Raw genomic sequence first — 70,258 nt, 5'->3', positions numbered from 1 at the left:
TCTCCCTCACTCTCACCCTCTCCCACACTCTCACGCTCTCCCTCACTCACACCCTCTCCCTCACTCTCACCCTCACCCTCACTCTCACCCTCATCCCTCACTCTCACCCTCTCCCTCACTCTCACGCTCTCCCTCACTCTCACCCTCATCCCTCACTCTCACGCTCTCCCTCACTCTCACGCTCTCCCTCACGCTCTCACTCACCCTCACTCTCACCCTCTCCCTCACTCTCACCCTCACCCTCACTCTCACCCTCTCCCTCACTCTCACGCTCTCCCTCACTCTCACCCTCTCCCTCACTCTCACCCTCTCTCTCACCCCCTCATTCTCAAGCTCTCCCTCACTCTCTCACTCTCTCTCACTCTCACGCTCTCCCTCACTCTCACCCTCTCTCTCACCCCCTCACTCTCACCCTCTCCCTCACTCTCACCCTCTCCCTCACTCTCACCCTCTCCCTCACTCTCACCCTCTCCCTCACTCTCACCCTCACTCTCACCCTCTCCCTCACTCTCACGCTCTCCCTCACTCTCACCCTCTCTCTCACCCCCTCATTCTCAAGCTCTCCCTCACGCTCTCACTCTCTCTCTCACTCTCACGCTCACCTCACTATCACCCTCTCATCACCCCCTCACTCTCACGCTCTCCCTCACGCTCTCACTCTCTCTCACTCTCACGCTCTCCCTCACTCTCACCCTCTCCCTCACTCTCACCCTCTCCCTCACTCTCACCCTCTCCCTCACTCTCACCCTCTCCCTCACTCTCACGCTCTCCCTCACTCTCACCCTCTCCCTCACTCTCACCCTCTCCCTCACTCTCACCCTCTCCCTCACTCTCACGCTCTCCCTCACTCTCACCCTCTCCCTCACTCTCACCCTCTCCCTCACTCTCACCCTCTCCCTCACTCTCACCCTCTCCCTCACTCTCACGCTCTCCCTCACTCTCACCCCTCTCCTCACTCTCACGCTCTCCCTCACTCTCACGCTCTCCCTCACGCTCTCACTCTCCCTCACTCTCACCCTCTCCCTCACTCTCACCCTCTCCTCACTCTCACCCTCTCCCTCACTCTCACGCTCTCCCTCACTCTCACCCTCTCCCTCACTCTCACCCTCTCTCTCACCCCCTCATTCTCAAGCTCTCCCTCACTCTCTCACTCTCTCTCACTCTCACGCTCTCCCTCACTCTCACCCTCTCTCTCACCCCCTCACTCTCACCCTCTCCCTCACTCTCACCCTCTCCCTCACTCTCACCCTCTCCCTCACTCTCACCCTCTCCCTCACTCTCACCCTCACTCTCACCCTCTCCCTCACTCTCACGCTCTCCCTCACTCTCACCCTCTCTCTCACCCCCTCATTCTCAAGCTCTCCCTCACGCTCTCACTCTCTCTCTCACTCTCACGCTCTCCCTCACTATCACCCTCTCTATCACCCCCTCACTCTCACGCTCTCCCTCACGCTCTCACTCTCTCTCACTCTCACGCTCTCCCTCACTCTCACCCTTTCTCTCACCCCCCTTACTCTCACGCTCTCCCTCACGCTCTCACGCTCTCTCTCTCACGCTCTTTCCCTCACTCTCTCACTCTCTCCCTTGCTCTCACGCTCTCCCTCACTCACGCTCTAACGCTCTCTCTTTCTCCCTTACTCTCTCACTCTCACCCTCTCTCTCATTCCCTCACGCTCCCTCACTCTCACGCTCCCTCACTCGCCCTCTCTCTCTCACGCTCTCCCTCGCTCTCACGCGTAGCAACGCACGCGGTCACATGCGGTGACGTCACGACTGCGCTCCTTGCCAGGCGAGGTCCACCTTGAGGCTCGCTGCTGGAAGGAGGTCACGGAACATGCCCAGGTGACTTCGGGTCACTGAGATAGCCGGCAGTGCACCACCTGTGCTCCCCAACCCGTTGCGCTTAATCCGCCCGGCGCTCCTCTGCCCTTCGCTGTTGTTGAAGGGCGGCTGCCTCCAACTGCCCAGTAGCAGCAGCGTCCTTCACGAGCCTCCTCCTCCTCCGCAGAGGTCGATCTTGACTCGCTGGTACCGGTCTTCGGAAAGTTAACTCGGCTCCACATCCTCCTTTACCGCATCACTCCATCTATTCTCGAGCCCCTGCCGTGCCCGTCTAGCCCTGTCCGGTGAAACAGAAGCTGCTTGGACATTCCGTGGCTGGGCATGCGGGCGACATGACCCAGCCAAACGCAGCCTGCTGGAGGAGATCATCGATAGGACTGTGTTCCAGACCTCTCGATGATGTGTGAGCTTCTCACACAATCCAGCCTGGTTGAACTCAGGATGAATCGTAGTCGGCCGAGCCGAAATGTTTCAAACCGTCTCAGATCTTCCCTCGGAGTGGTCCACGCAGAGAGAAAGGTGGGGGGGGGGCATGAATGTGGCCGAGAAGACCCAAAGCTCCGTGCGGAGCGACATGCCAGGTAGCCTCCACACAGCGTTACACGCAGCCGATAAAAAGATAATGCCGCTCGACTGATTCGGAGTGAGACTTGTGCGATCAACCCGGAGCTGGTGTACGATCTTTGCCAGACATCAAAGACTAACATCACCCGTATAGCCTCAATAGACTGTTGGGACAAGTGCTGTGGGTGGGTGGCCAGCACCACCCCCGGCCGCCTTTTTCCTTTCACTGACGATGTTTACACATCACACCAGGTACTTAGTTGAAGCGGAGTTGACCTAACCGCTACAATACCGCCAACCACACACCACACACACACACCACACACACACAGCAGACTCATCCACATACACCACCCACACACACCACACACACACACCACACACACACACCACCCACACACAGCAGACTCATCCACATACACCACCCACACACACCACACACACACACCACACACACACACCACACACACACAGCAGACTCATCCACATACACCACCCACACACACCACACACACACACCACACACACACACCACCCACACACAGCAGACTCATCCACATACACCACACACACACACCACACACACACACCACTCACATACACCACACACACACCACCCACACACACCATACACACCCCAGACGTATTCAAATACACCACACCACACACACCACCCACACACACACACCACACACCACACCACACACACACACCACACACACTCACTACACACACACCACACACACACACACCACACAGACACACCACACACACCACCCACACACCACACACACACAAACCACACACACCCCACACAATTGCTGAAATCGTCACAGCGCCTTGGTTTGGCTCAGTGAGTGCCCGTCCCCCATAGCAACCCTGAGTGCGGGGGGGTGGGACACGGCCCCTCCCTTCGAATCACACCCCCTGCCACCCCCCCCCCTATCCCCCGCCTGTCCCCCGCCTGTCCGACCCAATGAAGTTCAGCCTCGGGCAGGGAGCGGTGGGGGAGCGGTGGGGGAGGGGGGTCCAGGACCTCACGACGGCTCCCTCGACCCGACCCGAACCCCGTGTCCCCCCCCTCCCCATCTACTTGCACCCCCCCCCCGCTCCCGCCGCCCCCCCCCCCAATCCTCACTGAAACCGCCCCCCTATCGACCCAAGCGCCTCCTAAATGCGTTTGATGAGACGTCTCTGCCCACTTCTCCATTAGTGCCCCAACCCCCGCGCCTCCTCGGGGGGCAGTAGGGGTTCTATGGGGGTCCTGGTGGGGGGGTGGGGGGGGTGGATGTGCCCCCCCCCCACCCCCCACCGTGTACCCACAATTCACAGGCAGCTCATCACCGACAACGTTGGTGAAGCCGCCACCGCCGCCTCTCGCCATCGCTTCCTTCCCGCTGCCAGATAGTGCAACAGTTGCTCTCACGAGCCTCGCCTCACTCATCGGGATTTACACTGCGCGGGGGGGGTAGGGGAGGGGGGTGTACAAAGACAAAGATCCCCCGTGTAGCCTTAACAGACTGCTGGGGCAAGTGCTGTTCGCGAGCACCTATGAAGGCCGACACGGCACACGCGCGGGTGGGTGGACAGCGTCACCATCCGTCCGCCTTTGTCTCCCTCGTGGCGATGTTTCTACATTGTACCAGGTGCTCATTTCAGGCAGAGTCGACCTAAGGGAGGCCCATGACCGGTTCAGATATGGGAGATTGGCCAGATATTAGTCACCGATGTTGGCCGTGAGCGGGAATCGAACGCGGGTGGTGGTCGGGTTCTCAGCGCAGTGCGCTAACCACTGAGCCACCGCTCCCCATGGGTCGGGGTACACCCCCTCCCCCCCATCCACACACAACCCTGCCCCCCCCCCTAACCACCTCACCCCCCCCCCCTCCAACACCACAATTAACACCCCCACTACTCCAACACCCGCCCCAAACAAGCACCGCAATTAACACCCTCCCTCCCCCAGCCTCTATAAACAATCACATCGACCATCCCCCCCACCCCCATCCCTATCCAGTCCGCACCGCCACTCATCCAACTCTTCCCTAAACACGGAGAGTAATTGCACCCCCCCCCCGTCGCTCCCCGTGCCCCCCACTCATCCTCCTCCCTGCCCCCCCCCCCCCCCCCGTTACACACGCGGCGCCTCGCTCACAAATTGGCCCCGGATGATGAACGCGGATCTATTGGCACGAGGACTTGAGGGGTGGTGGGGTTGAGGGATAGAACGGTGGTGGGGGGGGGGCATGGGTAGAGGGGTTCGGCGGGAGGTGCTGGGGGTCCCGGAGACAGACAGGGGGAGGGGGGGGGGGAGACCCCCTTGATCCCCTTCTCCCAAACGAGCCCCGTTGGAGGCCGCTACAAATCATCGGCGAGGCGCTCGTCAGCAGAACGGCGCGGTAACTGATAGAGACGTTCATGGCCTCCTGTGGGTTGGGGCGGTGGGTGGTGGTGGTGGTGGTGGGGGGGGAGAGTTGAGGGTGAGGGAGTGGACATTTGGACGCGATCTTGACGCTTTACAGCGATCTGCGTAATCACCAACAACGATCAAAGCAGAACCGCAAACGCCCACACACAAGCGCACGGCTGCAGCCTTAGCCAGACTGTTGGGGCGAGCGCTGTGAGCGAGGACGGAATACGAGAGGGGTGGGTGACCAGCGCCACGCCCGGCCGCCTTTGTCTCCCTTGCGGTGATGTTGACACACCGCATCACGTTCTTCTTCTTCTTCTATTCGTACGGCTGATGTAGACGCGGAGCAATAAAATAAATCACGGCGTTTCGGGCGCAACACAAGCGTCCATCATCCACAAGCGCCCGAAACGCCGTGATTTATTTTCTTTTCCACCTACGCGACTTTACCGAAAGAACCAAAGAGTATGGATTCCTGCAGTCACGAAAGCTTCACATCAACAAGAATTTGTTTTCTTTCACATTTAGGTGGTCAAGCCCAGATAACCGCGCCAGGAGGAGCGGAGTTTGATCATCGCCGTGATGTCTCTTCCGCATTCGTGGATCGGGAATTGCGTCGCCACGCATTGTGCCGTCTGCTCTGGATGAGGCACAGTAGCGCACCACGACTGGAGGAGTTCCCCCCCCCCCCCCCCCCCATTTGTGCATCAGGTAATCCGCGCGTCTGCCATGGCTTGTGCGGGTGCGGTTTAGGGTGGACCATGAGCTTCGTGGAGGGTTCAAACCGGGGGGTTTATACGAGGCGAAGTGAACCGAGGGGAGGCCCCAGGACCGGTTCAGATCGAGGAGGGCCACCACCACCCCCCCCATCACCGCCACCGCCACCGCCCCCACCACCCACATCACCCACATCACCCCCACCCACATTACCCCCACCACCCCCATCACCCCCACCACCCCCACCACCCCCATCACCCCCACCCACATCACCCCCATCACCCCCACCCACATCACCCCCATCCACAAAGATCCCCTGTATAGCCTTAACATACTGTAGGGTCAAGTGCTGTTAGCGAGCACTTATGAAGGCCGGCACGGCACACGAGGGGGTGGGTGGCCAGCACCACGTCCGACCCCCTTCGTCTCCCCAGTGACGATGTTTACACACCGCACCAGGTACTCATTTGAGGCCGAGTCGACCTAGGGGAGGCCCAAGACCGGTTTAGATAATCGTCACTGGTGTTGGCCGTGAGCGGGAATCGAACCCAGGTCGCCGGGTTCATAGCGCAGTGCAATAACCGCTACACTACCGCTCCCCACCCACATCGCCACCCCCACCCACATCACCACGCTGTGTTCTCGGGCTGTGGTGTCGCGTCTCCACGATTTCACGCTTCTCCAGTTCCCCCACCCTCTTCTCGCCTGGCAGCTCACCGGCACTGTCGGTTCAAGCATGCCCGACCCCTGCTGATGATGACACTGAACGCTGAAACCGGTCCAGAGTTTGCGCTCGTGTTGAGTGAATGTGGCTGAATGTGTGTGCACACCCCAAAAATAGCCGTGCGGCTGATGGGATGTGTCGGGGGACTCCTATGGATGGGAGGGGGAGGGGAGGCGAATTTACAGCGTACTGATGTGGCTTCTGCCTTTAGACAACTTGACACACCCCCCCACGCCCCACGCCCCACTCGCGAAAGGATCCGATTCACCCATGGTAGCTCCCCCTAACCCCCCCCCCCACCGAGCAATTGAGACCGCGTTAAGAATAGATTTGCATAATTAATGAGGCTTTAACGAGCCTCCATCTGTCACGAGCCACGCCACCCGCTCTCGCCCGAGTGCGTGGCGACTATGAACCTGGCAGAGACACGGGGAGGCACGAAGAGTCACGGGGCGACACGGGGAGTCCCTCCCACCGACTCCACGGATCAAGGGGGCGAGCTGGCGCGAGGGGGGCATGAGAGACAAGGGGAGACTACATGGACACTGCATCATCGCATAGAGAGGTGAGTTACATTCGTTCAGCGGTTGGATGGGACAACACAGGGGTGGGGGTGATGTGGCGCAGTGGTTAGCGCACTGCTTTTTAATCCCCTCGGAGCAGAGGTCGCAATCGGGTACCCGATACCCGTACCCTACCCGATACCCGGCTACCCGTACCCGGCCGGGTTACGGGTAGCCGATTGCGACCCTGGTGCGGCCGGGTACGGGTAGGCCGCGAGTCACTGGTGAGTAACCGTTTGTCACTCATTTCGGGTAGGGTACGGGTAGGGAACGGGTACCCGTACCCGGCCGGGTAAGGAATCGACCTCTGCCTCGGAGTTCCAGCCGGGGTCACGGCTAACATCAGTGGCAGCGAGTCCTGCCCATCCCCCCCCCCCTTGACCAACCCGCACGATTCACGCGTGGCATCAGTGAGACGGTCCTCACGACACACGCGGTGGAGTTACAAAGGGGCTGGCAATGACCATGCGTGTTATCACCATTAGCAGTCGCAGTATTATTGTTGTCGGAATGCCACCGAGGATCTCGAAGCGCGTCGCCGCACGCAGGGCAAATCAAGGCAGCAAGCGCCGTACGGGGCGGGGGGGGGGCTGTGTAACCAGAGATGAACGAGGGTGGTGATATCTTAATTTTGGAGCTTTCGTGACTGCAGGAATTATTCTTTGGTTCTTTCGGTTAAGTCACGTCTAAAGATAAAATAATAAATTAAATAATAGCATATTACGACGTTTCGATTGCAACACAAGCAATCATCATCAGGCATAAAAGAAATAGCAACAAAAATCTAACTAGAAAACTATAGACAGACATACAAGCAGACAGACATCACAAGGACACACAGAGAGAGAACACATATCGGCACAAAGAGAGAGGTCGTTTCTGTGACGGGGCCTTAAATATAGAGAGGGGGCGGGGGCGGAGAGAGGGAGGGGGCAGAGAAAAAGATTAGCATATCAATGAGTGGACGACAACGTGATGCTGCAAGTAAGATGACCTAGCTGTCTCGTAGAGAGCGGGGAGAGAGCGAGAGGACGACTCAAGGGGCGCGAGGAGGAGGAGGAACCCCCAGACGAGCGGGAGGGCAGCAGCAGCCACGCGGCGAGAAGCCGGCTTCAAATACCCCCCCTCCTCCCCGCCAAAGATCTACGGTGTTGTATACAGGAAGATGTTTTCAGGCAATGAATGTCTTTATAGGTGTGGGAGGGAAAATCGGAGCACCTGGAAAGAAACTCCACGCGCACGAGGGGGGGAACACGATCACATGCAGAGAGAACACGTGGAGGGGTCAACATTGTTGCTGCACCGCCTTCTGGCAAGCACAGGCAGGGAACGGCTCCCCCTCGACGTCAAGCCAACGGGATTAGAATTTCGCAACATCATCTGTGTGTGACCCACCAACCCCCAGTCACCACCTCTACCACCACCACCATCATCCGTGAAGAATCCTGCCCATGCTTGACCTCTGCGACACACGTCCTCGAGCATCAGCCAACTCGGACCATTGCCCGAAACGTCGCGAATTGTAATTTTTATTATCAGAGTCGGGTACGGTGCGGGCAGACGAAGGCGAGTGTGTTCCCACGCCGTAGTGGAGGTTCCACGTCGTTGGCAAGAGTATGACCCCATCGTGTGCCGGCATCAGGGCTCAATGTTGCCAAGTTCGAAAATGCACACGTCACGGTACTTAATTGGGATCGCACAGCAGCAGCAGCAGTCATCGCCCACTACCGGCAGACTGATGCCCCAGGTCACTCGTACAAATTAAAAACTATCCTGGTCTCTTGAGTTCTCACCTGGTTACACAATCAACTTGGAACGGTCACAAGTCAGCTATTAAAATAAATGACTCGAGGCGAGAAATGCCTTGGGTCAGTTATTCTGCTCGTTTCCCAGGAGAGCCTCCACGAGCCTCAAGGCTTTCTTCGGAGAATCATTCTGAGTTTGCGCAGTCAGAGGCAATGATTGCTGCGGTTTTCCTATCGAGTGATTTGCGGAATCATTTGACTAATTTGGGCAAATTGTGACAATGGCTGCGGCACAGAACGGCCTTCCTCTTATTCTTCGACCGTCATAGAATCTTTTAACGCGCACCGAGACTGACGGCGCATTTTATTTTTACGGTAAATACAACGCAGTATTAACCAGGGTGGCCTGCCACCCACACCGCAAACCTCTGCAACAAAGCGGGGAACGCGATAGCGCTGAACTGTGCCATTTTATCCAAGGCCCCGGTCATAAAACATCACGGAGGTTAAAATGCGATTGTACATCACATTGGGATCGGTGACCAATTCCTTTTTACCGAGAATACCTTGAATCTCCACTGCCGATTGTGTCGTGTATTAAAGCTTCGTGTCTCCAAATAGGTCCCATATCGAACAAGAGGGACCTCACACATCTGGCAGTGGTTCAAGCGAACCCGACTCAGCTGTCGAGATTCTGTCCAGAGTTTGGCTTTCGTTAACACCGATGCTGCTGAAATGCTGTACCCCAGAAAGCCGCGTGTGGCTGATGGGCAGAGGTCGCAAACGGGTTTTGATTCCTTACCCGTACCCGGCCGCACCAGGGTCGCAAACGGGTACCCTACCCGTACCCAGCCGGGTACGGGTAGGGTACGGGTATCGGGTACCTGATTGCGACCTCTGGGATGAAGCCATGTTGCAGGCGCGGGTGGGTTGATTCTAGGAACTTGAATTGTGAGAAGAGACAAGACGTTGGGAAATGAGTGACAAACAGTTACTCACCAGTGACTCACGGCCTACCCGTACCCGTACCTGGCCGCACCAGGGTCGCAAACGGGTACCCGTACCCGGCCGGGTACGGGTAGCCGGGTATCGGGTAGGGTACGGGTATCGGGTACCCGGTTGCGACCTCTGCTGATGGGGTATCAAAAAACGCTTACATTTTTTACGTGGAGAAACGGTTATGGTAAAAGGGTAAGTGAATTGTATGTGAATTCATCGCTCATTTTTAAACGCAGGTCTCGTGCGTGGGATGAAAGCGTCATGCCCGGAGAAATCCCACCACGCCCGACACGCACAACTAGCGGGCACGACACTTGTGATCTTTAAAAAGATTTTTTTTTATTATAAATGTCTTATATCTATGGCTAAAACCTACGACTGACATTAATAAATACAGAAAGCAAGCAGACTCCACGGGAAGAAAACTATAAAATAAAAGTTGGGGAGTGAAAAAAAAATATGAACGTTTCTCTCTGCAGAGCGCCACACCGGGTGGAGATCCAACTGGGTGGTCGGCGTCCTCACCAGGGGGCCATGGTGGGATAGTGGGCGACTCACCCCCGACTGTCACCCTGCCGTTCGGCTGTGGTGACCCACACCTGCCCAGCGAGTGACGCTAGAAGCCAGGGTTGATTGAAAAAGATCCCAGTGCTCCCCCACTTCACCCGCGCCAGATGGGTCAGCGGTGGGAGTTGAGGAACGCCGCCGCTACGGGAGACGCAACGGAACTCGCGCGTTCTCGACACCGAGCGGTGCGCGGAAAGCGTGCGACCTCTGCACCCCTGACCACCGCTGGGGGTGGGGTGGGTGGGGGGGGGGCCCGGCCGTGTCACTGCGCACCAAACATCTTAGTGGCATTTTACCTACACCTGTCGTTTAAAGCAGAACATTTACAGCCCTGGTTGGCAAGCTAATGCTGGAGGGGGGCCTCCCCGCACCATGCGGGGCTGCGAGTCACATTGCCATACTTCACCGCGCTGGTCAATGCGGGTAAAATAGCACGAGGGGAACACCGCCAAGGGCGGTTTGCGCAACAGACCCCAACAAGCCTAGCTCCGACTCTCCGAACATTTATCATCCAGGTAGAAGCGCAGAGCTGCGATTGCTTGCCAACGCCGCTGCTGTTGGCAGAAAAGCCTCCGCTACACGGGAGCCCGAGAGCCACTCTGGAGGGTATTTTGGTCTCGCTTTGCACGGTGGCCAGACGTGTCCCGGATGAGATGAGCAGTAATTGACCCTGCCACACACTGCCTTGCCAACCAACGAACTGCAGGTGTGCCCACTCATAACCATTGCAGCAGCACTCTGAACGTGAAGGGCTTACGTCTATATCGCGGATTCAAAACGCGCACGCGCGTGGCTGTGGCCCTGCTGGTTGTGGCCGGGCTCAAGGCCTGCCAGGGGACAGGGCACAGGCGAGCCTTGTCCACAGTCAAGCGACCTGGGCGATGGGACTCGCACAGCCAACATCGCGGCGACTTCCACAGGAACCTAAGTACTTGCTTCCCGCTGACCCCCCCCCCCTACTCCGTAGCGTGGACGGAGCGACATTAATCACCTCGTCGCCGCCGGCTTCTCCCCGACCCCCTCCCCCATCCCCCCCCCCCTCCCCCCCACAATCTCTCAACTACAACATCTTTCAATGAATCCCAACAACATTGAGCACCGACAACTCTTCTAGCAAACACACTGGCCACCGACTAACACGCTCGAGGGACCTTGCACGGTTACACGCGATGGGTAGGGGAAGGGAGGAGAGGGGGGGGAGAGGGGGGGTGGGTTAAACACAACTCACAACAAATTCATTTTTGGAAGAATTAAGAGAATCGACAGAGTTCATTAAAGGTCGTCGCCATCCTGAAGAGCCGGGCCCGCCTTCAGGCGACGGTCTCTCTGGCTTACGCCCGCCCGCCCGCCCCCGCCCACGTTGATCTCTCCGCGCCCATGTTTGGCGGTTGCTCGTGGGGCGCGTCAACGGTGCGCCGATCAGTCGCGCCGTGAAGCCACCGGTGGGCGCACGGAGGGTGGATGGGAGGGGGGGTGGGAGGGGGGGGGTCGCAGATTCATGTGGTGGCCACTTGCAGAGCAGATTGGAAAAAAGGTACTCTGCAGAATGTTAAGCTTACAAAAGCCTTTTTCCAGCATGAACAGGACAATCAAGGCTGCATCCAAAACCCATTCAATCTCAAAAATGCAATATGCCCATTAGTACACAAACAGCCAAGAGAAAATGAAATTCACAAGAGAAACGGATAAAAGAAAGAAAAAACCAAGAGCCATTTGAGCAAAGCACCCCCCCCCCCCCATGGAGCTGGCACAGGAGCAGCAGACTCCCGGTCGCCAAGCCCCCCACCTTCCCAGCACCATTCAGGGCCAGCCCCCCCCTCCTCCTCCCAATCCAAGCGCCACTCGCTCCAACGCGTGGTCTTAAGAGCTCAGCCAAGCCCAGTCCGTTTAACAGTTCTGCTAAATCCCAGTCTATCGGTGCAGCCGAGACTGGATTAACACAGCTTAAACCAAGTCCTGTCTAATAAAGATCAGCCAAAGCCAAACACAGCTCAATTAAAATCGTTTAAACACAGCTCTCAATAAGACAGGTTTAACGCGGCTCAGCTAAGACGGGTGCAACATTGCTTAGCCGAGCCGGGTCTAACCCGGCTCAGCTAAGAACAGTCTTTAACACAGCTCGGCAACTAAACCCAGTCTGACGGGGTTCAGCTAAGACGAGGCATCAGACTCAACGGCCGCAACACACTCCGCCCGTCCACAGCAGCGGCAGCGGCGGTGGCGGAGCGCAAGGCCACAGCTCGGCACCCTGCAGGAACCGTCTCTCGCGCGCGCGAGCCGTCTACGAAACGCGCGCGTCCCAACCACTCCCCGCACACCTCGACGCAGAGGGCTGGGGGTGTTGCCGGCAAATCGCGCGCGGTAGTCGGAGACCGAGCACAACCCCCCCCCCACCACCACCACTCCGCCCCACACCGCACCCCCTCCTCCACACGCCACGGTGCAGACTGTGCCGGGCGGTGTCGGCAGGGGGACGTTTTGTTCAGTTGACAGCGCCGTGTTTTAAATTCCATCTCCCTCTCTACGGGCACCGGGTGAGCAGAGTTCACGCGTGGGAGGGGAGGGGGAGGGCACGCAGGGGAGGGGGGTGCCAAGAGCCGCGGGGGGGGGGGGGAAGCCGGGTTCCGCCGCGAGCGTGGGGTCGTGGGGGAGCGCTCTCCGCGCACGAGGGCGGCGCGGAGGGTAGCAGCCGCGGCACCGCGGGTGGCGGGCGGTCCAAAGGGCTGCTCGTCCCGGGCGCGATGGGGGGAGGAGAGTCTTGTGGGGGGCTGGCACGGAGGAGGAAGGGGCACGGGGGGAGCGGGGGCCGTCACTTCTTGAGCACGCGGGAGGAGTTGGAGCGCGACATGGCGTCTCCGTCTTCTGCCCGGCCCGACGCGCTGCTCCGGCGCAGGGCTGCCGAGTTCAGTCCGCTGCTGGACGAGATGGCGGCAGGCAGCTGTAGAAGTGCGCGCACACACACACACACACAGGCGTGCACGCACATTAACGCACACTCAATCGCACAGCCCCCCGATGAGGGGGGGGGTGGCACAGAACCTGTACGAGAACACGGCATGCACAAGCACCAGCCAGAGGCACTCGATGGCGCACATGCTCCGCCACTCTTCGGCGGCTCCCGGCGGTGCATGAAGACCCCTTCCTCCCCCTGTGACCACCAGCCCCTCCCCCCCGCCCACCTGGTGGGAAAGGAGGGGGGCGGGGGAGGGACTAGGGAGGGGAAAGGGGGAGGGCGGCCATAGTGCCCACAAGCAGCGAAGCACAGTGCGCGGTGGGTCCAAAGGGCTCGCGACCAAGCTGCAAGCGGTGGGGGACGGAGTGGGGGGAGGGCGGGGCAACCTGCAGAGCACCCAACCGCACCAGAAGGGGGGGGGGGGGGGTGCGGGTGCACCTCCTGGGTGGCACTGGCTAAAGCTACGCAGAGCCGGGGTTTGTCGCTGGCCTGGCCGCCGAGCGCTTCGGGCCCCGGGGCCTACGCCCAGCGGCGGCGTTTAAGAGAAAAGCCGCATGATGGCGACGATTCGTCGATCGGGAGAGATTCGTGGGCCCCGTTTAGTGCCGAGGAATTGCGTGCGTGTGTGAGAAACGATTATTAACGAGCCACGCAGAACACGGTGTCACGCGGGGTGGGGGTGGCGAGCAGAGAGGAAAACCTCGAGAGATTGAACCGGGAAAAACAAGACTGGTGAGACAAACTTAAAAACAAAATAAACCATTACCGAATTCAATTGTTGCCCCCATACCGTGACAGTTTGTAGACTTGCATAGTGGGGGGCTGGGGAAGAGAGTTTGTGATGGGGGGGGGGGGGTCGTTACACGCTGACGGGATGGCGGCGGGCGTGATGGATACCACTGCCGAGAGAACGCCGCCGCTGCCGTCCATCAGCGTGAGCTCGGGGCCCTGGGGGGGCGTGTGGCGGTAATGGGCGAGGTAATGGTCAACGCGCAGCCAAGCGGAGGCCGAGTTGGGCCCGGCGTCACGGTTGAGAACACGCGCCGGTCCGCTGCAGCGCCGCCTCCTCCTCACCGCGGCACCGACGCCGTCACTGCCGTGGGGGGGGAGCTCGCTCCCCCCGTTCACGTTCGTGACGTTTGGGGCGGCGGGTGGCTCTCGGCAGTACGGCGAGCGGCTCGTAATCGGAAAGGTTGCGAGTTCAAACCCTGGTTGTGGGGTTTGACTCGGCCCATCGTCCCCATGGGGTCAATGGATAACAACTTTGTGGGGAAGTAAACAACGGTAGCTGTGGATAGACTCGCCCCCACCACAGCAATGTGGTATTTCCGCCACAAGCTCAGGGCTGTAAAGAGGAGTCGGGCACTACCTCAATTGCCCATTGGAGCAGGAAATTGCTTGACTTTAGGGGGCTTCGGGCATGTGTTAAGAAGAGACAAAGACGAGGAAATGAGAAAAAATATGTAGATTTGAGACCCACAGACCCGCACACATGCACAGATTAGAATGACAGTGGAGATTCCAGGGGTGCTGCGCCGATGAAGTATAGGCAGAGACCAATGCCGAGATGGAAGAATGCGATAGAATAAGATATGAGCAGACACGTAATGGGCCTGTACCATGATGGGCCTCTTGGTTTAGGAGGGACGGGTTTGGCTGAGACAGCACAGTTCCGTCATTACAGCAGAGCGCTGCGCGGACGTGACGGATGTATGGGTTCACCTCCTCCGCGACTCCACCTTGACGTGTCAGGGCCAGGCGCCAATTTATTCTGGCCCTGGTGCCGCGAGTGGAATCCAGAGTGGCTCCACTGTTTCCGTGGACCAAATGCAATGGGGGCTACATCCGAATCGAAAAGTTCCACCGTGACGCAGATTCCCCACGTAGCCCACACAGGCTGGTGTGGGACGTTGTTTGCGAGCACCTACGAAGGCCGGTACGGTGAACGAGGGCGTGGCGTGGCTAGAACCACGCCCGGCCGTATTTGTCTCCCCAGTGCCGATGCTTACATTGTGAACCAGGTACTCATTTAAGACCGAGTCGACCTAGAGGAGGCCCAGGACCGGTTCAGATATTCGTCACCTTTTTTGGCCTTGAGCGGGATACAAAGTCGGGGGTGCCGGGTTCATAACAGAGTGTGCCCCAACCACGACACCTAACACTGCTCGCTACCCACGTGCATGCGCGGTTCGATGCACGTACATGGGGGATCAGAAACTCGTGTAATCGATGAATTGCCACGTGCCAAGGGAGTCGCGACGTTTACGCACACAGTCCACATCGGGGGCTTTTGTGCGTAACCAGTAACCGCGTTAAAACGGTAAAAAGAGGTTACGACCGGTCGACCGCAGGCGTACAAAAACATTCAGCGACGAACCCAACAATTTTCCCTTTTCAAGCGAACCTATCGCTCGGCAGGACGCAACGTGGTGGGTGCGCCCACCTCTTCCAAGACATCCGGTCAGCGTGGAAGAGGACAGCAAAAACCCTATACGGCTCCCTCTCGTGGAAGTCCTTCTGCCATCAGTTGTGCGAGCGAGCTAGCAACCGCAGGGTTGCACCCGCACCTCGTGTGACTGAAAAAGCAAGGGCCAATGCACCAAGCAGCGACTCATGCCGCCCTGCCAATCGGCGGCAACCGTTACTGTCAACCCACTGGAACCGGTTTGTCAGAACTGTGAACGTATTCTGAAGATGGTTATCGGTTTTGATTATTTTAACATCCGTAGAATGTACCCAGCAAGCCACGCCTAGGGGTCGGCACGGTTTGAACCGACTCAAACTGGTTTCAAATTGAGCAATCCAAACCAAACCAGCGACGACTGAACCAAACCAAACCAAAACCAAACCAAACTAAGCTAAACCAAACCTCTTAAGTTGGCTTGAACCAAACTAGTTTGAGCCGGTTCCACCCTGTCCGAGCCAAACCGAGTCGGTTTTCGTAGCCCCAAACCAAACCGAACCAGTTCAAACAGAGCCAAACCAAACCGATTTGGTTCGGTTCAAACCGCGGTTTGGTGGTTTGAGCCAAACCGTGCCGACCCCTAGCCACGCCGCCTGACAGCCTGCGACATGCTCGGCCTGCACTGCCACCTGGTGCTCGCATGCAGTCCTGCATGCCGGGCCCCCCAGCCTCGCACTGCACTGCCGCTCGCTCATGCACGCACCGTACGCCGCACACCGCCAGATTATGAAGCCAAAAAATAAATCTGCCTCCTGGGGCGAAGATATATAAAAAAATATAATTTGAAAAATAAATTTGCTGTATGGATATAGCCGCGGCCGCGCCTGACGTTGGTCAATAGAGAAAATGAAAAACGCAGCACGCGTCTAAGCACCATGAAATGCGAGGGTTTATGCGCGTTATCAAAACTGCGAGCGTGCGTGTCCAGAAATCCAAGGTGGAGCCGGGTCGCACCCCCCCCCTCGTCCCACCCAGAGCCAACCGGGGTCTGTACCTCCCCACACCCCCACCCCCCACAATCCTCCACTTCCTCCTGCACACACTCCCGTCAGATGCCTCCGGAGGGGGTACGGGAGTGGGGCGGGGAGGTAGCTGGCGGAGCCAGCGTGAGTGGCCGAGACACAACAATCGCTCTCGGCTGCTCCCCATTTTGGCACCACGCCCCCACCCCCCCCGACAATTCTTATTTATCGTAAATTACAATGTCTGCAATTATGTTAATGATTATTCTGTGTTGTGTATTATAGTTTTGCGTTGAAATAGGACACATGAGAGGATCGTTGGCGATAAACATCTGGCAGTTCGCCATCGGAGTTTCAAAAGCAAGCCCGACTCAGACACTGCATGTTGATACCAGTCCAGAGATGTTCTTGCGTTGAAACATTTCTGCTGAAATTATGCACTTACAGAATGCCAATGTGATGCGTAACAAAGAATTAACATTTTTGAGTGGAGGGACGGATATGTGAAGGAGGAGGCCTCATGTTGTCCGCTTATTTATTTTGTTTCAGATAAAATGTTGGGTGAAAGGGACCAGACGGAGAGAGCGAGCGGCAGCAGCTGGCGGGGGGGGGAGTGGTGGGGGAAGGGAGGCAGGGAGCGTTTGCTTGGAAGAGCAGCAGCTGAATGCAGAGCAAACGTTACAACCACTACAACCTCAACCACAACAAAGCCCGTGGGGGAGTGGGGGGGAAGTGAGTAGCTGGCCCACTCCAATCGCTGCCCACCTTGGTGGCCGATTGCCTAACGAGAGCTCCTCGTGGTCACCGGGTCGTTCTTACCGACGTGGGAGGTGACGTGTTTCTGGAAAGCGATAGCGCGTTTCAGGAGCAGCGAAGCCTCGCCCCGACACCCGGTGACCGAGATCAAACGCGCTCCGTCCACCAACGTTTTTGTCACCTATTTCATGAATCCGGCCGGGTGGCTCGCCGGGAGAACGACAGTGGCTCGGCAATCGGAAGGTCACTGGTTCAAATCCTGGTTGGGGCTCGACTCGGCCCATCCTTGCGGGGTCAATAAAAGTAATACCACTTTGTGGGGAGATCAACAGCGGTCATCCTAGGGAGAGAGACTCGCCCCTGCCAAAGGTCAAGTGAATTTCCACCACTGGCTCGAAGAAGATGACCACTGCCTCAACACTCATTTGAGCGGGCCACCACTTTTGACCCTCAGACTTTATCCAAATCGTTAACAAAACTGCCACCACTTGAGGGGAAGGGCCCGGCCGGTGTTATTTGGGGCGAGGGGCGTTGTTCTGGAGAGGGGTTTGTTCGGCGAGGGCGGAGGCCGCTGGCCGGGGTGAGTTACCGTCATGAACGCGCCAACGCGTGTCCGTTTGGCATAGTGGCGCAGTCGCTCAGTGGCAGGCGGCAGTGAGCTACAGTACTATCCCGACGAGAGGCCAGCGCAGTGACAGGGAGAGACAGCACCGTCAATTCCCTTACGCGCACGCACGCACAACGCACACACGCTCACCACCATCAATCTCCCCGCACGCCACGATACCCATCGACAATCTCCATCTCCGCCGGTGCAGAATCACAAGTCTCCATTTGCAGCAACGCACTCCTTCATAGAGGACGGTGGAGCGAGAAGCGAGGAGGAGGGGGGAGCGAGGAGGGGTAGGGGCGAGGAGCAGGGGTAGGAGTGAGGAGGAGATGTGGCCACCAGAGCCAGACAGTTTCTCTCTCTCCACATTCACGGGGGGGGGGGGGGGGGGTGTCGAGGTGGAACTATGTAAGAGGAGTAGGGTTAAGAGGACCATGGATACAGCTCAGGGTCATGTGGATTTGTGTATGGGGGGAGGCCTTGCCTTGGAGGCGACGCGGGGGAGGGGCTCCTGCCCGCCCGTCAGGTCGGAAGAGGAGCGGTTGACGGGCGCGGCGCGGTGCAGACGCATGCTCACCTTGCGGTCCTGCTCGGGGCGCACGGATGGACGGGTACCCACCACCCCTACACACACACGCGCGCGCACACGCGCATTAGGACACATGTTCACACATACACACGTGCACAGGTGAGCGCATACAAGCACCTGTGGAGGACGCAGTGTGAGACAAGAATTATTGAAAGCTGTGCTGTGGAAATGTGAACATTAGAGTCGTTAATACGAGTGTTAGTGAGTGCTGTAGAAGTCAGAGAAGAGCGATAGCTAGCAGGAGTATTTGTGAATAGAGTGTGTGAGTGTGTGGGAGAGATGGGAGCGTTTGAGGAGTCTGTAGGAGTGTTGGCGAGCAAGTAGTGTGTGTGTGAGTGGGAGAAAATGCCGGGAGGCTGGTGTGTGGGAGACATGGGAGTGTTTGAGGAGTCTGTAGGGGTGTGGGCGAGTGAGCCGAGTGTGCGAGGCTTGCCGGGAGGCTGGTGTGTGGGAGAGAGGGGGGCTGGCATGGCGGCGTGATCCTGCCGGATTCTGCCAGCGGCCGAGCCGGGCAACGCGCGTGTCGGCACGTGGGCGTGCGTGCCATTGAGTCGCTCCTCCCGCTCACGCCGCTCTCGCCCGGCCTCCTCCTGGCCGGCACGACTGCCCCCCTGAAGCACAACGACAAAGATCATCCGGAAAGCATTAACACATATTGTCAGGGCAAGTGCTGTTGATGAGCGCCTTTGACGGCCGACAGGTCAAGGGGGTGGGTGGCCAACACCATGCCCGGTGCTGTTGCTTACACACCGCACAGGGTCCTTATTTAAGGCCGAGATGACCTAGGGAAGGAACCAAGGACCGATTAAAATATTTGCCAGTTATTGACCTTGAGCGGGAATCTAACTCGTAGTGCAGGGCGCAAACCACTCCACGACGCCTGTATATTTGGAGTTTGCATGCTCTGCCTGTGGTCGTGTGGCTTTTTCTCCATGTCCTCCGGTTTTTTCCTCCACATTTACAATCAACGTGCGTTTAAGAGTGATAAACCACTTTGTTAAGCTATCATTTGTGGCCAGGTTGCTTGTGAGAAAAGGCTATATAGCTCAGTGGGCCTTACCTGGTAAAATAACAAATAGTTTAGTGTACAAACACAGACAAACCATAAATAAGTGGAAACGAACGTAACTAAACGTACAACAAAGATTCCCCGTGTACCTTAAACATAAAAACTCCAAACTTACTCACACTTGATCATCAAGCTCTGCGGAACAAGGGGAGGGAGAATATACAGCATACTAACGCCGAAAGTCACCTTAGTCCACGGAGACGCGTCATAGAGAGAGAGGTGGCGCAGTAGTTAGCGCATTGCGATATAACCTGGCATGGGAGTGTGGGCACGCAGAGGTGCGGCGTCCTTACAAACTTGAGCGTGTTCCAGTCGAACACGTAGTCGTAGGAGAAGCCCTGCCGGTGGAACAGGTTGCGGAAGAGCTGCCGCAGGTACGAGTAGTCGGGCTTGTCGTCGAATCGCAGTGAGCGGCAGAAGTTGAGGTACGTCGCAAACTCAGCTACGAGCGGTGGGGGTGACAGAGCAGCACAGGGTCACAGGGTGCCCACAAGGGACAGCGGTGGGCGATGATTGCCATGCGGGGGGAGCACGTCAATCGCGGCCGCCGTGGGCAGGGTGCGCGCGCGTGCGTGGCGGGGCGTGCGGGCCGCTCACAGGGGTAAGTCTTGCAGAGCATCTCGATCGGCGTCGACATCTTTTTCTCGCTGATGCGCTCGTATTTCTGGCGCTTTGTGGCCGCCTTGAGGCCCTGCCAGGGCAGCGAGCCCAGGTTGAAGTACATGAGCACGTAGCCCAGGGACTCCAGATCGTCCCGCCGGCTCTGCTCTGTGGAGCAAAAGCGCAGGCATGCGCACACCGACACATAAGCGTGGACAAGCAAAATGAACACAAACGGTCTGGCACTGACAGACACAGGGGACCGAAACACATTGCCGCTGCCTTCGTGCGCAACAAGAAAACAGAACCGAACGTGGCACCGATGGATGTGCAGTGCCGCACCGATGCCCAGGTGGGTGTTGATAGAGGCGTATCGCGCCGTGCCCGTCAGGTTTTTGTTCTCGCGGTAGGGGATGTGCTGGTGGGTGCGCGAGTCGCGGTACTTCTTCGCCAGGCCCAGGTCGATGATGTAGACGAGGTTTCCCTTTTTGCCCAGGCCCATAAGGAAGTTGTCGGGCTTGATGTCACGGTGGATGAAGTTCTTCGAGTGCAGGTACTCGATGCGGCTGATCTGCACGCGACGGGAATCGAGAGGCCAGTGCCGTCACCGAACCATCGCGTCGTGCTCCCACAAACCTCGTCACCCATCGAGTAACGATGACCTCGCCAAATTAACCCCAGCATTTTAAATTCACGGCGGCGAACGCCAGGCAACGGGCCTGGTCAGTAAGAGTTTTCCGCCTTGCCCCACTGCCCCCATCGCTCAATGAATTCTCCTCATGCGGGGCAACTATTCGATTCGCTAATCGAGTCATGATTCCTACCGACAGGAGCCGTCACGTGAATCCGTTACACGTGAAGTGTCGGCGCAGGCCCTCACCATCTGGTCCGCGAGCAGCAGCACGGTCTTCAGACTGAACTTGCGGGAGCAGAAGTTGAAGAGGTCCTCCATGCTGGGGCCTAACAGCTCCATCACCATCACATTGTAGTCGCCCTCCGCACCACACCACTTGATCACGGGGATGCCGACTGCACGGGGAGGAGGGGGCAAGCAAGAGTATGAAGTGGTGTCACTGGCGTTACTGGATACAGCACACAGCTTATTCAAATGCCACCGTCAGACTCCTCCTCACACACAGACGTGAACAAGGCCTCGTCACCCCAATACATCGACCCCTCCACTCGCTCCGAATCCAACCTCAGATCTACGTCAATATGGTAATCGCCACGGTGAGCCCGTGGGCATCATCCTCCGTGGACCCGCCCCTGCCTAGCTGGTGGGATCGATCCAAAAATAAGAAAATCGAGCTTTGATTAGAAAATGACAGCACAGGAAGTTATTTAATTTCAAACGCATCACTTCCACGCTTCTCTTACCAAGTTGCATCATGTGCTGAAATGATGCAATCATTTTTAAGCAATACATTTGCTTACAAATTATTGTGAAACTGATGTAACATTATGTTAACCATTTGACTTATTTTACATTCAATGACAAGAATGTAGCACACATTGTTAATTACATTTTCCAAGTTTAAATGCAAAAATACGAAATGGAATTAAAATTTAGGCCTAAAAATCGAATACGAGAAAACGGACCCCTAAATCACACAACCGTAACAGGTCTTGTACATGTCATACCTGTCAACCCCTTATCATTGCCAACCTTATTACAGACAAATTCAGATCTAAATTGGTCACAACATTCATCCTACAATGCCCCATCACAAGGGAGAAACACAAAGACAAACAAAAATAATGCCCATATTAAAACAGCTGTATGCGATGTGGACCTGTACAAGAATATTGGTAAACCGTATGGGTTGACGGGTATGACATGTAGACGCGCCAGAGGTCGCAAACGGGTTTTGATTCCTTACCCGTACCCGGCCGCACCAGGGTCGCAAACGGGCACCCGTACCCGGCCGGGTATGGGTACCCGTACGCTACCCGTACCCTACCCGAAATGAGTGACAAACGGTTATTCACCAGTGACTCACGGCCTACCCGTACCCGGCCGCACCAGGGTCGCAAACGGGTACCCGTACCCGGCCGGGTATGGGTAGCCAGGTATCGGGTAGGGTACGGGTATCGGGTACCCGGTTGCGACCTCTGGTACACGCACACAGCCAGAGAGTGAGCGAGGAGTAAGCAAATGAGCGAGGCAGCCTCACCCCCGCCCTGCAGCAGCTTGTAGATCTTGCTCTCAATGTGCAATTGAGGGTGCTTGGTCTTCACGCACTCTAGCTTGATGGCCACCTCCTCACCCGTCGCGATGTTGGTGCCTACACACACACGTGCATGCACACACACACGGACATGAGAACACACTTACGAGCGTGCACACGCACACATGCGAGTACGTACAGGCATGCACAGAGGGGGTCTCGTGAGTGCAGCACAAACTACTTTTACCCATCCCGCGTTTCTATTGAGGCACCCCCCCCCACTTATTTAAATCACGTTTGTACTATTTTTGTTCGAGTAATTTGAGAAAATGTTAGTATTTCTCACACCGCAATTGTTGCACTGCAGCAGGCGTGCGCTGTGATTGACGCTCTTTGGTAGCGTCCTGATTGTATATTTAAGCGTCTGTGATTGGAAGCAATGGATTTAATGTTCCTCATTTTAAAAACCCAACCACTGTCACGTAAATAGATTTATTGGACAGTCCACAAAATAAGTACAAGTGGCAATAAGTGCATTTTGGAAGGATGTGTGCATTTTTACCCATCTGATCAATATCACTGAAAACATTCATTAAAAGTCGATGGCACTTTTTAAACTAAAAATGTGAACTGAAAAGTCATGATCTGGCCAAATGTGTATTGCGAGACCCTCCAAAACCCAACACTTTTAAACTGTCCCGTGTACAAAAGCTTAATATTTTTGTCTCAAATCACCGGTAAGTTCAAGAATAATTCTCGCAAACCAAATTTAGAAATCAGATCCATCAAATTGCTTAAATTAGTTTATGTCAGGTGGAGGAGAGTCTTATTTGGCCAGAACATTAAGTGGCCAAACCCAAAAAAGAAATACAAAAAAATGCTGGCGGCAAACCCCACGTCATATGAAATGGAGAGGCGGTCAGCGTTTGTGACGAGACTGGGAATGAATCCGTGCCAGGACCATCGACCCAGTATTACGTAATCCTGCTGCTCAATTCCCACGACCGCTGTTAAAATGAGCCTCACAAAGCCGCCCGCCCGACTCGGCCATTTCCATTCACGTGACGAATGGCCCCCCTGTGATTTAAGTAGCCAGGCCCAGGGTGAGGGGCAAGCGATGAGCAAAAACATCTGTAATCCAGACGCTGCCTAACGACCCGTGGTAACCACAACAGCGCGTCACATTAAAACGCAACCGGTGATTGTCACTGAAAAAACACTGCCAAGGAAGAAAGGCAAGAGGAACCGCCGTTCCAACCATTGCAATACATGTCACCTCACTTCTCTTTCTGCTTCTTCCCTTCCCACTGCTCTACTTTGCATTTCCTTCCCCATCGTTTCTTTACACAAGCTCTTATAACCTCACTCAATGCAAGAGAGGTGTTACACTTATCTATTACAACTTTGCTCGCACCTTTTTGTAGCCTACCACTTTACGTTATGGGTGCTTCAGCGCATGCTTGGCAACTGCGTATAAAATAAAGAACCCTCGTGTGGAGTGCCATGTTGGAAGGTGAAGAGGTGGAGAGGGATTGCGTGGGATGGAGGGAGCTTGAACCGTGCACCTGCCCATGGCCATACAACGCACAACCACATGCTGCACAGGAAAAAGGGGTTCAGTGTTTCGATCACCGAAAATAACAACAAAACCACAACTTAATTCTAGATTTGAAGCTTTCGTGACTGCAAGGATTCATACTCTTAGTTCTTTCGGTAGTCACGTAGGTAAAAAATGAAATTTAAATTAATAAAAATAAAACAATAAAAATCACGACGTTTTGGAGGCAACACAAGTCTCCATCATCAGGTGGGACCGTCACAGCCAGATTTGCTGCATCAAGTGAACAATAAACGACGAAACGTCGTGATTTTTATTGTTTTATTTTTATTAATTTAAATTTCATTTTTTACCTACGTGACTTTACCGAAAGAACTAAGAGTATAAAAAAACCACAACTGCTAACACCATCACACCCACAACCATCATCACTACCACCACAACCACCATCACCACCAGAATCCCCACCGCTTCAATCACCGCCACCACCTATATCACCACAACCAATAAGCACAAGCCTGAGTGGGCAGGTCACAAGAGACGAGTGGAGTGTGTGGAAATCCCTCCTGCCCCCCCCCCCGCCGCGCTAACGAGATCCCTCCAGTCACCACCCTCGTGTTCCCATTCTGCTCTGCCTACAGATTATCTCTATGAAACCCTGTAATCAATCCACTGCTAGAGGAAGGCCTCCCCACAACGTGCCCATCTACGGCATTGCTTGACAACACTTCACCAAGCTGATCAGTGCAGATTGGCGAAGGTGGGGGCACTAGGATCCGCTAAGATATATCACTTGCTAGTGACGGCTGGGATCTAACTCAGGTCCCTAGGGAAGTGGGGCATAAGGCCAAGGATTGTTTGAAAACACTCACCGTACGTGTAACAGTGTTTCTCTCCAAACGCTCCAGATAAGAGTGGGGTTCTTGGGTAATATCCCCTCCAACTGACCTCATCCAATCCATTAGGAAAAGTGGGCTTGAGCAGGTCACACCACGGCTAGAAGTGACCAAGGACGATGGTGTAGAATAGGAATAGAACACGTCCAAGAGGACATCCAGAGGAGATGGAACGTGATCGGTTTGCGTGCAGGTTCTGGATTGTTGTATTGCAGGATTGTGAGATGTGCAGGCAGCAGTGGGTCGGAGAGGACTTCACCCAGCAGTGGATTGACCTAGTTGATGAAGAGGACTTTGACACTTACGTGGGGAACGTGTGCTTTCCGGGTATACAATGCAACATCACCTTTAAGTCACGAGTTATTTCAAACACCGGATAAGTGTTTACTAACTTGCGGGATCTGCAAAAACTATAGCCTTACAGCTCAACTGTAAAGCTACAATAAAATACCCAATGGTTTGAACGACTGTACAAGAGAATGGCCTTACAAACCTAAGGATTCGCAACGAGATTTTATCCCTTTTTTATTCTGTCAAAAACCTTCCGTTCATTCCAAAACAACAAAACTTTAACTTAGCAGTACAAAAGCGAGCACCCCCTTCAATCCAGTCGCCCACTTAACAATGAAGAGTTGCCGCCTTATAACTATTATTCCGCTACTACCATGGTTCCTGTTCACGTGAACTTCACTCACAGATTCATCCACCCATATTGAGGACTCGGGCTACTAGACACTGAATGTTTCATCTCATCATCCAGCCTTCAACCACCACACTACAGATCACAAAAATAAATCCCCATATAGCCATAACAGACTATTGGGACAACTGCTATGAGCAAACACCTATGAAGGCTTGTACGGCACACACGCCCAACCGCCTTTGTCTCCATAGTGGCAATTTTCAAACAACGCACTAGGTACTCATTTGAGGCCGAGTTGACATAGGGCAGGCCGAAGAATGGTTTAGATAATTGTCACCGGTGTTGGCCCTGAGCGGGAATGGAACTCGGTTCGCCAGGTTCGTAGCGCAGTGCGCTAAAACTACTACCACAACACTGACTCACCCACTCACCGCACAGCATGCATGTCACCTCAATTTTCCTTCTGCTTCTTGCCTTGCACTGCTCCACTTTGGAATGCTGTCCCATCGTCTCATTTCCAAGCTTTTATAATCTTGCTCAATTCAAGAAAAATGTTAACTCTTATCGATTGCAACTTTGAGCCATTGTTGATCACTGCCGCTCGATGTACTGGACCTTTGCTCAGCAACTGTGTTCATAAAAAAAACATCTTTGGGGACAGATGCACTCGGTGGAGGAGGTATGAGGTTGGGAGGGGGTTGGGGGTACTTGTAAAAACATCGCAGCCCTCGCCGTCCTTCACAAGTCAGGGCTCACATTCCTCCACCGCCCCGAGGCTGTCGCTTCGCACACACACACACTCGCTCACTCACTCACTCGCAGCTCGGCCCGATTATCTTACTCGCTATGGGACATTTGTTGTTGTTATTGCTGAACTGAACACACGGCGACGCCAAGGAGACAGAAACAAAGAGATGGGGCTGGGGCTGCAGACTTCCTCTCTCCAAGGAACGCCTGGCGGGTGGGGCGGCAGGGTTGGTGGTCACCGGAACACTGGAATACAGTCCAGTGCCGTGTGCTGCTGCTGCCAGTGGGTGACGCCGCTATGCCTGTTGTACAAGGCTCTCCATCACTGTTGTGCTGTAACATCACCGCATGCTCTGCGCGGGGGGAGGGGCTGATGCATTTCTACAACAGGCACTTGATTACGCATTGCCAATCAATACATCGATGCTTTATTTACACCCCAAAAGAAGCATTGAACGAAAAGCTGATGATGCTAATTATATATTTTTTTGATATATTTAAGACATTCCACCCATTCTTAACCCAACAATGGTCAAGGTTATTTTTTAACTATACTTCACTACTCTATTCAGTGATGGCTTAGTAAGAGGGGTGACAGGGCCAGTTCAGATATCACTTGCCACTCGTATTAGCTGTGGCTAGGTTCATAACTCAGCGTGCTAACTACCGCACAATGAGGCTTCAATAACAAAGACGTATACCATCACTGAGTCTCATGGGACTTTCAGGAGGGTATTTATACATTGGGATGTTTGGCCAATGGCATGAGAAAAGATCATTTTGATTAATGTCGGAAGAAACCGGAGCACACCGACCATGCGTACTATGGGTTAATACTCAAAGCTCCGCACAGAGAGATTTAAGAATTCATTGTCGGACTGCCATTTCCCGGGTACTTCCCAAACGTTCTAAACGCGGTAATGAGTCACAATTGGAAGGTTACGAGCCAAAAAAATCTGTATTTACTAATGCTGTGGGGAATCGCCAGTGGTCCTACATATCGACTACACCCTGACTCAATCTATAAAGTCCCTTATCACCAAGAGTCCGAGTCTGTTTTTCAAGGGAGTCATGGGATTTCTAGTTTTGAACGTGTTTACGATTCAGATGCCACACATGAAGATATCCTTGAGTGTCAGTTTAGCAAGACCTTATCTGGGTAAACATGTTTAAGGAGAGCAAATTTGTCAATTCACTCTTGAATGAGGACTGCTCCCCACCCAGCGGGTCGATGGGTTCCATACGACCACATCGCAACCACGCTAGTCACGATCAAGAAGGACAATCACAGAATTAAAAAAAGCAATATTTTTACTGCACTGCCCTCTCTGCTGCCAACCAGGTAGCCCATGGACACACGAAGTTTAAGTGGTAAAACAGTATCGACCCAAGCTGAAACTCATCGAGTTGCTGTTAGGGTCCCTGGGGGTTCCAAACTCCAATAAGGGGCATCTGGGGACGACTGACCGAGCCGTCGGCAAGCGAAGGGCACGGGTTTTGCGAAGTAACACGGACGGGAGGGAGGGCGGGTGGTCGGCCCCGTCTCCCCGTTCGCCTGTTGGGCCCGGGCCAGGCGGTGTGACTCCTGCTGCTGTCACTCAGCGCGGCCAGTCGCCAGCTGCCAGGGGGGCATGGCCCGTCTGCCCTGCCCTATACCCGTTCCTGCTGTCTCTTACCATGCCACCAGCCTTTCCCTGATCAACAAAGCCGTGCCCCGGCGGCTTATCCTGCGATTGCTATCTTAGAGCCTGCCCAAACTTGCCCTCCTTTTGTCCTGCCCAAGCCTGGCCCTGCCCGCTCGGGCGTCGAGTCATCCGCGCCAGATGACCCGCATTCCACATTCACAGGGCGGTGCCCAGGTCCAGACCATCCCGACTCGAGTTACCTCGAAGCAAGAAGGCGATCTCCCTCCCCCCCTCTCCCCTGGAGCTGTGGGGTCCCACGAACGCGTGGGGTCTCTCCCGCCCTGCGTATCGCAGCGAAGCCGCCCAGAGGGGCTCGGCTTACCGCGATACCGAGAGTAGCGCCGCGGCCTAGTAGCGCACGATCAGCCTGCGCGCACAAGCTACTTTCCTAGCCGGGCTACCGACCAAGGGACCTCATACACCGGCAGAAGCGAGGCAGGCCGGGGCGCTCGGGGAAACTCACCCAGGTAGATGTCGCCGAAGGAGCCGCTGCCGATTTTGCGGCCCAGCCGGTACTTATTGCCGATGCGCAACTCCATGGTGCGAGGCCGGGTCGCCGTGGCGCTCGCCGAGCTGCGGGGACAATGGTGGCTTAATGTCAACAAACGTACCCGCCCGAGCAACAGAACGCCCCGCGCGAAGTCGAGCCTTTCAACCGCGACCCTACTCACGTCTTGCGCGGGATCGCAGAAATATTGGCGCCGGCGAGCGCGGGGACTTGTGCGGGATATGTTCCGCTCGAAATGTTGGCGGCTGAGGCGCGCGAACGCGGCGGATGCGGCGGATTGAAACGTTCACCCTGAGCCTTCTCCTCCTAGCTGCTGCCGCCGGTGGCCATGGTTGTCGGGAGCGTGACGTCACGCGGCGCTTGGGACTGCGCGTGACGTCACGCGGCGCGTGCGATGGGGTGTGTGTGTGTGGGGGGTGTCTCTGCGCGCGTGACATCACTGCGGGGTGGGGGGGGAGGAGCTGCGCGTGACGTCACAAGGCTGGAGGTGCGCGTGGCGACGTCACCGCGTGGACAGGAGTGACGAGGCCTAGGCAAGGTCAAGTAAAAGATAAAAAAAAAACGAGCCTACCTTTACCCTACCTTTACCCTACCTTTACCCTACCTTTTACCTTACCACAATACAATCACTGTACCCTTACCGTTTACCTTTAGCAAGGTAAGGTTAAAGGTCAAAAGCAACGAGCCTACCTTTACCCTACATTTTACCCTTACTCCATACAAATTACCCGATTACAGGGTAATTACTGGGGTACTACGCATGAAAAAGGTTTATAACGGTAAATGCTAGGAAGGGCGCTTGATTCATATAGAATACCCTCGATGATTCCAATTTTAAATGGAGGCCACGGACTGCGCCACGGAGCTTTTAGCGAGCGGTAAGCAAGGTATTTACCGGGTAATACTTCGCGCTACCTTTACCCTACCGGGTAATTCTTCCACGATACCTTTACCCTACCCTTTACCTTACCCCTTGGCATGCCGACACCTTTACACTTTACCCGGTAAAAATGGTAAATTACCTTACCTTGCCGAGGCCGAGAGGAGTCGCCGAGTCTGCCTGCATCCGAGCGGTGGTGCAATTGTTCGCGCGCCGAGCGCGCAATGCACAGTGCGCCGGTTCGATTCCACATCCCGGCGTGGCCTTGAAACACTGGAGCAATATTCCGATCCCCGAAACCCGCCGCCTCTGTCCAACCGGCAGTACAATTGGGTTCACCGCCATAGGGGCCGTCGATAAATGACGTAACGCGATTTTTGACGATTTTGGACCCCCCCCCCTCGTCACATGGAGTCACAAAAAGTCAGACCCCCCCCTCAAATATGACGTCAGAAAGCCCGCCCTCCCCCCCCACCCAAACCATAAAACATGCTTCTAATCGCTTTAAACTATTGTCATTGTTGTGCGTATTTAATCTGGTGCTGCACTCTGATGTTGTAGGGGAAAACATTTATTAAAAAGTATATTTAATTATATAGAACGTGTTGTCTATATTTATTTAAAGTCACACATCGTCACAAATGTCTGACCCCCCCCCCCCCAGGTGCGTGACGTCATTTATGGACGGCCCCATAGTTGGATGGGCAGTGTCGCGTGTGGATGGATGCAATTATAATGGGTCACGTCTTTCAAAGCGTCTGGTGGATGAATCGGCTGAATGCCCTCGAGGCGTAGCTAGCAGTGGCGTCAGAAAGTAGTTGAAGGGCTGTACCCTTGATGCGAATTGGTTGGGTGTGTGTCAGAGGTCGCCAACGGGTTTTGATTCCTTACCCGTATCAGTACCCGGCCGCACCAGGGTCGCAAATGGCTACCCGTACCCAGCCGGGTACGGGTAGCCGGGTATCGGGTAGGGTACGGGTATCGAGTACCCGGTTGCGACCTCTGGTGTGTGTGTGTGAAGTCACCCCATGGCACCTGGGTCTGTTCTGCGACCTCCTGCCAGCAGGCCTTCCACACTTCACTTTGCCTCAAAGTGCACCTAGCATGGCACAAGCGCCGTAATGACGTCACCGCCACTTAGTGGTGAACGGCTGTTGTTGTTGTTGTAGTTCCAGTGTTCAGGAGAAATGCTCAGGGGTTTTATTTTATTTTAATGTGCTGCCATCGTGGTACACAAACCCGCAGAGTTGCATATTTTTGGCGAAAACCCCTTGGCCTTCATCCAACAGTGGATGGCGCATGGCTCATAATCGGGATGCCTTCATCCAGCAGTTGATAGACCATAGCTGATGATTCTAGATTTGAAGCTTTCGTGACTGCAAGGATTCATACTCTTAGGTTTTTTCGGCAAAGTCGCGTAGGTAAAACATAAAAGTAAAATAATAATAAATGAAAATAAATAAATTAAATCACGACGTTTCGGAGGCAACACAAGCTTCCTTCATCAGGTGTAAAAAAGGGCACAGCAAAATAACTGTAGCTGATGATAATGGGGAGGGGCCGTTAATAAGCAGTGGATAGACCGTCACTATTGAGGACTCCAGCTGCTTGGGAAGGACCATAAGAACCCGAAACATGTCTATTAAAATACTTATTTTAGTTAAAAGGCAGCGCTCGTAAGAGATCTGGCGATTGCTTGATCTCTCATTCGAGCCACTTGTATCCACATTGTAATTCAAAATCGCACCTCCTGTACATCCAGGCCAGCAGGCGTCGAGGTGCGGTGTGAATGTTTTGAATAATGCATGATGGTTACATCACCCGCGATACGAGGACTGAGTGTCCTGTTCACTTATTTTAAAAAAAAAACAAGTAGTTTCTCTCCCCAAGTTCATCCCAACTGCTCTCGGTGACAGATGACAAAATCCGCGTGTATCTCACAATGAGCGGAGCAACTCTCTGTGCGAGAGAACAGTTCCACAAAAGCGGACATCACAGAACTACCTGCGAGATCCGTTTCAGTAACCCCTGGGTCCATATTTCCCCCACCCACCCTGTGAAGGTGAGTAATGTTCGTCGCGTGAGAAGTTATCTCGGAGCTGGATTTGAGCCAAGCTAAGTACAGAATAGAATGTAACCATGATTTTATTTGTGCGCTCATTGATGACCAGGTGTTACAGGGAACCAGACGAAATTAATCGGTAAAGATCGCTTGCCGGTTTGCCGCAAACACACAGATGTCCAGCAATTACACGACACACATCAACCTTATTTGTTGAGAAATTAAGGCAGATGCTACGGCGGTCTAATAGTTACCAGCACGCTGCCCTTGCAATCCAAATGTCAATTAAATTCCTTCACCTGGCACCGTGGTTAAAACACATTCCTGCGGAGGGAGCTGGTAGGAACGTTGGGTTGCTCGGTCAATGGCCAGGGTCAACGGCGGCGTGGTGTATTCCGCAAATATGGCCGACTGTGAGGGCGGGCACAAGCCAGCGTGAGTAGGTTAAACGTTGAGTTTTATAAGGGCACCACGGGGTGACCAGCCCCTCCCCACCCAGCCCCACCCCTCCCACCCCCCACCCAGCCCCACCCTCCCCACCCAGCCCCTCCCCACCCTCCCCTCTCCACCCAGCCCGACCCCATTTTTGGATGCACGACGGACGGACGGACACAATAATCCCGTGGGCTGGTGGAACCAGGTGGTTCCTACCAGTAACAAAATGTATCGAGTTTATTTCATCTCCCCACCTCTAGCCACCCAGCAGTGTAAATGTATACAACAGTGGAGTAAAGTATGGGTACACCCGTCATCTTCCAAGACGTATGGGCAGTGTGGACGAGCACACAAATGCGCCCGAGAGCTCCCTCTGGTGGGAGGTCCATTCCGCCAGTTGAGTTGCGAGCGATTACAGGGCTGCTCCTTCAGCTTTTACCTGACAAACTCGGGCAGATGTAACCATGCGGAGACACAGTCGGCGCATTCACGGCTAAACTTCTGCTGGAAACGGCAGTCGATTTGGGAAAATGGTTACCAGGCTCCCGGCTGTCGTGCAACAACCTCAGAATCTTTATCAGAATATTTAGACTGGAGGTATCCGATGAGCTATGATGCTCTTTTTCACAGATGCCCAGTAGACCCGTGCACGTAAAACACAAAGAATTTTGGCATCAAAACACGCAGGAACAAACTCAGGCCTTTATTTGGCAAAAGCCTAGCCACGCATCTCAAGAGCAACCGGTTCAACACGGCAATATATATTTTTTTGGGATTTTATTAAACAACATAGGCCCGTAACAACGCTTTAAGTGACAGAAAAACCGCATGGGGGAAGACAGAATTATTTAACAAACCTGAATTGCAACAGCCAGTCTCAATTGGGGGACGACTCGCGTGCCGTGACGCACGGTGCACGTATGCAGTGACGCATGCGTGCGGTGCTACTGACCACTCACCATGGGCACGCAGCTGCCAGTCGTGTGCACGGCACAAGCAGAAACTGTGACCAATTTGCGTGGCTATCCCCGTCTATGCCACAGCAAGCAAAAGCTAATTTTCGGTACCAAAATTGACTTCTGTCTCCACGTGAAAATCAGGTAGTTTTTAGTCCATCAGCCGACCAAACTTCCAAGCAGAAGCTGAACAGCGGCATGCGCTTATTGGTCTCATCGGCAGAATGAGACTCTCTAAACAAAATGCTGCCGGGTTTCCAGATGTTATCGGCATGAGCACTCCATCTACACGATGGGGCCCTGTCCATCGCAAATAATAACACTGTATAAAATCAGAGGCAAGTGTATTAAATTATTAATTTCACTATCCATAATGCTCCAAGTGAACGCATAATCACAACGCTTGACAAAATTAGCAGCACCTGCTCACACGGGGGCGACACGCGCTGGGCGTGGTGGAACCCCAGGTGCCAGGACACCGAGCCCCAACCACTTTCACAATGGGGGGGGGGGGGGGGGCTCAGCATCCCAGCTCGGCACGCAGACTATCGGCGGCGAGTCGGAAGCGGTGCGCGGCGAGCAGCGTGTCGGCGTGCGACACGTCGCGGTGAAACACGGCACGCAGCTCCCGCTCGCTCCACACGCCCACCAACACCGCCGCGTCCGCTTCCTCGGTGCCGCTGCCGCCTGCGTGCCCTGCCAGCAGCTGCTGGCGCAGCATCTCGGGCGTGACGCGGGGATCCGTCACCGTCACCATGACGATGTTGGTGTCCACCTTGTCGGGCCACGCCGTGCACAGAGCAGCGCCGTGCTCCGCCACGGCTGCCAGGAGAGACCGGCGGTGTCATCGTCTGCCCCAGACGTGGGCGGCTCACCAACTTTGTGCGCCTTCACACGAGTCTATGGTTCTCTATGTAAGTCTACGGGACTAAGTCCCTTGGCAAACGGGCTTAGACTATGACCTCACTGCGTTTGAGAACCCCGTTTAATCCCAGGCGGCTGAAACCTGGCCGTCAGTGCAGCCGGCTCAGTATCTCTGCACCCTGAGCCGCACGCTCACCTCTAGGCGAGACCCGGTGTGATGAGCGTGTGGTGAGCGTGCGGTGAGCGTGCGGTGAGCGCTCGTACCGTGCGCGAACATCTTGGCGTGGCGGTGGTCGGCGAGCAGTGTCTCCTCGTAGCCGGCGAGCGCCACAATCCCCGCGGCCGCCACCACCCCGGCCTGCCGCATGCCCCCGCCCAGTGCCTTGCGCAGGCGTCGCGCCCGCGCCACCAACTCGCATGAGCCCGCCAGCACCGAGCCCACTGGGGCACCCAGGCCCTGCACAGGCAGAGGGAGAGAGGGAGGGAGAGAGGGAGGGGGATAGAAAGAGAGGGAGAGAGCGAGAGAGGAATGGAGAGTGAGAGAGCGAGTGAGTGAGAGGGGGGAGTGAGTGAGAGGGGGGAGTGAGAGTGAGAGGGGGGAGTGAGTGAGAGGGGGGAGTGAGAGTGAGAGAAAGGAGTGAGAGTGAGAGAAAGGGGAGTGAGTGAGAGGGGGGAGTGAGAGTGAGAGAAAGGAGTGAGAGTGAGAGAAAGGGGAGTGAGTGAGAGGGGGGAGTGAGTGAGAGGGGGGAGTGAGTGAGAGGGGGGAGTGAGTGAGAGGGGGGAGTGAGTGAGAGGGGGGAGTGAGAGAGAAGGGGGAGTGAGAGGGGGGAGTGAGTGAGAGGGGGGAGTGAGTGAGAGGGGGGAGTGAGAGAGCGAGGGAGAGAAAAGGGGAGTGAGAGGGGGGAGTGAGTGAGAGGGGGGAGTGAGAGAGAGGGGTGAGTGAGAGAGAGGGGTGAGTGAGAGGGGAAGCGAGAGAGACAACGAGAGAGAGGAAGACACCGCATGGGTCATCTCTCCGACCAAGTGGTCGAGTGACCACTTGGTGATGTATTTAATTTCATATTATTTTAAATTTGTGCCCATCTGTCTGGGGTCAATAACATGAGTACCACTTAGTGGGGAAGTTAAAAGTGGCTGTCTTATGGATATACTTGCACCCGCCACTGGCTCAAAATCCGTAAACAGGAGTTGAACTCAACCTCAATGCCCATTTGAGCAGGAGATCTCACCCCGTGCATGCGAGGGTACCAACAAATAGAGACACGTGTGCCGTGCCCCTCCGTTGGTGGAGGGGGGCACGGGGGGTTGACGCACCTTGGAGAGACACAGGCTGACCGAGTGGCAGTGCCCAGCGATGGCGGCGGGGAGCACCGACAGCGCCACGGCGGCATTCAGCAGCCTCGCTCCGTCCATGTGAACCCGGAGCCCGAGCTCATCTGCCAGGGACCGCACCTGCACGGGCCCACGCGTGGCACACGCAGACTCCCGACTGGTTTCGACAAGCAGTGCCTTACTCTTTGGTTCTTTTGGTAAGGCCTCGACACAGAGGCGTGGTTTCTCGTGTGCCGATGTACGTCTCTCTCTCTATGTATCTCTGTGATGTCGTCCCTGACTTACAGTATCCTGGAGTCTACAAACTGAGTTGCAGTTGTGGTGATTGCTACATTGGAGAAACGAAACGTCATGTTTCTGATCGTGTCCGTGAGCACAAGTCAGATCTGAAACACGGCAGAACTGATTCTTCGGCTGTTGCCGATCATTGCTACAACTCTGAGGGCTCTCATAAAATTGTCTTTTCCGATACCAAGGTGCTCTGCAAACCTCCTGGCTACCATCAAAGGTTTGTACACGAAGCCATACAAATATACAAACACAGACATAATTTCAACCGTGATGAGGGTTACAAACTGAGTAATCATTGGAAAGATGTGATTAACCATGCAAAACAGATGTAACTACACTTATTTGGACCATCTTATTTGACAAACAACTATTACAGGTTATTCATAGACAGCCAGTTTGTTGTTTTACCAGTTTTAGTTTTTACTTGCTTTCTTTTTTCACACTTTTGTTATGTATGCTAGGTGTTAGTTACAAACCGCACCTCTCCATAACAAAGGCTCAGTCCTTTGTTATGCAGTCTATTCTTAGTCTTAAGCCTCACCTTACCATATTAATAAAAAGTGTGCCGTTCCTGGCCCTTCCCCCCTCAACCATTATATATACGGGGTGGTATTTCTTGTGATCTCTCATTTACTTGATACAGCTGTCGTGGCTGTGACGGTTCCACCTGAAGACGGAGGCTTGTGTTGCTTCCGAAACGTCGTGATTTTTTATTTTGTTTTTTTTATTTTGTTTCATTTTACTTTTATTAATTTAAATTTTTTACCTACCTGACTTTACCGAAAAAACCTAAGAATATCTGTGATATCTGTCTCTACTTATATGTCTATATGTCTCTGGTTCTGTGCTTTATCTCTCTCTCAAATTTAGCATTCTCAGGAAGAACATAATCAACCAGGTAGGGTGTTGACTGTTATGTTATCCGACTCTCTGTTGTATTACATTACATTTCTAAGTATACTAGATTTGTGTTTCTATTTCATTTATACCTGATGATGATTGCTTGTGTTGCAATCGAAACGTCATATGCTTGTATTTAATTTATGATTTTCTCTTTATACGTCACTTTACCGAAAGAACCAAAGAGTAATTCCTGCAGTCATGAAAGCTCCAAATTAAGTAAGCAGTGCCTTATCCGCCGAGGCGGGCTTACTCGAACCACTACCGAATACTCCTAGAAGGGCAACCGGTGCGATGCGTACCTCGCGCAGGAAACCCACAGGGAGGGCTCGTCCGCCGCACGCGTTGTGGGACGACTCGATGCACAGGAGCCGTGAGCGTGGCACGTGCGCGTCCGGGTGCTCGTGCCGCACCTTGCTCCGCAGCTCGGCCAGGTCAAAGGTGCCGTCGGGCCGCGTGGCCAGCGTGCGCGCGTGCACCCCGCCCAGCTGCGCGCCAACAACACCCGCACGCACTTCGCATCGCTGGCGCCCTCTTCCCAATCATTTATATTGAAGTATCGTAGTGCAATGCGAGCATATATCCGGGTTGTTGATGGATCACACCTCGTTATGATGATTGGCTCTACCGGTCCTGGCCCATAGCCAATGGGGGGAAGTCTAGGGGCGTGGCCCTGACGTAATGGGAAGGTGACATCTGTATGTAGAGGACAATGGGGGGACGAGTCAGGGGCGCGTTCCTGGGATCGTACGATGGAGTCTAGAAGATTCCATAGAGGTTAACCAGGATTGGTGGAAAGGTACCACGTGACCCGGGTATTAAAAGGGGTGGAGACGGACAACACGTGGTCAGATCTGGAACGAACGGAGGGTGAGGCCACGCTGGAGCGGGGTCCAGGCTGCCACGTGGCCGCGCGTGTCTCTCTCTCTCTCCCTCTCACGCTGTCTGTCAGCAGCGTGAAGGAGTAAGACAGGAGTGTTGTGAACGAAAGACAAATAAAGACCGGATTCCAGAAGTCGCTTCCACGACCTTTATTACAATAGGAATAATTATGATTAGATTTTTTGAGGCAGCACCCTCCTATTCGCCAGGGCGTCTAGAATGCTTTACATCACCTCTCAACTGAAACATTTGAAAGGGCACCTCAAATGGAAGCCGTCCCTGAGTGGCACAAGGTGACTCAGAACCTGGCCTGCATATGGGCATTAGTCTGCCAGTAGGGGGCGATGGCTGCTGCTGTGTGTAATCCCAATGGGGTGATTACAACGCCCTTGATTTACTCGAACGGCCAGGTGGTTCAGTGGCAGAGCGAGCGGCTCAGAATCGGAAGGCTGCAAGTTCCAATCCTGGTTTAGGGGTTGACTCAGCCCATCATCCCTCCAAGGTCGATAAAATAAGTCCCATATTGTGGGAAGCCAACAGTTGGATGTACTATGGATAGACTTTCCGCTGCCAGAGGAATGTGGGAATGAATCACCCCCTTTGTTATTGCACAACCTGAAAGGAATATCACATAACTATTTCTGAGATCACTTCCAAGTGATGTTTTTATCCACACGAAGGAACTTGTATTTTCCCACACTAAATGTTGCCAATTTAAGTGTAAACCCAAATTTAAAACGATACAATTTATAATATCTTAATTATCGTTAAATATAAATACTATGGCAATTGCCCAAGTTAAAATGTTTCCCAACTTATTCACCCTGTGTTGGTCATCCTGCTGTGCGCTCACCTGGGCGCTGGCTCCCTGCTCGTAGAGGTGAATGTGGGCCCTGTCTCCAAGCAGCATCTCGTCCCCTCGCTCCGGGCAGTGGCACATGACTGGTGGCACAGCGGGTGGCACAGCGGGTGGCACAGCGGGTGGCACAGCGGGTGGCACAGCGGGTGACACATCGACTCGGCAATCAGGTCTTGAGGGTCCGGGTCAGTGACACTCGTATTCATGACCGATTTTCCTATCACACATCTGCAGGGACGGGAGTCTCGGTCTCACGACTGTGCACCCCCCCCCCCCCCCTTCTCGACACGTGAGCCCCCCTCACCGGCGATGAGGTTCCCCATGGTTCCGGACGGCACAAAGAGGGCGGCTTCCATCCCCAGCAGCTCGGCCACCAGTCCCTGCAGCTCTGTGTGGAGGGAGGAAGGCAGGCGTTCACAGGGATAATGTGTGGCAGCCAAAACTTAGTATCTAACCATGGAGTGTCAGTGACATGGCCCAGCGGAGCGTGTCCACCACTTGTTACGGAAGTTGACGATTCGAATCCTACAGGCTGCCCTGGTTATTACTGCCGTTGAGCGGTAAGCAGCGGCAGGGTGGCTCAGGGTGGGCTCAGGTGGGGGTAGGCCTGGTAGGGTCAAGGTATGCGAGTTAGAGGTGAGGCTAAGTGAGCTGAAGGTGAGGTGTCCAAGACCAGCTGAGGGTAAACAAGGCTAGACGAGTATAGTAATAGGTTTTTACCCTTTCAACTGGTACAAAAACTGACACCTTTATACAAGGCATCATGTTTGCAATAACCACAACACAAGCAGTCAAAATGCAAGCAAAAAGAAACAACTCTGATGATGATAATGATATGCACTGTCCTTGAAGTTGATAGGCGCCTTTTGGCGTCATCTGGTCCAACACCAATGGAGACTAGGCTCTAAGAAAAGCTGTCTCGGGTGTGGACCAATCAACTTCAAGGACAGTGCATATCATTATCATCATCAAAGTTGTTTCTTTTTGTTTGCATTTTGACTGCTTGTGTTGTGGTTATTGCAAACATGATGCCTTGTATAAAGGTGTCAGTTTTTGTACCAGTGGAAAGGGTAAAAACCTATTACTATATTTTGCCACTGGTAAAGGAGATTTCATAGTGTAAAGGCTAGACGAGGTGAAATATATGTTAAAAGTAATATATATCCCATGATGTGTGTTGAACTTCTTTCACGCCGTACGTAGCCAACCGTGCTAATCACTTGAACACTGGGGGAAGTTGAACCTAGGTCTGTGAACTTGTGTCCCCTGCGAAAACTATGAGGGAGTTACATTCGGCCTCTGGCCCAAAAGTTACAAACGGAAAAGGTTCCTCAACCCTGATTTAACTCAACTGAAAAAAAACACTTCCCTCAATCAACATTTCTGGTAACCCCAAAAACATCCATTATAAGAATCCACCCACGTTTCTCTTCACTTCCCACTCAACACCCAATAAAACCACCCATATTTCATTCAGTCCAGACATAACAATCCATTAATAACAACCACCCCCACATTCACATCAACCTCACAATGACAAAACATCCACGTCCCACGTTCGCATGTACGTCGCGCGACACAGCACACACACACATTGTGCCTTCAAAACGTCGCTGGCAACAACTTGCCTGGTGCTCCAGCAACACAATACCCGTTGCTACTGCTGAAGCGGTAATAATAAACTTGCCACGTTCGTTATTCACGAGGCAACTTCTTGGACTGGAACATGGGACCATTCGTGCCAGCATCAAAGTATAATAATAGGTGTTACCCTTTCTGGCAATAAAACAGGTGTTTAGATGTTTCAAACACTAAACATAAACCTTTTGCGAGGAATCATGTCTGCATTTAACCATTTTGTAGTTGCTCACCCCGAGCTTATAAATGCTCTGATACTTGTCCTGTTCGCCTTTTGGCGTTCTCTGATCTAACACTGGTTGAGACTAGGCCCCAAAGAAGGCTGCCTCTGGTGTAGACCAATCAGTTTCAAATACAATGAATATAATAGCAGATCACGTTTGTTAGAATGTTCACCACCAAGTACGTGTGGTTAATGCCACACGTACTTGGACTTTGAACATCTTAACGCCTGTTTTATTGCCAGAAAGGGTAAAACCTATTCTTATTTTTCTTGCTCTACTCCCTGTCATGAATGTGTCCGTCTTATTTAACTATATTATTGCCGTTAAAACGACGTAAAATTCGAATAAACCGGGTTCTGGAGTGTAGTGATTTGCTGGCCTCAGCGCGCATTCTATTAGTATTAACGTGTGCTTAATGCAGACACGATTCCTTGCAAAATGTTTCCATTTGACGTTTGAACATCCTGACATCTGTTTTATTGCCAGCAAGGGTAACACCTGCTCTTATATTCACGAACTGTGTCGGGTGGTGGAGGGTGTACGACACACATTTTACTGACACGCCGCCAATGCCACCCAAGCATTACTTAGCAGCGCTGTAGTGATTTAACATTGTCATTGTGTTACAGTTTGCCGGGCCCAGCGGCCAGCGACAAGCAGCACTTGTCAAGATGCAATCGTCAAGTAGGAGTTTGGGCTCGTCAGATTAACGCGTTGTTGTTGTTGTTGTTGTTTTCACGTGATAGCTGAACACACACACACACAACACACAATATACACACACACACACAAAACACACAATATACACACACACACAAAACACACAATATACACACACACACAAAACACACAATATACACACACACACAAAACACACAATATACACACACACACAAAACACACAATATACACACACACAAAACACACAATAAACACACACACACAAAACACACAATAAACACACACACACAAAACACACAATAAACACACACACACAAACACACAATAAACACACACACACACCACACAATAAACACACACACACACCACACAATAAACACACACACACACACCACACAATAAACACACACACACAATAAACACACACACACAACAGACAATAAACAACACACGCACAATAAACAACACACACATAACACACAATAAACAACACGCGTGTGGACAAACTCCACCACGACATCCCAAAGTTTTCCCCAAGAGACCCCCCCCCCCCCGCCATGGAGGCCCCGGACCCCGAAGCTCCCCCCTAGGGTCCCGGACCCCTCGTGGTCCCACTCCGTGTGCCCTCCCGCCCGTCCCCCCTCACCGTTCACCGTGGGATCCTCTCCGTAGACATCGTCCCCGACCCTGGCCTCGGCCATCGCCTGCCTCATCGCTGCGCAGGGCCGCGTGACGGTGTCGCTGCGCAGGTCCACCACGGCCCCGCAGCTCGCCGCGAAGCCTCGGTCTTGCCTAGCCGCCCTGCCGGGAATCCCCCACCCAAGTCCGGCGGGGCAAGGCCGAGCGCACCGCCTCCAACCGGCCGGTGGCCGGTGGAGCAGTCTCGGCCTCGGCGTTTGCAGCTTCATCAGCAGGGCTCGACCAGCCATGGTCGAAGCTCCCACGGGGAGCGAGACGTGAACCACCTTCCCCACGACACCGGCACTTCACTGGAGGAGGTGGTCGGAGTCGAGAAAGTCGGGGTCGAAGTCGGGGGCGAGATCGACTCCCAGGGCGAGCAGCGCGCCGCGCGCGTCTGTGGGTGGGAAGAAAGCGTCCATGCCGATGTTGAGACACAGGTACTCGAGGAAGAAGAGCGCGTAGTAGAACACGAAGAGGTTGACGAAGAGGAGGCTCCAGAAGAAGAGGGCCTGGGGCTCGCTCCACGCCGCCGCCGCCACTGCCGGGTCAGCGGCGTGGAGCGGCACGGCCTGGAGCGCGAACATCACGGGTCGATGGCTTCCTCACCAACAACACCAACAACACCACCAACAACACCAACGACAACAACAACCACAGGACAAATCGCTCGCTCGCTCACTCACTCACTCACGAGTTACATGCACAGAGAGTGAAGACTCGACACGTGTCTGCCCCTCGGAGTAAACACAGCAGGCGGTACTCATACTTCTTCTTGGTTCTTTCGGTAAAGTCTACATGACTTTACCGAAAGAACCAAGAAGATGAATCCCTGCAGTCATGAAAGTTTTAAATCGAAATTTAAAGGTACTCATACTCTTAGGGTTTTTTCGGTAAAGTCACGTAGGTAAAAATAAATAATTATAAAAATTGAAAAAATAATAGAAATAAAACAATAAAAGTCACGACGTTTCGGAGGCAACACAAGTCTCCGTCATCAGGTGGGACCGTCACAGCTAGATTTACTGTATCAAGTGAGGCAAAATTCCAAGAGACAAGCTCTTATATACAAGTTGAGGGGGGGAGGGGCTTATCTGAATGTGGTAGCCAATTAATGGAACGTGTTGGTGGTGTGCGACGTCCCCTCGGCAGAGGTCGCAAACGGGTTTTGATTCCTTACCCGTACTCGGCCGCACCAAGTACCCGGCCGGGTAGGGTACGGGTTACCCGTACCCGATACCCGGCCGGATACGGGTAGCCGGGTATCGCGTAGGGTACGGGTATCGGGTACCCGATTGCGACCTCTGGGATGAAGCCATGTTGCAGGCACGGGTGGGTTGATTCTAGGAACTTGAACAAGACGTTGGGAAATGAGTGACAAACGGTGACTCACCAGCGACTCACGGCCTACCCGTACCCGTACCCGGCCGCACCAGGGTCGCAAACGGCTACCCGTACCCGGCCGGGTACCCGTACCCGGCCGGGTACGGGTAGCTGGGTATCGGGTAGGGTACGGGTACCCGATTGCGACCTCTGCCCCTCAGCCACGCGGCCTTCGTGCGTGTGGGTACCTTCAGAGGCATCGGTTGAACACGAAAACTGCCTGTTGCTTCCGAAACGTGATTTAATTTAGTTATTTTCATTTATTTAATTATTTTTACCTACGTGACTTTACCGAAATAACCTAAGAGTACGAAAACTGCTGTGGAGCGGGTTTCGACATTCGGGTTCTCATCGGCAGAGTTGGCTTAACACGTAGGCTTTCGCGACCGATATCCATAATATTGGGGTCATTTTGGATTAGATCGCGTTTTAACCCCCCCCCAAAAGCTGTATTATAGAGTTGGCTTGCTTGAACCAATGCTTGGTGAACTATCGGATGCCTGTGGGCAAACACCCCCTCTAAGTTAGAAACGGGTCCGAGTTCGACGCAAAGCTTTTACACAAAACGCAATGATTCGAGTTGTGGTGAACACAAACAACCCTCACTCGCACCGGTCTTACTCGTCTGAGATCTGCTCAAATTGTGGAAATTCCACGTTCCTATGGTGGGAGCGAGTCTGTCCAGAGGGCGACCAATGTTGCAAATGAGACTATCCTGGTTCAACAAAGTAAACGTGACTTGATATTCTCCACATCGTGGTGGTGCTTTTATCGACCCCGGATGGATGATGGATTGAGTCAACTCCATCTCCAACCAGGATTTGAGCTCACAATCCTCTCTGGCTGCGATCTTCTCGCTCGACCGCTGAGCCGGAATCTTGTTTGTAGCTGATTGTGATTACAATGATTGTGATTACAATGATTGTGATTACAATGGTTGTGATTACAATGATTGTGATTACAATGGTTGTGATTACAATGGTTGTGATTACACTGATTGTGATTACGATTGTGATTACAATGGTTGTGATTACAATGGGTGTGATTACAATGGTTGTGATTACAATGAATGTGATTACAATGATTGTGATTACAATGATTGTGATTACAATGGTTGTGTTTACAATGGTTGTGATTACAATGGTTGTGATTACAATTGATGTGATTACAATGATTATGATTACAATGATTGTGAGGTACAATGGCTGTGATTTGCAATGGTTGTGATTACAATGATTTTGATTGCAACGATTGTGACAATTATTTTGATTACACTGATTGTGATTACAATGATTGCGATTACAATTATTTCCACTTACAATGGTTGTGATTGCAATGACAGAATGCGTGGGTATAGCAGCGTGGCTATGTTCCATGTGCTTGCTTAAACAAATGCCACCTGATTATGTGGGCCTATGGACTAAACCTTAAAATGTATCATATCAATTATTACGTATGGCAGCTATAGGGTCAAGAGCGAGATATTAGTGCCCAAGGTCTCCTGGTGGCCACAATGAGAGGGCCTTCAGGTCAGAGATAGAGAATCCGTGTCGTTTTGCCTTTCCTCCGTTGAAGGAGCGCAGACCACAGTGGGCTTACTTCGTGATTCCACATCTTTGTGTGTGTGTGTGTTTAATTTGTTTCCGTTGCATTTATTTGGTATAGCCCTGTGAGCCATTCGGCTCTTGAATCGGGTGCAACCGCAACACACAACAAACAAAAACATGAACAAGAAAACATCTTAAAGTGACTATGCGCAAACAGAAAAATCCAGGAAAAACTGCAAAGTCTTCCAGAAAAAAAGGCACCGTACACCAACGCTGTGCAAAAATCCCAGTGGGATGCAAGTCAAACAACAACAACCACAAGACAACTTAGATTAAAGCCATCATTCTAACTCCGTATTACAACAAACAAAACATGGCCAAACCAAAAAACTTTTCGAAATCACCAAACGACCGAGTGGAGTGGATACGGCGGCACGAACGTGGCTCTACGTAGATTTTGCTGTTCGCGGAGAATGAACGATTTTGCTGCGAGCAAACGAATGAGTCCGTGGCAACGAGGCGAAGGAGAGACATTGTGGTGGTGGTGGCGGGGGGGGGGTTCGAGGCTTCGGCTGCACCCAATGCTCGACTCAGTTGCGCGGAAACTCCTCGAGGTGGCGACTGCGACCTACCGAGTCGTCGTGACGCACGATTTCAACACCGTGTGCCAACTTAGGGGTCGGCACGGTTTGGCTCAAACCACCAAACCGCGGTTTGAACCGAACCAAATCGGTTTGGTTTGGCTCTGTTTGAACTGGTTCGGTTTGGTTTGGGGCTACGAAAACCGACTCGGTTTGGCTCGGACAGGGTGGAACCGGCTCAAACTAGTTTGGTTCAAGCCAACTTAAGAGGTTTGGTTTAGCTTAGTTTGGTTTTGGTTTGGTTTGGTTCAGTCGTCGCTGGTTTGGTTTGGATTGCTCAATTTGAAACCAGTTTGAGTCGGTTCAAACCGTGCCGACCCCTAGTGCCAAGCAGAGGTCGCAAACGGGTTTTGATTCCTTACCCGTACCCGGCCGCACCAGGGTCGCAAATGGGTACCCGTACCAGGCCGGGTACAGGTAGCCGTATCCTACCCGTACCTGTATCCTACCCGAAATGAGTGACGAACGTTTTCTTGGTTCTTTCGGTAAAGTCACGTAGAATGGAAGTAATAAAATAATAAAAATTAAACATAATAAAATACAATTCTCACGACGTTTCGGCCACAACGCAAGCAGCCGCCAGGTGAAGAACAGGTATGTCGAGAAGACAGAGTCTGAATGACAACCCCAGGCTTGGAGCGACAAACGGTGACTCACCAGTGACTCACGGTCCTACCCGTACCCGGCCGCATCAGGGTCGGGTAGGGTACGGCTATCGGGTACCCGATTGCGACCTCTGGTGCCAAGGGACCTCCCCACTCGACTTACGAATATTCGACTTGCAAACTTTCACAGATACGAACAAACCTGCTCGTATGTCCACTGGCCCGTTCGGACCGAGAATCCCTGGACGGTATTCAAGACCGTACACTCATCGCCGTAAAATTCATCACCGTTGCAGTGCACGGGACGAAGCGTTCCTCAACGTCAAGCCGCCAACAACATACATCACTCTCAGACGTGCAATGTATTTCGAGTGTAACACGTTTCTTGCATCGAGCAAAGTTATTGTTGTAATTGTTGTAATATATTGTTGGGGGGGGGGGGGGGGTGGACGATGGTGATGATGGTGGAGAGGGAATTCCAAAGTGGAGCAGTTGTGAGTGCGTAGGTGGTTGGATGGGAGGCTGGGTGAGTGGATGGGTTGGTGGGTGAGTGAATGAATGAAGAGTGAGTGAACGAGTGAGTGGGTGAGTGAGTGATTGAATGAGTGGCCGAACGAGTGGTTGAGTCGGTGAGTGATTGATTAAATGAGTGAGTGGTTGAGTGGCTTTAGTGATTGAACGAGTGTTGTATGTGTGGTTGTCGGGATCTGTGTCGATGATGAGACGCGAAACACGCTGTTATAATACAGTCTCGCGTGGATGTTCACAGACTCGCACAGAACACCCAGACGAGACCCATAGACTCACGCGGAGACCACTAACTCAACGCGGGGGTGTTTGTCAAATCAAACGTTGCCTATATAACACAATTCGTGCATGAAATACAATACAAAGTGCTTTACAAGACAAATTCAAAGCGACTGACACAATTTGAACAACAATAAGATTCACATACTCTTTGGTTCTTTCTCTGAAGTGGGCAATTGTTTCTTGCTGTGGTTGTCCCACCTGATGACGGACGCTTGTGTTGCGCCCGAAACGTCGTGATTTAATCTATTTTATTTTCTACCTACGCGACTTTACCGAAAGAACCAAAGAGTATATTGATCCCTGCAGTCACAAAAACTTCAAATCCAGATTGAACAATAAGATGAATATGTTAATAAAGACGTACCATTAAAATGAACTAAAAGTATAATAAAAAGCATAATAAGCACGCGATAAGGGCATCCTAATTAAACGCCAATCTAAAAAGGTTTGCCTTAAAATGTCGTTGAAAAACATTAACCGATTTTAATATGCCCTCGGGTCCTCCGGCAGACCGTTCTCGAGGCGAGGACCGTGGAAGTTCAAGTCTCCCTGCCCATAAGTTTCAGTATTGGCCGCAGCAGGAACCTAGATATCAGTAGCCGGAGGAGCTGAGGGATCTACTGGGTTTGATACCTTGACATCACGTCAGTCACGTGTTCAGGTCCTAGTTCGTTTACCGACTTAAAAACCGAATAAAATAATCTTGAAATCATCTTCTTGGTTCTTTCGGTAAAGTCACGTTAGAAGGGAAGTAATACAATAATAAAAATAAAACATAAAAAAATAATTCTCACGACGTTTCGGCCACAACGCAAGCAGCCGTCCTCAGGTGAAGACCAGGTCTGACGCTGTCTCCCCGACAGACCTGGTCTTCACCTGAGGACGGCTGCTTGCGTTGTGGCCGAAACGTCGTGAGAATTATTTAATTATGTTTTATTTTTATTATTTTATTACTTCCCTTCTACGTGACTTTACCGAAAAAAACAAGAAGATGAATCCCTGCAGTCACGAAAGCTTTAAATCAAAATTTAATCTTGAAATCAGTTCTTAAACTGAGAGGCAGCCAGTGTAGATACTTTAAAACCGGTGTAATGTGTGCTCTCCTTCTGTTCGTGGTCTCTGGTTTCCGACCTGATGAAGCTCGTTGCAATTACTGGTGAAACGTCGAACTCAGATTATAAATGTCGTGGCTTGACTCTCCAACACACCGGTGTGCTGTACTGGTGACGATTTGGCACGTTCTGTTTACGTGACAAACCTGTGTCGGGTGGTGGCGGGTTTAACGACACATTTATATATTAACGCGATCTTACCCCCCCCCCAAAAAAAAACCCTGTTTTACAGTGACAGCTGTCCCAATGCGGCTGTTCGCATGTGTCTATTGGTGTGGAGACGATGGCACAGTAGGGGGCACAGGTGGTGCATCAACCAGTCGTCTCAGTCAGTTAACCCGTGGCACCTGGGTCTGCCCCGTGACCTCCTGCCAGCGGGCGTTCGACACTTCACGTGGCCTCAAGGTGCACATGGCCTGGCACAAGCGTCGTGGTGACGTCACCGCCACTTGCGGTTGTTGTTGTTATTGTTGGAGACGATGCGATGCGGTTCGGTGGCGCGGCCAATGATGCCGACGGTGACACCAAAGCCCCACCCGTCACCTCCCGTCCAGCGGCACGTGTGGTGGAACAGAAACGAGGGCTGCGTTTTTATTTCCCCGACTGTTTCTGTGATGATGTATTCCCGTCGGTCGAACAAAGCAAAGGAAGCCGATAATTGATCGGGGGGAGTCAACGGATGACTCGATGACTGCGTGGCCGGGAGCGTGGTGATTCATGAGATTGCAGCGGCTACCCAGCCGCCGAGTTCCGAGACCTTTCACTCCCAGCAAGCAACGTGCTCGTCTTCTTGGTTCTTTCGGTAAAGTCACGTAGAAGGGAAATGATAAAATAATAAAAATAAAACATTATTAAATAATCGTCACGACGTTTCGGCCACAACGCAAGCAGCCGTCCTCAGGTAAAGAACAGGTCTGTCGGAAAGACAGCCGAAACGTCGTGAGAATTATTTTATCATGTTTTATTTGTATTATTTTATTACTTCCCTTCTACGTGACTTTACCGAAAGAACCAAGAAGATGAATCCCTGCAGTCACCAAAGCTTTAAATCGAAATTTAACGTGCTCGTCGTTCGCGTGCGTTCGCCAACTTTGCATCTTGCCCATTAAAAGCTGAGTCGACCTAGGGGAAGTCCAGATAAGGTTCGGTCCGTTACGCGCATCTCGCGACGAACCGTGCGTGGGTCGTGCATAGCTGCGGCCGGTGACGCACACAGCAGATGGCACGCGCGCGCGTGTGTGTGTGCAGATGCACCGTGTGCGAGACTGTGTGTGTGTGACTGTGTGTGGAGTGGGGAGCGGTGGTGTAGCGGTTAGCGCGCTACGCTGCGCTATAAACCTAGCCACTCGGGTTCGATTCCCGCTCACGGCCAACACCAGTGACGATTATCTGAACCGGTCCTGGGCCTCCCCTAGGTCGACTCAGCCTCAAATGAGTACGTGGTGCGATGTGTAAACATCGCCACTGGGGAGACAAAGGCGGTCGGGCGTGGTGCTGGCCACCCACCCCCTCGTGGACCGTTCCGGCCTTCATAGGTGCTCGCTAACAGCACTTGCCCTTACAGTCTGTTAAGGCTATACGGCGGGTCTTTGTGACTGTGTGTGGAGTGGGGAGCGGTGGTGTAGCGGTTAGCGCTACGCTGCGCTACGAACCTGGCGACCCGGGTTCGATTCCCGCTCACGGCCAACACCGGTGACGATTATCTGAACCGGTCCTGGGCCTCCCCTAGGTCGACTAAGCCTCAAATTAGTAGCTGGTGCGATGTGTAGACATCGCCACTGAGGAGACAAAGGCGGTCGGGCGTGGTGCTGGCCACCCACACCCTCGTGTACCGTTCCGGCCTTCATAGGTGCTCGCTAAGGGCACTTGCCCTTACAATCTGTTAAGGCTACACGGGGGATCTTTGTTTTTGTTGGTTTGTTTTATAGATGCACTGTACATTGCAGACGAAGACAAAGATCGCCCGTATAGCCTTCAACAGACTGTTGGGGCAAGTGCTGTTAGCGAGCACCTATGAAGGCCGGCACAGTACACGAGGGGGTGGGTGGCCAGCACCACGCCCGGCCGCCTTTGTATCGCCGGCGTTGATGTTCACACACAAATGCTGTATAGACCTACACACACAGTCATATTCATAGACAAATACAGACATTGGGACTGTGCGAGTTTCCGGGTTTCAATATGAGTATATGTTCCCTGTGACGCTATATGGGTTTCAATATGAGTCTATGGACACCTCTACGCGATTATGTGGTCCTCGTGTATCTCTATGCGTCTCTATGTGCATATGTGGGTATATATGTGAGTTCATGGGTATGAGTGAGTCAGTACACTCCAACATGGGTTTAAATACCGAAGTGTGACCGCATGGTCGTGACGCAGAACATACACAGTGGGTGTATTTACTTTAGAGAGAGGCAGTCAAAGGTCTACTTGTGGTGAGTATGTGGGTCTCTGTGTCTTTAAACATAGAGAGGCAGGCATTCACACACAGGGGAGAAGAGAACTGCTCTTGAGCCTGGACTTGAACAGGGGCAGTGGAGTCGGCAGCACGGAGCGCTGGGGGGACGGAGTTCGCTACTGGGGGCAGCAGAGCAGAAGGGGCGAGGTCGCACTGAGCGTCTGTCGCAGGAAGCCTCAGTGGAGTCGAGTGAGATGAGAGGGAGGAGAGTGCGTGGAGGGGAGTCGAGTGAGATGAGAGGGGAGAGGTAGGAGAGTGCGTGGAGGGGAGCAGAGTGAGATAAGAGGGTATAGGCAGGAGAGAGCGTGGAGGGGAGTAGAGTGAGATGAGAGGGGAGAGGAAGGAGAGAACGTGGAGGGGAGGGGAGTGAGATGAGAGGGGAGAGGTAGGAGAGTGCGTGGAGGGGAGTAGAGTGAGATGAGAGGTAGGAGAGTGTGTGGAGGGGAGTCGAATGAGATGAGAGGGGAGAGGTAGGAGAGTGCGTGGAGGGGAGTAGAGTGAGATGAGAGGCAGGAGAGTGCGTGGAGGGGAGTCGAGTGAGATGAGAGGGGAGAGGTAGGAGAATGCGTGGAGGGGAGTAGAGTGAGATGAGACGGGAGAGGAAGGAGAGAACGTGGAGGGGAGGGGAGTGAGATGAGAGGGGAGAGGTAGGAGAGTGCGTGGAGGGGAGTAGAGTGAGATGAGAGGTAGGAGAGTGTGTGGAGGGGAGTCGAGTGAGATGAGAGGGGAGAGGTAGGACAGTGCGTGGAGGGGAGTAGAGTGAGATGAGAGGCAGGAGAGTACTTGGAGGGGAGTAGAGTGAGATGAGAGGGGAGAGGTAGGAGAGTGCGTGGAGGGGAGGAGAGTGAGATGAGAGGGGAGAGGTAGGAGAGTGCGTGGAGGGGAGTAGAGTGAGATGAGAGGGGAGAGGTAGGAGAGTGTGTGGAGCGGAGTGGAGTGAGATGAGAGGGGAGAGGCAGGAGAGTGCGTTGAGGGGGGTAGAGTGAGATGAGAGGGGAGAGGTAGGAGAGTGCGTGGAGGGGAGTAGAGTGAGATGAGAGGTAGGAGAGTTCGTAGAGGGGAGTAGAGTGAGATGAGAGGTAGGAGAGTGTGTGGAGGGGAGTAGAGTGAGATGAAAGGTGGGAGAGTGCGTGAAGGAGAGTAGAGTGAGATGAGAGGGGAGAGGTAGGAGAATATGTGGAGGGGAGTGGGGTGAGATGAAAGGGGAGAGACAGGAGAGTGCGTGGAGGGGAGTAGAGTGAGATGAGAGGGGAGAGGTAGAAGAGTGCGTGGAGGGGAGTAGAGTGAGATGAGAGGGGAGAGGTAGGAGAGTGCGTGGAGGGGAGTAGAGTGAGATGAGAGGTAGGAGAGTGTGTGGAGGGGAGTCGAGTGAGATGAGAGGGGAGAGGTAGGAGAGTGCGTGGAGGGGAGTAGAGTGAGATGAGAGGTAGGAGAGTGTGTGGAGGGGAGTCGAGTGAGATGAGAGGGGAGAGGTAGGAGAGTGCGTGGAGGGGAGTAGAGTGAGATGAGAGGCAGGAGAGTACTTGGAGGGGAGTAGAGTGAGATGAGAGGGGAGAGGTAGGAGAGTGCGTGGAGGGGAGGAGAGTGAGATGAGAGGTAGGAGAGTGCGTGGAGGGGAGTGGAGTGAGACAAGAGGGTAGAGGCAGGAGAGTGCGTGGAGGGGGGTAGAGTGAGACGAGAGGTAGGAGAGTGTGTGGAGGGCATCTATACCACAGGCGGCTTGGAGTGGGGGGGGGCTGGGGGGGGGTGAGTTCCAGACAATGTGGGCAGCAGAGACGCCCGGGTGACAACGCAAGCGACTGAGAATAGCCCATCCTGGAAATGTGCGCACTCCCCCTCCCCCCCCCACAGTTTCGTTAAACGAGACTCATTGCGGAAGGCCGCGAGACGCACGGGGAACGCCTCTTGCCTGTGCCCCGGGGTTCCTGTAAAACGAATTTGACTGTGCGGTCTCTCGCCAAAGCGACGCGTACCGCCTGGTGCACCTGGACAGTTCCTGATAATGTCGTCACCGCGGCCAGCTGGGTCTCAGGCTGCTGCTGCTGCTGTGGGTAGCGTGCAGGGAGGGTGTGGGGGGGTGTGTGCGAGGTGAGAAGATGGTAGGGAGGGAGGGTGGGGGGGGGTGCGAGGTGAGAAGATGGGAGGGAGGGTGGGAGGGAGGGTGGGGGGGTGAGAAGATGGGAGGGATGGAGGGTGCGCGCTCGTGGTTTCGCGTGACGGGAAAAGCCGTCGATGATGCAAGACGCCTCCCTGTGCCCTTGGCGATGTATCTTCTCGAGCCCGTGCCGCTGAGCGGGGAGATGGAAGCGGCTCCCGCAGCAGGAGTCGGTGCAGGGCCCCCTCGCTGCGACACGTGCCAGGCCCCCCCCCCCCCGGGACTCTCGTGGCAAGAGTCGGAAGGTTTTATTTTGGGGGATGGGGGGGGGGCTACAACTCTCATCCAGCCCCTCCCCCCCGTTCCCCCACCCCGCCTTCCACTGGTGAAGTAGCGAAGTGGCAGCCGCGTCAGCGCCCCCCTCCCCTCCACCCCCTCCCCCCTCCCCCCTCCACCTCCTCCCCTCCACCTCCTCCCCTCCACCTCCTCCCCCCCCCCCCGGCTCCGTTTGTCGTCGTGGGAGGTCGAAGGCAGTGGACCTCTGCTGTAGGGCAGGTGACGAGGCGTTGGTTCTCGACGCTGGCTGCACGCGTCAAGTCGGATGGGGGGGGGGCTAGGATGGGCATCAACAACTAGGGTGGACATCAACAACTCAGCATCACATTCGTCAATGACGCTGCTCTTCAAAGAAGACAAATAAATATCGTAGGCGACGTTTCGGGTACCCGCCCTTCTTCACAGAAGCAGAGAATGTTTCACCGTGAACAGCAGTGTGCCCCCCCCCCACAATTGAGAGGAAGTTCTTCGCGAAGGCTGGCGGCGGGGGGGGCACTCGAGTTACAGAGCTCATGGCGGGCGCTGTCCGTGATTACGCCACCACGACTCTGCGCCATCACTTCCTTCCTGCTGCCAGATTCCGTAACAGTTGCACAATCATCAACACCCGCCACCTCCAGAAGTCGGCCCTCGCGACTTCTCCCCACTCACGGGGATTTACCCTGAGCCGTGGTGGGGGGCGGGGAGCAGGGGAGCAGGGGAGGAGGGGAGGAGGGGTGCCCCCAGTCGTCACGTGCTAGCGGAGTTTGACTGGGAACCTTCATCTGTGGATGTGACATTATTATATTATTTTGTATTATTATTCTCATTTTTTTTATTTCGATTTAAAGCTTTCGTGACTGCATGGATTCGTCTTCTTGGTTCTTTCGGTAAAGTCACGTAGAAGGAAAATAATAAAATAATTTCGATTTAAAGCTTTCGTGACTGCAGGGATTCATCTTCTTGGTTCTTTCGGTAAAGTCACGTAGAAGGGAAGTAATAAAATAATAAAAACAAAACATAATAAAATAATTTTAACTGAAGTAATAAAATAATAACAAAACATAATAAAATTATTTTAATAACATAATAAAATAATTCTCACTAAGAATTATTTTATTATGTTTTGTTTTTATTATTTTATTACTTCCCTTCTACGTGACTTTACCGAAAGAACCAAGAAGATAATAAAATAATGTTTTCTTTTTCTTTTTTTGTTGTTTTGTTCGCCGTGAATCTGTCAGCCGACACCCCGCGTAGCCTACACAGCCTGCTGGGACGTGAGAGCCAAACTCGCTTCCTCAGGTAGAGTCGACCTCGAGAGAGAGAAAGGTAGAGTCGGCCTCGAGAGAGAGAGAGAGAGACTCAGGCGCGGTTTGGAGATCATCGCCGCTGATATGCACCGTGGCCGGGAATTCGAACTCAGGTCGTCTGGTCTGTTTATATATACAGAGGACATATATGATATATAGAGAGTATACGGTGTGTGTATGTGTATATATAGTGCGATGAGGAAGGGTCATTACCCAAAACGTCGGACATTGAAGGGGAATGTTGTGAACGTGTCAAGCTCCTTGTTGGCTGTGCTTGTGCACCACTGCAACAGCTGCTACACCACCAGCTATTGCGCGCTGACCGCTGCGCCACCGCTCCGCACTCACTAAACTCACCAAACGCGGCATTCGGATGTGCGGATGTCTGTTGCTCCATTCTCCACCGCAGCGCGTCATCCTGGCGGCCACATCTTCCTCCATCGGACACCCCGCCGCCGCCACAGGCAGCAGCAGCAGCATCATCGCCCCTGGTTCCCATCATACACCTCACTCGCTCCCCGCTATGAAGCAATGGGGCCGGGCTATTTGCGCAATTCTGCCGAACCGCTGCTGATGTGAGTGGAGTTTACACGTGCTGACTCAGCAGCACGTTACATAATTCCAGCTGACGTTCACGTCATAGCCTCAAAGTGCACCTAGCCTGGCACATAGGGTACAAGGGGAATCTGTGTGTGTGTGTGCGTGCTCATGACCGCCTCCGGTTTGACAGCAGAGGTCTCACTCCGAATCAGTCGAGCGACATTATCTTTTCATCGGCTGCGTAACGATGTGTGGAAGCTACCTGCTCTGTCACTCCGCACGAAGCTTCAGTTCTTCTTGACCACGGTCATGCCCTCCCTTCTCTACGCTTGCGAAACGTGGACCCCACTTAATTAAATCTTCGTCGGTTAGAAACATTTAGGCTGGCCTGCCGACGATCCCTCCTGGGTTTAACCAAGCTAGATTGTGTGAGGAGCTCACAAATACTTGAAAGATCTGGAGAAAGTCCCATCGGTGAGCTCCTCCGGCAGGAAAGGCGGCGTTGGCTGGGTCATGTAGCCCGCATGCCCAGCCACCGCATGCCTAAACAGCTTTTGTTTGGCTGGATTGAGGGGGCTAAACGGGCGCAGCACGGGCTAGAGAAGAGATGGAGTGATGTGGCACAGGAGGACGTGGAGCTGAGTGGACTTGCCGATGACTGGTACCAGCGGTGTCAAAATCGGCCTCGTGAAGGACGCTACTACTGGGCAGTTGGAGGCAGTCGACCTCCAACAACAACGGAGGGCGGAGGAGCGACGCTCACAACAACGAGCGGAGCGCCGGGTCGCTAAAGCATAGCAAGTTGGCACAGTAGGGGGCACAGCTGGTGCATCAGCCACTCATCTCAGTCATCTCAGTCAGTCGACCCGTGGCACCTGGGTCTGCCCCGTGACCTCCTGCCAGCGGGCGTTCGACACTTCACGTGGCCTCAAGGTGCACATGGCCTGGCACAAGCGTCGTGGTGACGTCACCGCCACTTAGTGGCGAATGGCGGTTGTTGTTGTGAGATTGTGTGATGTGGTACAAGAGGACATGGAGCTAAGTGGACTTACCAGCGGTTTCAAGATAGGCCTCTATGGAGGAGGCTCGTGAAGGACGCTACTACTGGGCAGTTTGAGGCAGTCGCCCTCCAACAACAACGGAAGGCGGAGGAGCGACACTCACAACAACGAGCGGAGCACCGGGTGTCTAAAACACAGCAAGTTGGCACAGTAGGGGGCACAGGTGGTGCATCGTTGAGTCGTCTCAGTCAGTCGACCCGTGGCACCTTCTGGGTCTGCCCCCTGACCTGCCAGCGGTCGTTCGACACTTCACGTGGCCTCAACGTGCACCTAGCCTGGCACAAGCGCCGTGGTGACGTCATCGCCACTTAGTGGCGAATAGCGGTTTTTGTTGTTATTCTGTGTGGCGTGTGTGTGAGTGTGACCTGAGTTCGATTCCTTGGCCACGGCCAACATCAATGACGAGTGATATCAGAACTGGTCCTGCCACTCCCCGCCTCTCCTCCCTAATCATTCACAAAGACGCACTCGCCAGCGTGGTGAAGTATGGTTAAACAATCCTCATAACAGTCACGGCGTAGAGAGGTCTGCATCCAGCAGTGGATTGCAAATTGTGATAACTCTACCTGTAGGTGTAGGGAAGCTTTAGAGTGTCCGTACATTCGGGCTGGCTCCCAGCCTGGGAATGACATCCTGACTTGGGTTGGCAGCTCAACACACTTTGGGTGCGGCTTAACCGTTCTCTCCACCATCCTCACCACTCCATCCATAGCCTCACCACTCCCTCCACCAGCCTCACCACTCCATCCATAGCCTCACCACTCCCTTCACCATCCTCACCACTCCATCCATAGCCTCACCACTCCCTCCACCAACCTCACCACTTCATCCATAGCCTCACCACTCCCTCCACCAACCTCACCACTCTCCCCACCAGCCTCACCACCCCCTCCACCAGCCTCACCACTCCCTCCACCAACCTCACCACTCCCTCCACCATCCTCACCACTCCTTCCATAGTCTCACCACTCCATCCATAACCTCACCACTCCCTCCACCATCCTCACCACTCCCCCCACCAGCCTCACCACTCCCTCCACCAGCCTCACCACTCTCTCCACCATCCTCACCACTCCCTCCACCATCCTCACCATTCCCCCCACCACCCTCACCACTCCCTCCACCATCCTCACCACTCCCTCCACTAACTTCACCACCCCCTCCACCAGCCTCACCACCCCTGACACCCCGCCACGCCTATTCCCGGAGAGCGCTTCTTTCTAGATCCCTCGGCGAGGGGGTTTGGGTGGGGACCCCGTGAGTCACGGGGAGGGGTGGCGGGGATTGTGGGGGGGGGGAGATGCTGAATGGGTGCTTGGTGTCTCTTACGGGAATGAGAGGTGGAGGATGGGCGGGGGGGGGCCTTGGGACGTGACTACTCATTGAGGTGTCACGCTCGATCCAGCTGTGTGGTCCGCTGACTCATCACTCTCGCGCACCCGGCTCCCCTTACACTCACAACACACAAACCCTATAAGCCAACCAAGGTAACGGTCCCCCCCCCCCGACAGACTGTGAGCGAGTCGCGCCCATGAAGACCGGGTGCTGTGGCCCAGGACTGCGCCCACGTTCTGAGTAGTTCAGGACCGATTCAGATCGTTGCCACTGAATTGAGTCCGTGAGCGCGAATTGAACTCGGGTCGCCAGTTTCGTAGAGCAGTGCCCTGACGACTGGTCTACCGCTCCCGATCACAAAACGAAGACAAAGATCCCCCGTATAGCCTGTAACAAACTGTAGGGGCAAGTGCTATTAGCGAGCGCCTATAAAGGCCGGCACGGCACACGAGGGGGTGGGTGGCCACCACCACGCCCGACCGCCTTTGTCTCCCCGGTGGCGATGTTTACTACACATCGCACCGGGTTCTCATTTGAGTCTGAGTCGACCTAGGGGAGGCCCAGGACCGGTTCAGATAATCGTCACTTGGTGTTGGCCGTGCGCGGGAATCGAACACGGGTCGCCAGGGTTCGAAACGCAGCGTAGCGCTAACCACTGCACTACCGCACACACGCAGACACACACGCAGACACACACATACACACATGCAGACACACACGCAGACGCACACACAGACACACGCGCAGACACACGCGCAGACACACACGCAGACACGCGCAGACACACAGAGCCGGCCCTAGACCTTTGGGGGCCCTAAGCACAATTTGGTTGGAGGCCCCTTTGATGTATGATTTTTTTCACCCACTAGCTAGCAGTGACTCTAGGGGGCCCTCTGCTGGCCACGGGGCCCTTTGCAATTGCAAGGGTAGCTTAGTGGCTGGGCCGGCTCTGCAGACACACACGCAAACACACACACACATGAACCCTAGCGCTAACCGCTACACTGCCGCACACACGCAGACACACACACGCAGACACAAGCGCACACACACACGCGCCCATTCACGCGCACACCCGAACCACTCATCGGCACGCCCCAATGTCGACACTCAAACCCCCGTTTCATTGAATGGACGCAGAACTGAGCCCATTCACAGCGCGCGCGTGAATGTTGTTCAATTCTAGATTTGAAGTTTTCGTGACTGCAAGGATTCATACTTTTTGTTTTTTAAAGTCACGTAGGTAAAAATGTTAATAAATAAAATCAAATAGAATAAAAACAACTCAAATAAAATTGTATCAAATCACGACGTTTCGTGATTTGATTTCATTTTATTTTAGTTGTTTTCATTCTATTTAATTTTATTTATTAAAATTTGTAACCTACGTTACTTTACCGAAATGTTGTTCAACTTTTTTGTTCTTGTTGTTGATGTTTTTTCACGTGTCAACAGAAAATCTCGAACCACCGCCGACCAATCAGCGATCAGATTCCTGAGACGCCGTTTTCGTTGCTGACCCTGGGTGGTCCGGCTCACGGCGTCCCCGCGGGGCAGCAGCAGCAGAGGGGCCGTCCATAAATGACGTCACGCGATTTGGGATTTTTGACCTCCCCCCCTCGTCACACGGCGTCAAAAAAGTCAGACCCCCCCCCAAAATAAAAAATGCTTCAAATCGCTTTAAACTATTGTCATTGTAGTGCGTATTTAATGTGGCGCTGCACTCTGATGTTGTAGGAGAAAACATTTATTAAAAATTATCTTTAATTAAGTAGAACGTGTTGTCTATATTTATTTTAAGTTGCGCATTTCTACGTGACGTCACATTTCTCGCCACACATCGTCACAAATGTCTGACCTCCCCCCCTCCACCAGGTGCGTGACGTCATTTACGGACGGCCCCAGAGGTCACGGGGCGGACTTGCGGAGCGACCACCTCCTCCACGCGTCTGCCGCTGCCGTGCAGGTGACCGCACCGCCGTGTCCTGTGTGTGTCCACTCGGGCCACGCGGACTTCCGTGATTGCGCCGTCGAACAATTGCTCGATGTACTCCCCGGTTGCGGGTCCGATGCAATACATAGCACAAACCAGTCATAGACTCACGCAGAAACAACGACCCACAGACTCACACAGAGGGCCACACACTCACGCCAAGACCAACAAACTCGCGCAGAGGCCCCATGTGTGAGACGCCGTGAACACGCCGAGATAGCGACAACACGAGAGAGATCATCGTGGGTACTTGTTGAGCCCCGCCACGGAGGGAGAGGGAGGCGGGGGGCGGAGTCCACGTTGTGTTTGGAAGTTGCCAGGTGAGAGGGGGAGGAGCCCAGGTGAGAGGGGGAGGAGCCCAGGTGAGGGGGAGGAGCCCAGGTGAGAGGGGAGAGAAGCCCAGGTGAGAGGGGGAGGAGCCCTGGTGAGAGGGGGGGGAGCCCAGGTGAGAGGGGGGGGAGCCCAGGTGAGAGGGGGGGGAGCCCAGGTGAGGGGGAGGAGCCCAGGTGAGAGGGGAGAGAAGCCCAGGTGAGAGGGGGAGGAGCCCTGGTGAGAGGGGGGGGAGCCCAGGTGAGAGGGGGGGGAGGCCAGGTGAGAGGGGGGGGAGCCCAGGTGAGAGGGGGGGGGAGCCCAGGTGAGAGAGTGAGGAGCCCAGGTGAGGGGGGGAGCCCAGGTGAGAGGGGGGGGGAGCCCAGGTGAGGGGGGGGAGCCCAGGTGAGGGGGAGGAGCCCAGGTGAGAGGGGGGAGGAGCCCAGGTGAGAGGGGGAGGAGCCCTGGTGAGAGGGGGGGGGGAGCCCAGGTGAGAGGGGGAGGAGCCCAGGTGAGAGGGGGGGGAGGCCAGGTGAGAGGGGGGAGCCCAGGTGAGGGGGGGGGAGCCCAGGTGGGAGGGGGAAGAGCCCAGGTGAGATTTCGAGGAGTCCAGGTGCTGGACCTCGCACCCCGCCGCTTTTCTCGGAAGGGGCGGGCGGCCAGCGCGCTTTGCATACAGAGAGAGAGAGCGCGATTTCTCTACAGCCTCCCTCCCCTCTTGTTCCGTGTCCCCCACCCACCCACCACCACCACCGCTCCCCGTGGTAGAGGGGACCGTCAGTGCGGCGAGTGGCCGTTGCGTCGTTTCTGGGAAGGAGACGGGAGGCCGCTGCTGCTGCTGTTGCTGCTGCTGCTGCTCGGGCTGATTGTGGTTTTGACTTTCGGCTCGAGTCGCCACGGCAGCAGCGCCATCGTTTCCGATAAATCGTTTATCTTCTCCGCTTTATCATCGCCGTTATCATCTCACGTTACGCGTCAGCGGCATTGTTACCTCTGTAGCAGCGCTTGCATCTTCACCACCACCACCATAGCCATGCGGGTGAGGGGTGGGTGAGGGGTGGGTGAGTTGTTGGTGAAGGGTAGGTGAGGGGTGGGTGAGTGGTGGGTGAGTGGTGGGTGAGTGGTGGGTGAGTTGCAGGTGAGGGGTGGGTGAAGGGTGGGTGAGTTGTAGGTGAGGGGTGGGTGAGGGGTGGGTGAGGGGTGGGTGAGTTGTAGGTGAGTGGTGGGTGAGTTGCAGGTGAGTGGTGGGTGAGTGGTGGGTGAGGGGTGGGTGAGTGGTGCGTGAGTTGTAGGTGAGTTGTAGGTGAGTGGTAGGTGAGTGGTGGGTGAGGGGTGGGTGAGTGGTGGGTGAGTTGTAGGTGAGGGGTGCGTGAGTGGTGGGTGAGGGGTGGGTGAGTGGTGGGTGAGTGGTGGGTAAGGGGTGGGTGAGCGGTGTGTGAGCGGTGGGTGAGTGGTGGGTGAGTTGCAGGTGAGTGGTGGGTGAGTGGTGGGTGAGTGGTGGGTGAGTTGTAGGTGAGTGGTGGGTGAGTTGTAGGTGAGTGGTAGGTGAGTGGTGGGTGAGGGGTGGGTGAGTGGTGGGTGAGTGGTGGGTGAGTTGCAGGTGAGGGGTGGGTGAGGGGTGGGTGAGGGGTGGGTGAGTGGTGGGTGAGGGGTGGGTGAGTGGTGGGTGAGGGGTGGGTGAGTGGTGGGTGAGTGGTGGGTGAGTTGCAGGTGAGGGGTGGGTGAAGGGTGGGTGAGTGGTAGGTGAGGGGTGGGTGAGGGGTGGGTGAGGGGTGGGTGAGTTGTAGGTGAGTGGTGGGTGAGTGGTAGGTGAGTGGTGGGTGAGGGGTGGGTGAGGGGTGGGTGAGGGGTGGGTGAGGGGTGGGTGAGTGAGTGGTGGGTGAGGGGTGGGTGAGTTGTAGATGAGTGGTGGGTGAGTTGCAGGTGAGTGGTGGGTGAGTGGTGGGTGAGGGGTGGGTGAGTGGTGGGTGAGGGGTGGGTGAGTGGTGGGTGAGTTGTAGGTGAGTTGTAGGTGAGTGGTGGGTGAGGGGTGGGTGAGTGGTGGGTGAGTTGTAGGTGAGGGGTGCGTGAGTGGTGGGTGAGGGGTGGGTGAGTGGTGGGTGAGTGGTGGGTAAGGGGTGGGTGAGCGGTGTGTGAGCGATGGGTGAGTGGTGGGTGAGTTGCAGGTGAGTGGTGGGTGAGTGGTGGGTGAGTGGTGGGTGAGTTGTAGGTGAGTGGTGGGTGAGTTGTAGGTGAGTGGTAGGTAAGTGGTGGGTGAGTGGTGGGTAAGTGGTGGGTGAGTGGTGGGTGAGTTGTAGGTGAGAGGTAAGTGAGTTGTAGGTGAGTGGTGGGTGATGGTGGGTGAGTGGTGGGTAAGGGGTGGGTGAGCGGTGTGTGAGCGATGGGTGAGTGGTGGGTGAGTTGCAGGTGAGGGGTGGGTGAGGGGTGGGTGAGGGGTGGGTGAGTGGTGGGTGAGGGGTGGGTGAGTGGTGGGTGAGGGGTGGGTGAGTGGTGGGTGAGTGGTGGGTGAGTTGCAGGTGAGGGGTGGGTGAAGGGTGGGTGAGTGGTAGGTGAGGGGTGGGTGAGGGGTGGGTGAGGGGTGGGTGAGTTGTAGGTGAGTGGTGGGTGAGTGGCAGGTGAGTGGTGGATGAGGGGTGGGTGAGGGGTGGGTGAGGGGTGGGTGAGTGAGTGGTGGGTGAGGGGTGGGTGAGTTGTCGGTGAGTGGTGGGTGAGTTGCAGGTGAGTGGTGGGTGAGTGGTGGGTGAGGGGTGGGTGAGTGGTGGGTGAGTTGTAGGTGAGTTGTAGGTGAGTGGTGGGTGAGTGGTAGGTGAGAGGTAAGTGAGGAGTGGGTGAGTGGTGGGTGAGTTGTAGGTGAGTGGTGGGTGAGTTGTAGGTGAGTGGTGGGTGAGTGGTGGGTGAGGGGTGGGTGAGTGGTGGGTGAGTTGTAGGTGAGGGGTGCGTGAGTGGTGGGTGAGGGGTGGGTGAGTGGTGGGTGAGTGGTGGGTAAGGGGTGGGTGAGCGGTGTGTGAGCGATGGGTGAGTGGTGGGTGAGTTGCAGGTGAGTGGTGGGTGAGTGGTGGGTGAGTGGTGGGTGAGTTGTAGGTGAGTGGTGGGTGAGTTGTAGGTGAGTGGTAGGTAAGTGGTGGGTGAGTGGTGGGTAAGTGGTGGGTGAGTGGTGGGTGAGTTGTAGGTGAGAGGTAAGTGAGTTGTAGGTGAGTGGTGGGTGATGGTGGGTGAGTGGTGGGTAAGGGGTGGGTGAGCGGTGTGTGAGCGATGGGTGAGTGGTGGGTGAGTTGCAGGTGAGTGGTGGGTGAGTGGTGGGTGAGTTGTAGGTGAGTGGTGGGTGAGTTGTAGGTGAGTGGTGGGTGAGTTGTAGGTGAGTGGTAGGTGAGTGGTGGGTGAGTGGTGGGTGAGTTGTAGGTGAGAGGTAAGTGAGTTGTAGGTGAGTGGTGGGTGATGGGAAATCGAAGTTTATTTTAGACATCACGTGACACAGCCTGCTGCTCAGGCAGCAGGCGCTAAGAGCTGCCGCTGTTGTTGGGGCGAGCAGAGGGCGCCGCGTGCAGTCGGCACGGCGCACGAGAGAACGCGTGGTGGGAACCACGCCCGGCCGCCTTTGTCTCCCCGCTGCTGACGTTTACACACCGAGGCAGTTACCCAGGGACTGCCGCCACACCGATGTCTCACCGCTGGTGGGGGAGGAGCGAGATGAGATTGTCATCGCTCCGCGTGAACCGCGCAGGCGGAATGCCGCTGTCATGTAACGTCGCCCGCCAAGCCCGCGAACACTCCGTGCTCTCGGAAGGCGCGCGGGGTCAAAGGTTATGGGACGGGGTGGGGGTTTGGGGGGGTTGGGGGGGGGTTGCAGTGTGCGAGTGGGAGAAGGGGGGGGTATTGCTATGGCCCCGGAAAGCGGTGACTGCTCGTGGTACACAATGGTCGAGGGGGGGGGGTGTAAGACGACCCGTGTGAGAGTCACGAGGGGTCGGGTTAAAGTGGTGTGAGTAGAGGCATTGCGAGGGGTAGAGGTAGGGGTGATGATGTTAAGGGTTGTGACGAGGAGTGCAGAGTTTGCAGTAGAGAGATAGCGTTGAGGGATATGGCTCGAAGCGTGGGGTTGGGGGGCTGGAGGAAGAGGAGGAGGAGGAGGAAACGCGGAGTGGAATGGTGACTCCTGAAAATTCCCCGCTGGTGACGGCACGGAAGGTGACGCGCGGCGAGCGGACGGCGCCGCGAAACGGAACCCGCGAGTTCATTCACAGAAGCCACCACCACCACCAACCCCCACCTCCCTCCCTCCATCTCTCTCTTGCCGATCGATCGATCGATCGCTCATTCAGCGGAACGATCGCGGCCACGTGCGTGAGTGCGTCGTGGGAAAGCGGTCGCGCAAGTGGTTGGCAACACTGCGCACACGGACCCAGCGACGCGAGTTCGAGTCCCGCTCACGGACGAATATCCGAAAGGGTTATTCGCCTCCCCCAAGGTCGACTCAGCACTCTACAAAGAGCCCCCCCCCCCCCCTGCGCCCCCCCCCCCTCCCCATGTAGCCTTAACAGACTGCTAGGAAAAGTGCCACTCGCTCGCACCTGTTGGTGTGGCCAGAACCACGCCCGGCCGCCTTTGTCTCCCCAGTGGTGATAGTTACACACCAATTCAGGTACTAATCTAAGTCGACTTGGGGGAAGGGCGAGATATTCGTCACAGATGTTGGCCGTGAGCGGGAATCGAACTGGGGTCGTGCGTGTCTCGCACCGCTCGTAGCCGGCGTGCTCATCGGAGGTGCGGGGAAAAGGACAACAGACGAGTTTTTCAATCTGGATTTGGAAATGACATAGCTCCAGTGGCTTCCTAATATCGGAAGGAGGCAAGAGCGTTCCAGACAGCCGCAGAAAGGGGGGCCTGCAAGCGCCGCGCGACGGTGCGGTGACCGCCGCCGTCTTTGTCCGATGGCCCAGCGGGTCGCCGCGCTAACCGCTGCGCCACCAATCCCCCGTCCGCAACCAACGCCAGCTCTGGTCCACAGCGCCGGCAGGCAAATTGCGACACCAGCCAGGTGAGCGGCGGGGCGGGTGAATCGAGGGGCACGTGAGTCACGGGGGCAAGGGAGGCAGAGGAAGACCACCTCGCAACCATCGCTGCGTCACGCACGCAAGGAATGTTTGATTGAGATTTTTATCGAGAAGTTGCCGAGCACAGCAGACACCGGAGACTCGAAGCGTCGGGCGGCCGGCAACGGAACGCACACGTCACCGCGTGTCTTGTCGAGTTCAATGGCCGAGAATGTTAACGAAGCCGTTGGGTCCCGTGCCTTAATGTTGCCAAGTTTCCAGCGAGAATTGTTGAGGTATCTGTCTGACCGCCAGAGGTCGCAAACGGGTTTTGATTCCTTACCCGTACCCGTACCCGGCCGCACCAGGGTCGCAAACGGGTACCCGTACCCGGCCGGGTAGCCGGGTATCGGGTAGGGTACGGGTAGCCGGGTATCGGGTAGGGTACGGGTATCGGGTACCCGGTTGCGACCTCTGCTGACGGCTCCTCTGTGGCCGGGCGGGTTGGGCAAAGAGCGCCGGTCCTGCCTCGTGAGTGGACGCCTCAACCGGGGCCGCGTGTGATGTCTGCGTCTTCGTGACGTTCATGAACACAGGATGATGATGGTGATGATGGTGGTGGCGGCAAAGACGACGCTGCCCACGACCGGAGTGCCGAATTGACCACCAGCTGTGCCAACGTCGCAAGCGGCGTCTGGGGAAGGGACATCTCGCGTCTGTGAGGGTGCCCTCCCCCATCCGCCACCGCCCGCCGGGGAGAAAGAAGCAGAGAGTTCGCCAGAAGTGGAAGTCGCTTTGGTTTATTTCGTCTCAGAAGCTCAAAGGCTCGCGCTCCCTCGTGCTCCTCGTCCACAATCGTGTGAATCATCGACCACATCGCTCACCATCACCACAGTCACCGCCGCCACCACCATCAGCACCTCCACCACAATCACCACCATCGCAATCCCCACCATTCTCGCCATCATCGTGGTTGTCGACCGCGCACCAAACCCATCCATATAACTTGTGTCACCATCGCAGTCAACATCACCACCACTGCCGCAGCAGTCGTGACATGAGGATGGTGGGTGGTGGTGGGTGGTGGTGGTGGTGGGTGGTGGTGGGTGGTGGTGGTGGTGGTGGGTGGTGGTGGGTGGTGGTGGTGGGTGGTGGTGGGTGGTGGTGGTGGGTGGTGGTTGTGGGTGGTGGTGGTGGGTGGTGGTGGGTGGTGGTGGTGGGTGGTGGGTGGTGGTGGGTGGTGGTGGTGGTGGTGGTGGTTGTGGTGGGTGGTGCTTGACCTGACGGCCATCGTGGACTCCGTATAAATACTGCACACAATAAATATCTCTTCCTCGCCGCTCACGCGAAACGTGACCCTTGACACCGACATTGACACCACAGTGGACACGTGGCCGTATTGCCTGTAAACACGGGAATTCAAGTAAAGTCTCACCCAGCCGTCCGGATCCGACGCGGCCTCAACCTTCACGCGCCCCACCTGCCCCTCCCGCGTGCCTCCATCACTCCCCCAGAGCTCTCACCGCCGCTCCCCTCCATCTGCGATCTCTCTTCATCTCTTCAGTTGCAGGTCGTCTCATTGCCCAGGATCAGAGCAACCCTAAACCCCTCCATCGCAGGTCTCCGCGTTGCCAGGTCAACCTCTTCCACAGTCCATGGAACACATGTTCCTCCCCCCCCCCCCCCCAGTTGTGCCGTGAGCCCCCCCCCCCCCCCAGTTGTGCCATGAGCCCCCCCCCCAGCGCGCGATGCGACCCGTCTCTATTGCATCATAATAATAATAAAATAATCTACAAAACCACGTGGTGCACTGCGAACCCAGCCCTGGCAAGCACCCAACGTCCACCTTTCACAGTCACTCCGTGCGCGTGGTAGTGGAGTCGTGGGGTGGGGGGGGGCCTTAGACATCCGCCATGGCTTTGGCACGGAGCCCCCCCCCTCCCGCAGAGTCCCAGCAGACAACCGGCAGAGAGTCACGTGTCCCGGCTTTACCCCCCCCACCCCAACACGCACCTCCTCCCAAATCGTTTGCAGGCGGTCATCGCCCCCCGCCCTCTCCCCCTCTCCCCTCGTCACAGCTGGTAGGGGTACGTCTCGAGGTATCCCTGCAGCAGGGAGGGCAGCTGTAGCTGCTCGGGCTTGCGTCCCGCGAGCGCGCGGTGCACCGCCTTGCGGGCGAGGTGCTGCAGCTGCGGCACGCGCGTGTGGCGCAGAGGCCGCGTGAGCAAAAGCGGCGTCCGTCCCTTGCCCGACACCCCGGCAGCCGCTCTCGCCTCCGCCTCCTCCTCCTGCTGCCGCTGCTGCTGCTGCTGCTCCCGCTGCTGCTGCTGCGCTCGCCGCTTCTCTGCTACGGACCCCCTCTCCGTGACCGCGAGGGGCCCCCCTCTCTGTGCGTGCCGGTGGGGTGCACCCCCACCACGGCCACCACCCCCGCTCTGCGCGGCGGCGTTGTCGTTGTTGTTGTTGTCGCCGTTGTTGAAGTCGGCGCCGGGGGGTCCCGCAGGACGCACGTAGTGCTCCAGGAGCCTGAGCACGCAGTCGAAGCCGGGCAGCGCGTCCCGGCGCTGGCTGCACTCGAGGCGGAACCGCCCCGCGTGGAGCTGCACCCGCACGCTCGTGGCGCCGAGCCGCGTGCGCAGCGTGAGGCTGAAGAGGTGGCGCGGGTCGGTGCTGTCGCGCACCAGGAAAGTGCCCACGGACTGCGAGGCGAGCAGACGCCGAGCCTCGGGCCCGGCCACGGAGCCCCAGTAGAAGCCGCTCTCGGCCAGGGCCGCCACCGTGCGCTGCACGGCGAGAAGCTCTTGCGCCGAAGTAAACGAGCGAAGCCGCGTGGCCACGGGGGCCGCGTCCACTACCGCCACCGCCGACGACGACGCCGACGAGGAGGAGGAGGAGGAGCGAGGGGGTCGAGGCAGTGGAGGGGACACGGGGCCCGGGTGCGGGGCCCACGCGCGCGGTTCTCTCCAGAGGCGCGCGGCTCGTGAGTCGGTGCCGGGCTCGCCGGCGAAGGGGCGACCCTCGGTGGAAGCGGCGGCGCTCCCCGCGGCGGCCACGCGCACTCCCATCGCGGACGCTGCGTCCAACTCGCGGCGACCTGGCAGGGGAGGGAGCGGGGTTAGAGGTCAGCGAAGCTGTCGGTGCTAAACCTCACCTTGGCAATGACCTTAGCGATGGTTCTAAGACTGCTCCCAAATGTGACGAACTTTGAGCGTGGTGATAGCCCCTAAGCCTGACCGCCCAAAGCAAGGAGTTGCAGTTCGATGCTGCATGAATACACAACACGCGATGATGTGTTTGTGCCCTAACCCTGATCACTGACCCTACTTGACCCTGACCCTAACCTTAGCCCAGACCCTGCTCATGAACCTAAACACTCATTTCTGATCCAAACATGACCCTGACCTTGGCCAGGTGAACATACGTGACAGGCTCCGGGTTGAAGTCGTTTGGGAGTAAACAGCCAAAACGCCCCAGCAGCGTATCAAGTTGATCGCGCCGTTACATGTCACATGCCACATGTCACATGTCGCCTGCCACCTACGCGTGTTAACATGTCACCAGGCACGGAGGGGGGGGAGAGAGCCACGGGGCGCCGAGGGGAACTCGCTTACCCGGGCAGATGAACCCCATGGGCCGGCGGAGTCCACTCCTCCTCTCGGCGTGCGCTCGAATCCCGATACGGGGCAGACGTAACGAGCGAGTCCCGGTAAACCGAAGCGTTGGTTCTCCGGGGGTAGGGGGGTGAGTCCTGCAGTGTACGAGTCCCGGAGCGTTGGTTCCCGTGGGAGCCCTTGAGTGTACGGGTCCCCTGAGCGTGGGTCGCCGTGCGCGACTCCCACCCGTCGTGGTTCAATCTGCCGCGACTGCGAACGCCTCTGGCTCGCGTCTTCTGTGCCTCATTTAAGAGAGCAGGGGGGAGGGAGGCAGGGGGGAGGGAGGGGATTGGGGGCGGCCCGGTGGCGGGGGGGGGGCACTGGGTGGAGGGGCTGAGTTTCCTCAATACACGCGACGCGCACGTGGTTTCGCGGAAGAGATTCGCGCTGGGATTCTAGTAAGTACGCCTTACAGGAAGAGCAGCCCCGCCCCCACGCCCCAACACCACCACCGCCGCCACCGTGTACACAGGGGCGAGCCCTCATCATAAGCCGGGCTCCCCCACCTCCCCTCCCTCTCGTTTACGTTTCTGTAAAGGCAGCGAGCGAGGAGAGTACACGATGTTCCCTTTCGATTCACACAAAGAGCCCAGAGCCGAGTGATGCGAATAGCCCGGCTCCATAGCCCCCCCCCACACACACCCCCACCCCCCCAACACACTCCCCCCCCCTCATTCATCCTTTACCTCACCCGTTTCTTGTGCCGGCCACTCACCGACTGACTCAACCTTCTCTCACTCCCCATCGCTTCTCACTCAAACCGCACTCGGCCACGGCGGGCAACTCATTCGCTCGCTCGATCGCTCGAGTCGTTCGTTCGCCTTGTCGGACTGTGTTTGGGTCGCACCGGTTGTCGGCGAGTGCGCCTATTAAGGCCGGACGCGGCACGCGAAGGGGTCGAGGGCCAGCGCGGCCGCCTTTGTATCTCCAGATCCTCATTTGAGGCTGAGCCGACCACCATACACCACACTCAACTCTGCACACACCGAGAAAATAATTGACTCACTGTACCACAAACCCACCCGCTCGCCTGCCCCTTCACTCGCCTGCTCACTCAACCACTCACTCACCAACTAATCTCATAAACTCACGCTCACTCACCGAGTCAGTAAGTAAGCGGGTTAGTGAATGAGCAGGTGAGTGGCTGAGTGAGTGAGCAGATGAGTGAGTGGCTGAGTGAGTGATCAGGTAAGCGAGTGAGTGAGCAGGTGAGTGAGTGGCTGAGTGAGTGAGTGGCTGAGTGAGTGAGCAGGTGAGTGAATGGCTGAGTGAGTGATCATGTAAGTCAGTCGCTGAGTAAGTGATCAGGTGAGTGGCTGAGTGAGTGAGCAGGTGAGTGATTGGCTGAGTGAGTGAACAGGTGAGTGACTGAGTGATCAAGTGAGCGAGTGGCTGTTTGAATGACTAGGTGAGTGAGTGAGCAGGTGAGTATGTGGCTGAGTGAGTGATCAAGTAAGTGAGTGGCTGAGTGAGTAAGCGGGTGAGTGATTGGCTGAGTGAGTGGGTGAGCAGGTGAGTGAGTGGCTAAGTGAGTGATCAAGTGAGTGAGTGGCTGAGTAAGTGAACTAGTAATTGAGTGGCTGGGTGAGTGAGCAAGTGAGTGATTGACTGAGTGAGTGAGTGAGCAGGTGAGTGAATGATTGAGTGATCAAGTGAGTGAGTGAGTGGCTAAGTGATCAAGTAAGTGAGTGGCTGAGTAAGTGATCAAGTAAATGAGTGGCTGAGTGAGTGAGTGAGTGATTGGCTGAGTGAGTGGCTAAGTGATCAAGTAAGTGAGTGGCTGAGTGAGTGAGCAGGCGAGTGACTGAGTCAGTGAGCGAGTCTCTCTTCTTGGAAGCCCCCAAGGACTTGAAGGTAAAGCACCGAGTTCCAGAGGTCCCAAGTTCGCCGAGTTCCAACTCTGAACGCCACCGCCACCGTCTCGCGATCGGGACCACACGGGCGGGGCGTGGGGCGCACTGCCCGGTTCCGGTCTCAACCCGGTCACCAACGACTAAGCCAAAAACACCGCATTGTATCACAATCCTCCTCCTCGTCACCATCATCACCATAACGCGATGCAATGCAGATACGTGACGCAGCGTCTGGAGCTGACCGCAATCTCATCGCGATGTGCAGAGACGGTGGGCGTCATCTGCGGTGAGTCATGGGTCTCGATGTGACTCCATGGGTCTCTGTGTAGTCTGTGGGTCTACGCGTGAGTCTGTGGGTCTCTGTGTGAGTATGTGGGTCTACGTGTGAGTCTGTGGGTCTCTGTGTGTTTTATGGGCCTGTGTGTGAGTCTATGGGCCTGTGTGTGAGTCTATGGGCCTGTGTGAGAGTCTATGGGTCTCCCTTGTGAGTCTATGAGCCTGTGTGAGGGTATATGGATCTCTGTGCGAGTCTGTGGGCCTATGTGTGAATTTATGAATCTCTGTGTGAGTATATGGGTCTCTGTGTGTGTATATGGGTCTCTGTGTGAGTTTATGGATGGCTATCTGAGTCTGTGGATCTCTGTGTGAGTCTGTGGGAGAGGGGCAGGCAGTCATAGGCAGGGAAGAGCAGGAAGGTCTTGAGCCTGGACTTGCACGGGGACAAGGAAAGTGTCGGCACCATTGGCGGCTAGGGGATGCGAGTTCCAGACAGTGGGGGCAGCAGAGGGAAATGAGCGACCTCCCACTGAGCGACATTCATCAGTGCTCGCAGACGGACTGCGAGCACTGATGTGCAGCTCTGCGTCGACCGTGTAAGTTGGTTTCCGATGGTTCGCCGCGGTGGTCTGTCCGTGCTGTCGAGGAGGGTGCTGCGTGCGTGCGTGCGGGTGAATGAGCCGGGCCCGTTCAGACATCACTCGCCACTGCTGTTAGCCGGGAGCGGAGGGGGGTGGCAATGGAACACAGGAGGCCGCCGCCGGGTTCGTCGAGCAGTGCGCTGGGCACTGCACCACCCCCTTCTCCCATAACAACAACAACAACGACACTAATGGTTGACCCACGAGAGCCTCGCCGTGACTCGTCGTGAACAGCGCTGCTGCTGCTGCTGCTGTTGCGTGGTG

General features: G+C 55.1%; 4 protein-coding genes across 5 annotated transcripts; all 4 read right to left on the bottom strand.

Moving 5' to 3' along the window:
* Positions 1-9,884: 9,884 nt before the first annotated feature.
* LOC144944573 (casein kinase I-like) lies at positions 9,885-28,713 on the bottom strand. 2 transcript variants are annotated; one of them, XM_078872839.1, is made up of 11 exons: positions 28,503-28,713; positions 28,295-28,404; positions 22,309-22,419; positions 21,015-21,163; positions 20,477-20,705; positions 20,132-20,302; positions 19,828-19,976; positions 18,899-19,076; positions 18,361-18,500; positions 17,856-17,933; positions 9,885-13,069 (listed from the first exon to the last, which is right to left on the bottom strand). In XM_078872839.1, exons 2-11 carry the CDS (start codon positions 28,368-28,370, stop codon positions 12,941-12,943), a joined length of 1,410 nt encoding a protein of 469 aa, XP_078728965.1. In that variant the 5' UTR covers positions 28,371-28,404; positions 28,503-28,713; the 3' UTR covers positions 9,885-12,940. The 2 variants fall into 2 exon arrangements, with proteins under 2 accessions (XP_078728965.1, XP_078728966.1); XM_078872840.1 differs by lacking the exon at positions 17,856-17,933 and having other exon boundaries at positions 28,503-28,710.
* A 3,687-nt stretch (positions 28,714-32,400) lies between these two features.
* On the bottom strand, positions 32,401-41,272 carry LOC144944571 (L-allo-threonine aldolase-like). The gene is made up of 7 exons (XM_078872836.1): positions 40,990-41,272; positions 38,105-38,188; positions 37,795-37,883; positions 36,362-36,547; positions 34,851-34,988; positions 33,801-33,993; positions 32,401-33,494 (listed from the first exon to the last, which is right to left on the bottom strand). Exons 1-7 carry the CDS (start codon positions 41,270-41,272, stop codon positions 33,193-33,195), a joined length of 1,275 nt encoding a protein of 424 aa, XP_078728962.1. The 3' UTR covers positions 32,401-33,192.
* Positions 41,273-41,329: 57 nt separating this feature from the next.
* Positions 41,330-41,668, bottom strand: DEXI (Dexi homolog). Its single transcript, XM_078872837.1, has one exon. The coding sequence runs from the start codon at positions 41,606-41,608 to the stop codon at positions 41,330-41,332; it is 279 nt and encodes a 92-aa protein (XP_078728963.1). The 5' UTR covers positions 41,609-41,668.
* A 23,975-nt stretch (positions 41,669-65,643) lies between these two features.
* On the bottom strand, positions 65,644-67,787 carry LOC144944702 (suppressor of cytokine signaling 3-like). The gene is made up of 2 exons (XM_078873060.1): positions 67,183-67,787; positions 65,644-66,665 (listed from the first exon to the last, which is right to left on the bottom strand). The coding sequence occupies exons 1-2, from the start codon at positions 67,199-67,201 to the stop codon at positions 65,644-65,646; spliced, it is 1,041 nt and encodes a 346-aa protein (XP_078729186.1). The 5' UTR covers positions 67,202-67,787.
* Between the last annotated feature and the right edge of the window lie 2,471 nt (positions 67,788-70,258).

The sequence above is a fragment of the Lampetra fluviatilis genome, chromosome 35 (assembly GCF_964198595.1).
Source record: "Lampetra fluviatilis chromosome 35, kcLamFluv1.1, whole genome shotgun sequence".
In the NCBI taxonomy this organism is placed as follows: domain Eukaryota; kingdom Metazoa; phylum Chordata; class Hyperoartia; order Petromyzontiformes; family Petromyzontidae; genus Lampetra; species Lampetra fluviatilis.
The sequence above is the reverse complement of the archived record's forward strand: the minus strand, read 5'-3'. Positions and strand labels throughout refer to the sequence as shown.

Coding starts and splice junctions, on each gene's coding strand:
- LOC144944573 (XM_078872839.1), bottom strand. CDS start 28,370: ATGGAGTTGCGCATCGGCAATAAGTACCGGCTGGGCCGCAAAATCGGC. Junction 22,420..28,294: donor CTTCGGCGACATCTACCTGG/GTGAGTTTCCCC, acceptor GTGTGTGTGTAG/GCACCAACATCGCGACGGGT. Junction 17,934..18,360: donor TCCCCCGCGTCGCCTCCAAG/GCAAGGCCTCCC, acceptor TCGTCGGGATAG/TACTGTAGCTCACTGCCGCC.
- LOC144944571 (XM_078872836.1), bottom strand. CDS start 41,272: ATGGCTGGTCGAGCCCTGCTGATGAAGCTGCAAACGCCGAGGCCGAGA. Junction 37,884..38,104: donor CATGGGGAACCTCATCGCCG/GTGAGGGGGGCT, acceptor CTGTGCCACCAG/TCATGTGCCACTGCCCGGAG. Junction 33,994..34,850: donor TCAGCCTGTGTCTCTCCAAG/GTGCGTCAACCC, acceptor CTGCCTGTGCAG/GGCCTGGGTGCCCCAGTGGG.
- DEXI (XM_078872837.1), bottom strand. CDS start 41,608: ATGTTCGCGCTCCAGGCCGTGCCGCTCCACGCCGCTGACCCGGCAGTG.